Source organism: Triturus cristatus, chromosome 11 (genome assembly GCF_964204655.1).
Source record: "Triturus cristatus chromosome 11, aTriCri1.1, whole genome shotgun sequence".
Classification (NCBI taxonomy): Eukaryota; Metazoa; Chordata; class Amphibia; order Caudata; family Salamandridae; genus Triturus; species Triturus cristatus.
In genome coordinates, this window is record NC_140594.1 from 873,027,450 (window position 1) to 873,099,538 (window position 72,089).

Below are 72,089 nucleotides of genomic sequence, written 5' to 3' on the forward strand. Positions count from 1 at the left end.
AACAAAGGTTAGAGAGACGTTATAGTTATGCACAAGTTTCTCACACCCCCGCAATGCACTGCTCATGACCTCACATAATACATCACTCATGACATAGTCAGTGATATCACTCATGACATCATCTACAAAATAGCTAACACATCCACTCTCATCCCTGTAGAACCTTTCATACACCTACTCCCACACAACCATTCACACACCCATTCACAGACCCATACCAGTACTCATACACCAACTCAATTATTAATAGATCTATTCACACATCCACTCACTCACCCATGCAGCCATTCATACACTCTCTCACTCACTAATAAAACCACTGACATATCTATTCAGAAACCCAGACAGCCACTGACATACCGAGAAAGTCACCCATAGAGCTACTCACATACCTACTCTCTCACTCATGCAGTCAATCACTTAGACAATTACTCACCCATACAGTTACACACACACACACAATTACTTATTCAAACAGATACTAACACATACTCAATTACCTGTACAGTCACTGACACCAGCACACACTCGCTCATATAGTGACTCTTACTTTCACTCACTCACCCATACAGTCAATTATATCCCATCACTCACCTATACTGCCTTGCACATGCCCAGTCACTCACCTATATACCACTGTCACATCCATTCACCCACATAGCTACATAGCCATACTCATTCACCCATACAGTCCCTCACACACACTCTCTAACCCATAGATCCACTGATTCACCCACTCACTCATCCCTACCGGCAGTCACACACACCCGCACTCAACCACATAGATGCTCAGATACCCGTACAGGTACTCTGACAACCAATCAATCACTCATACAGCTACTCACGTTCCCACTCCCTCACCCATACAGCCACATAGACACCAACTGACACACTGATACAAACATTCACATAACCAGTCACTCACCCATACATTCACTAAAACACCTAATCACTCACTTATACAGTCAGTCATGCACCCACTGAATCATCCATACAGGCACTCATACACCCACGGATTCACCAATACACCTTGATATATATATTTAACACTCACAAGCTTTTTAAAAAATTCACAGTCACTGGATGATGTCATCCATAGAACCACTCACACATCTACTCATACCCAGTGCAACCTCTTGTATGCCCACTCAAACACCTGCACAACTACTCACATACCCATTCACAGACCTATACCAGTACTCACACACCCACATACTCCTAAATAGAGCCACTATCACACCCACTCACTGACTCATACAGCCACTCACACAACCATTCACTCATCCATACAGCTACTCATACAACCAGTCACTCACCCATACAGTCAGCCACATAACCACACCCAATCAGCCTCTCATCATAGCCACTCACTCACCCATACAAGCCCTTACACACTCACTTACACACCCGCTGACATACCCATCCATACATCCATACAAGCACTCACACAGCATCTGTTCAGCCATTCACACAGACACTCACTCTCCAATATAACCACTTACATACCAACTCACTTATCCAAACAGAGTCACTCACTCACCCATACAGCCACTTATACACCTATACACCTAGTCACTCAGTCACTCACTCCCTCATACAACCATTGATACACCCACTGACTCACCCATACAGTTACTACACACCCACTTACCCATCCATAGATCCACTCACACTGCCACTAACCCACCCATATAGCCATTGATATACACACTCACTTACCAATACAGTGACTCACACAGCATCTCACTAACCCACACAGCTACTCACACACCCACGTATACACCCATACAGCCACTCACACACCCATATGCACAAGGATACATACAGTCACACAGCCACTCACGTCATATATATTAGAAGCAATATCACTCATTAGTAGTACATCTAATATTCTACTTTAACTTTTTTAGTACCTTACTATATATGTTCAATAATCATAAACTCTTAAAAATACTTACACTGACTGGATAATGTCATCAGTGATGTCATCAGTGATTTCATTTGAGATGTCATCAGTGATGTCCCTTACCATGTCATGAGTGATGTAATATGTGAGGTCATAAGCAGTGCATTGTGTGGGCATGAGTTATAGTTATCTCAGCTAACTATAAGTGCTGAATTTCCAGAGTGAAACTTGATCCTAACTATAACAGCCCTGTAACCGTTGATTTTTTCAGAGAATATATATTATAGTCACTAGGTAGTTATAGTTAGGACCATTGTTTCCATGAGAAAAGTGTTTTTTGCTTTGCCAATAATTTTGGCTCTGCTTGATGAATCTTCACAACATTTTCGAGCAACGTCCCCTACTTGTGCAGCAGCTGTGTTGAAATTTCAGTGGTGCTCTGTCAAGCGGAAGCCGAGGAAAAAAAAGAATCCCAAAATGCGTTTTCCCCATGTTATGTCTATGGGAATTTTTCCTTTTATGAACATGACTACAGTCTGAACAGCTGAACGGAATTACACCAAGTTAGGTAGAAAGCTAGATGTTGGTCCAGAAAGCAAGCTTTTTGTGAAATATGGTGTAAATCCGTTCAGTAGTTTTGGAGATAATTTAAGTTGAAAAAATATAGATATCTGGGGACACGAGTCCTTGCAGTGGACTCAGGGATCATACTGAAGTTTGATTAGCTGCCAACACTCTATCCAGGAAGTGTTGGCAGCAATCTTGGGACTCAGCTTAAAGCAGAGTCCCACAAAAAAAGAAGAAAATAAAGAAAAGAGGACAGAGTTTGAATATTCGGACCCCTCAGATGTTTGAGGGACCCGCCATGCGTTAAAAAAAGATTTTTTAAAGCTTTGCCACAAATTTGCAGGTGGATCCGTGGATTTGTGGCAATATAAAAAAAAAACAGAGCTGACTTTAATGCTTCTTTTAATGGAAGCCTCCAGGAGGGCCAAATCATGGGTGTGCATAGGGCTCCCCTCCCCCCAGGGTTTAATCAAACCCTGGGGAAAACGACCTCCCCAAGGTTTATGATTTAAATTATGTGGGGGCCTGCCTGCATGGAACCCCCGTGTCTGGGGGCCACCACCTCCCCAGGCTTTTTGTTTAAAGAATGTAGGGGGGTGGGCAGACATCTCCACCCCAGCCCGAGGGGGCGACACCTCCTCAGGACTTTCAATTTAATTCATGTGGGGGATAAATGGCCACCCACAGCCTTGGGGCCACCACCTCAATGGGGCAAAAGGAGAGGGCCACATAGCTCCCCTAATAGGCATAGATGGCCCAGGGGACCGCCTTTCCCTAGTGCCGGCTCCTGCTATTTCCCCCGGTGCCCACCTCCTGGACATAGCTGTTTGCTATGGCTTTACTACTCAGGCCAAGCCATAGCAAACACTGCTTCGATTTATTAAAGAGGAGCAGAATTGCTTTTGGACAGCGGGAGCTGCATGTTCAGCAGTTTCCTCTGTCCAAAAGCAATGCCTCTTCCATCAGGACACAGGAAGCTGGCAGGGACCAAGGGGCCCTTGAAGTTCCCAATCCGTAGCCTTCATCAGTGACAAGTGGTTGCCCTGGGTGGGACCAGGGTACCCAAAACAGAGGTTGGGTCCCAGTTAATGTCATCAGTGACATCATTTGAGATGTCACTGACTATGTCATTAGTGATGTAATATGCAAGGTCATAAGCAGAGCATTGCCAGGGTGTAAGTTATAGTTAGCTTAGATAAACATAACTGCTAAATTTCATTGGCTTTGTATGAGGGAAATCTGAGCTTAACTATAACATCCCTGTAACTTTAGTTTTTTTCCTGTGAATTTCTAAGTTTTTTCAAATCTATTTCCTAACTATAACGCCCCTGTAACCTCTGTTTTTTCAATGAATATATATGTGCCATGTGTTTGAACTTATGTGCCATCAGGCCTGAATATTGTCCTTATGTTTCAAATTGTACCATGTTTCCGCCCTAATTTTTCCCACCTTTTCATCTTACTTTTTCCTCAATCTCATCTTTTCTTATCTCCCCTTCTCTGATATTCCCTCCTCGGCCCCCCCTTCTGTACCTACCCTACTTTCACATTTCTCCCCTGCTCAACCTTTACCTCTCTACTTACCTATTTCTCCTAATTCTTCACTATCTGCACTCACTTTACTTATATTAATGTAATTATATTAATTTAATTATATATTGCACTTTGTGGCATGCATTGCATTTCTCGGACATTTGCACTTTATGTACTCAGCCTTGAATAAGCCCTCGGCTGTCTGGCCACTGGGCGAAACACGTTTTGGCTGTTTGTTTTTCTTTTCCTTTTGCACCAGCAACTTCCCTGCACCTGACAATAAAGAGACTATTTATTGTCCAACGAATAAATTGTATGAACTTTATTTCCACATAAATCCTTGCATGATTAAGAAGGGTACAAATCTCCAACAACTACCTATATATATAATATATATATGTACACATACGTAATATGCTGCTGTCGATACTGCTTTCTTTTAAGTTCAGAAAAGTTTTATTGAAATAAGAAGTGCTCAAATATTACATCATAAGATACATGGCACGTAAAGTAATGACAATAACATAGGCTGTAATATGAAACATCAAAGGTTAAGAGTATAATAAAAAAAAAAAAGTAAATAAAAAGCAAAAATTGGCAATTGGTAGGAAATAAAGCATTACAAGGGGATATGTAAAATACAATATAATCGATAAACAGTTGAAAAAGAAAAAAAAAAAAAAGAGAGAAAGAAATACCTTATTTAGAAGGAACAGGAAATCATGGAGGTTTAGAAACTTCTTACTGTTTCGGGGTAAAAGACAGAGAAATACAAGCACTCAAGTCAAAAAATAATGTAATTGGGCTCCACAGTTCTCTCCGTTTAGCAGCTAAGGATAAGGGATATACAAAAGTTGTGTCTAGTCTGTGATTGTAGCAAACAGCGTACCACCAAGCCTTGTAAGATAATTTGGTGAAATCCTTCAAATTTTTGGTGATTTGCTGAAACGCCACAGCTAATAGTAAATTAATTATTCTAACATTACAAGAGTAGTGTTCCCAGATGGGAGAAAGGCTCCCTAAAAAAATATGAGATGGAGAAAAGGGGTGAGTGGAGGAAAAAATCTTATTAACTTGAGACCAAACTTGCTTCCAAAAGTTAAGAACAAAATGACAACCAAAAAGCATGTGAAAAAGATCAGCATCTGATAAAGAGCAGGACCAACACTTGTCAGATGCATCTGTAAAATGAGTACTTAGAGTGAGTGGTGAGAACAATAAACGATTATAAATAAAGAATAGCGTTTGAGTAGTATTGGCTGCCCTGGAGGATCTACGAATTTTTAACCACAGTTTATCCCATAATGGAATAGACCATGAAGCTCCAAAGTCCTTTTCCCAACATTGCTCTGTACTGGTCTTAATGCGGGGATGAGACAGAGTGTGAAGGAAGGCATATATCTTAGAAGCTTTAGAATGTGTAAGGAGTAAAGAATCCAACGAGGACACATCAGAAGATGTGGGAGTCGACGAAGGAGGTGTAGCAAGATGAGCCTCATAAGCATGTTGTAATGCATGCGTTAACAGGGAATACTTGGTTCGAAAAGTGAAAGGAAGACTGAAAGAGATGGCAAGTAAATCAAAAGGGATAATTTGAGTGTGGTGGAACATTTGCCTCACCCAAATAAGACCACGTAGTCTCCAAGATTTCCAGAAGATTGGCTTGTTATTGATTAGAATGGACAAATTATGCCAAATAGGTTGGTCAAAAAAGGTTGAAGTAGGTAAAGGCCAAATTTTTTAGGTATATTTAAGAATGGGAGTTGAGATAGACTGTGGTCTACGAGAAAACATAAGATATTCTTTGAAAGAGAAGGGAAAAATAAAAGACTGTTCTAAGGTCAACCAGAGAGGAGATACTGGAGAAATCTCCGCAGTCCAATGAGAAGCTTGATGCAACAGGAAAGATTTATGATATAAGGAGAAATTCGGAAAATTCACCCCACCCTCCCTCTTAGAGCGCATTAGCTTGGACAAAGACATACGAGATCGTTTATGCCCCCATAAAAAGGAAGAGAGAATAGAATTAATCTTCTTGAAATATTTTGAGGGAAAAGCAAGTGGTATGTTGGATATAGTGAATAAAACAATGGGAGAAAGCATCATTTTGATCGTGTCCAATCGTCCCCACCATGATAAGTAGAGAGGGTGCCATTTATTAGTAAGGGTGGTCAGTTTTTGTATACATTCTTCCATAGATTTAGTGATTGTACCCGAGAGAGATGAGTGAAAATGAAGGCCCAGATATTTAATAAAGTTAGGGCTCCAAGTAAAACCTGAGGCAGAGAAGTCATCCTTGAAGGTTACTTTAGTGAGTGGTAAAATACTGCTTTCTATATTTGGGTAGTGTTCTATATATTTAAAGGAATGACAATATTTTTTATTTCTTTATTTCTGCTGCCAATATTTGGATATTTTTTCTATATTATACAGCAATTGTTTTGTAGTCCATATATGTGTTTTTGCTGTTGAAGTAGAGGGTGACAATATTGTTTGTGTGCAATATTTCTTCTGCCGATATCTGAGTAAGTTGACACTGTTGTGATAGATATTGTGTCATACGACCCCTTCTAAAGCACTTCAAAAGCATTTATGACATTTCACCCCATTAGGAAATTCAGCCTGAACACAGAAAAACAAAGTTTATGATAATGCAGATGTGGCAGGTGAAGGTTAATAGGGGGAACTGATTCATCTCTTTTGTGCCAGCACCTAAGTTGTAGTAAATAATAACATTCTTACTTTCCACAATTAGATGAGGGGGTGGGCTGCTCCTTTGCAATCACACTAGTTGTATATGAACCAATTGGATAGTGAGCAAACCAAGTATGACACCTAAATTTGGGGCAATTAATTAGAAGACTTCACACAGGTATGCCACAATATACTCCAAAAGTAATTGGAGGTGTTACAAATAGCAAACCAAAACTGCACTTTTTCAGTTTAGAGATATCCTTAACACTGCTGGTCCCTATAATGACAGCAACAGCTTCCGCAGTACAGAGCTGAGTTCCTGTTTTTATGCATCTGCAGTGGGTAAATTAAATCCATTTAACCTGATACTTCTACAAGTTAGGGCTTCATTTTCAGGCAGCACAGCTCACAAACCGAAAGAGGCAAAACTTGCTCAATGATCGACAAAATGTGGTATGTTTTTAAAACTAGATGAAAATTCAGTGGATGCAGAACACTGAGCTTTGTCTTTCTCACTATTCTTTTAAAACTTTTATTGCAAAATTTGAATTGCAACAAAACGTTTAACAGTGCCACTTGCTCTTTAGCTCAAACACATAAAAGGTGATGAGAGGAATGCTAGCATTTTGTCTAACCACTGCCAATCACTTGGGGTAGCAATCCAACCCTGCACGCCATGTCATTTCAGTTTGGACCTAGCAATAGTAGTATGACTTTATTTGCATGATTAATTAAAATCTTTGCAATTTCGTTTACATTATAAGTATTGGAAAAGGGAAAAATAAAAAATGCTAAAATTCTATATACAATTTCCCTCTATGCAAATGTTGAAATTGCGACATTCGTTCAATAAAATCAATTATCAAGGAAGCGTCCGAATAGTGTAAAAAAAGGGCATTTCCCTTCACCCTTATGTACCAATATGGAATTTTTAATGACTTCTTGACAGTCTCCATTAATTGGAATGCTGGTAAGACTTTAAAAACAATAAAGCCGTTTAAGAAAAGAGCTGTTCGAAGTTCCTCATGCGTACACTTTCTTTTCCTTTTTTCCCATTTTCTGCTTATTTTTAAATATTGTTTGCTGATTTTCCAGCTTTTCCTTTTCCCAGGATGTTTGAATAGTGGTTCAGAATGCGTTTAGCTAAAAATGATAAAGTGTTCATACACTTAGGGATCCATTAGGCCTGGCGGTGCTGGGACCGGCCACCAGATGAGCGGCGGTCCCTCACCGCTAATTAGGATGCAACTGCCACCCTGGCGGTCGCATTCTGCATATTTGACATTGCAGCGGGGGCTGCTTACAGCAGCACCTGCCGCTATGCCAAATAAACATGTTGTGCATTCCCATGCACAACGTGGCAGGCACCGTGTGGTGCCTGCCACCTTGTGCATGTGAATGGAGGGGGGTACCATGGGTACCCCACACCCCCAAACCCTCCCTGGGGGCCTGCAACTGGCCCCCAAAGCACATCCTTGCCAACCTTTCCATGGCGGCATCGCCACCATGGAACGTCCTTTGAGAACATGAATCCTAATGTGGATGGTGGTGCATTCTAGGCACTGCCACCATATTGTGCCCCAGCTCTTTGCATCCACCGTGATACCTCAGCCATAATATTATGGCAGGGGGTAAATCAGGTTGTGATGGCGGGCAGATCGCCATCATAATCACCCCCTAAGTATTGTTGTAATGCCCTGATTTTCTCCTATTTAGTAATCAGTAACCTCCTGTGCAGATTGTTATTTGCTCTCAGCACCTTCATTGTAAGGCAGTGTTTGAGAGAGTCTCTTTTCCGCTATACCAAAAAACTTTGTGAGGCAGCAGTTTAGTTGGATAACAGTAGAGTTGAAGCAGAGCTTCACTGCCTGCCTACAGGTCCTAATGCCGTTTTGTTTGAAAGTTGGATGAAGTAGAGTGTGCCTAATGTTAGTAGGCTTGGGTGTTGCAGGGATTCTGCACAAACACTGAATTATGCGCAGGATTATGGGACCTTGGTGTATAGGGACTGAGTCTTCCTATCACCTTAGTACCCACGAGCCCAGGGCCGACTAGCTTTAGTGTCTCACTTGCTCTCCTACTCACTCACAGAGAAACAAATGATTAGACACCCCAGAAACCAAAACTCCCAGATCTCTCAGGAATCGTGGTAACAAGACACACCCTTTTGCAAGCACTCTTGTACTTGTCCACAATAAGATCTGACAGAGACAAAAAATAGTTTAAAACAATTATTTCAACTAACGTGCCATAACATGCAGTATAAGTGCCACAACAAGCAGGAAAATGCATAGTACAAATTCAGTCAGCATAGCAGCTAGTCCATACATTATGAAGGGAGATGTCATCATGGAAAGATGATAGAGCCTAACCTCCCTCCCCTTATGAAAGAATACGCACTGCCTAGGAGACCGACTTCGGTAATCCGATCACAGACGAACAGTGGGCTGCCTGCTGTGTAGTTACGAAAAATGTTTCCCTTAATAGCCGACACAAATTAATCCACTTTAAGTTTCTTCGTAGGATATACATTACCCCCTCCAGACTCCACAGGATAGACCCTGCCAGACTGCACCATTATACAAGATGCAACGCTCCAAATGCAGACTTCGCCCACCTTGCCTGGACTTGTCGGCGCATACGCTCATACTGGGTAGGAATACATAAGATAGTGAGTGTCATGGTTAAGGTACCAATGACCCCCTTGCCTGAGATTGCCCTGTTGGGATATGTAAAGCAGTTCCCACTGGCAACTCGCAGGTTTGTTGCCATTAGCTTACTACTGGCCAAAAGAGAGGTATCCATTCATTGAGGTGGCAGAACAGCGCCCTCGGTGAAGGGGTGGCTGAAGAGCATGGCGTCCTGTTCCACAAACAGTGACCTATACGCAGCAACAGTCCCCCCCACCTCCAGGCCCAAAGATATCTGGGGACCTTTCAGAGCATACCTAGAGGCGCAGCGACAAGACCCCCCTACACAGAAAGAACAGGCCATAGTCCCAACCGGGGTGGGTTAGGCTGTCCCGAGATATATGTCAATAATCAACTACATCGGATGCTAAACTCTTTTTTTATGTTAGTGCAGTTGATGTATTCCCATGCCATCATTGTAAACACCGTTTATGTGAATCAGAGTCAAGAACGATTGTAACAGAAACTATGTTGGGAGCCGAGGGACTTGCTTTATGTAACATGTGATCACTCTGCGGCATTGATTGAGCCCTTGACAATGTGTATTTTGTCTACCTGTACTTGCCCAAGGATTGTACTTGTCCTAGTGTACTGCTTTACTTATACCTAAATGCAAAATAAAGTAAAAAAAAAAAAAAACTCCCTCCTCTTACTAAGAAGCAGTATTATTATATAGTAGAATTTCTCTGGGCTTTGTCAGCAGACCCCATACCTTAGCCTATAGATGGTAGATCTACATCATAGGTGCCGTCTCTTCTCCCCTCTCCAAGTGTGTTCTATCTATTCATGTATTCTAATAAAACCAAAGTACGTTTGTCCAAACAACAGCTGCATCGGTATGTTTTGTCTAAGGGCTAAGGCCTGGCCAGAACAAAATAACAAGAGGCATTGTTGTTCGACCTTGCACATAATGTTCAGGCAAAATCCCAGGAACATGCAGAGAGTGAACACAGCGATGAGATCTCATGTGAAAACAGCCATAGAAATTATTGCAAAAAATAAAGACGTGTAGTAACGTGCGCAAAGCAGCAGGCAGGCTGCAGCGTGCTCATGCTAACTTAGTGAAGACGAAAACGTCCCTATGGACCACGTGACACCCTCCCCTTGGATAGGTCGTTAGCACTATGCGAAAACAAAAATCAGAGATAATCAGAGGCAAAGCAACTCAGTGGTAATCCAAATAGGATATTTGTGAACAAAATAGAAAAAAAATGTGTTGGATATTAAAAAAGTAGCCAAATGGGTACCCCAAAAACACATCCAGTCATAGTGAATTTTCAGAGACAGAAATGTTGCGGGTAAAGCGGAATGCCATAAACTCCAGTATGTTGTCTGAACCTTCCATAGTAAAAAGGCATGCCATCCAATTGAGTAAGTCAAACAAGCACATAAGCTTCTCATATCCAGAGGCCGTTAAGAGCATGTTAGGGTAACCTGCGTTAACTTCGATGAAACTCCGATCTATGAGGCGCTGCTCACGAGCATGGGTACTCAAGTCTGCCATTGGTCCAAGTAGAGGATGGCACACCAGGCACTTATCCATGAAACATTCCTGGTCATGTGCCTTCAACAGACCCATTAACAGTTCGTAATCCAGTGCTGCTTGGGTTGTATTGGAGAGGCAGACATCCAGGGCCCATTGAAAAGGGCACCGGAGACAGTGGAACACAGGTTGCACACAGGTGAAGCAGGCATAATGGAAAGTCAGCCAGTAGCCAATGTCGAGAGTTTTCAATGGCATCGCACCAAAAAATTGGTGCATCCGCTCACGATACAGCTGCAACTGGACTGGGTTTGGCAGCTTCACAGATCGAGCAACCATTGCGAAGCAGCAATAGAAGTACAAGTATGCCGCAAATGAGTGAATGATTAAATGCTGGGATGACTCCAAAAATAGTCTGAAAGGAGGTGACAAGGCCGGAACCAATCATTTAAAAAAAGTGGGCTAAGCCCTTAGTATCAGATGCATTAAATATTCAGTGTATTAATTCTACAAAATGGAGTGGGAGATCCGTGTTTAGCAGTTCTTGCCACCTGCAATTCGAAGGTCTCACACGCTGATGTGAGAGCCACTTTGTGTTGAAACAATATTGCTTTGAGTCTGCTTAGCTTACTGAAATCTGCTTTCAAAGTTGGAATGGAAGGCCAAAGCGAACTGTCTACAATCTTATGCGGGGGGTGGAAAGAGGAAATTGCTGCCACATGTAACACGTTATTGTTTGCACACGGTCTTTCCTTCTTACACACAACAGGTAAAGGGAAAGTGGGGGAGGCACTTCATACAGACACGAATAGGTTTTTTAAAGATTTGAGTGATACCGGACTCTATCTATGGACGGCATAAAAGATGGCCGCCTTATTTTTATTTGAAACAAAGGTGTTTTGAATGTGGAAGGGCTACTGATGAAAGTTTCTCACTTGATACATCGATGAGCAGGTCCTCTTTTGTAACTAGTTGATGAGTGGGGGGGCGACCTGCCCATTTACCCCCTAAGCTCCTTATTGTTGATGGCGGTATACAGGATGCCTGCCCATAAGCCGCAGCAGTCATGGTTATTTAGAATAACATAACTTCCATTAGAAACCTTTTTCGTTTGGTGCGGAGGGAGGCCTGGAGACAGGGTTGAGGGCCCCAAAATGGCGGACGGACAAAGCAAAGTCAGCATGGGAATAAAAGCTGGGACAGGGGTACTCTTTAAAAAACAAGCAAGATTAGGTGTCGAAATGTTGCAGGCCCCTCGAAGTTTAACCTGTTTACAGACTTAGGAATGTCCTACTGTAGAATCACAATCCTCCCCTTTAAGGAAAACGTCCTTATCTACTTGTTGACATCTAAAGGTGAAAGGTAACAACAACCATAATTCATTTATTTATTTATAAAGTTTTGTATTGCACGAACAAGACGCAAAAGGGTATCAAAAGGCTTCACAATTTGGAGAGTCATAACTACGAAAGGGATTCAAACCAATGTAATTTTAGAATACATGCAAGTAAACAGTGACAAAGGGGGTATCAAGGACATCACATTTACATAATACAAAGCGTGCTGGGAGGAGAACACACATAACTTATGAGAGTATAACCAATCAACTCTGTACTTCACAAGTGATAGTCTATTATAGTGGTTAGTCCGAGGGCGGTGAGTGAGACAAATAAGCCATGTTCAGTTAAGGCAAGAACTTGTTCATAAGGATAATTTTCACTTTCTGTTTAAAAGAAGCCGTTGACGAGATTCTGCAGGTTTCCAGTGGGAGAGAGTTCCAGATCTTCGGTCCCGCGCCTGAGAAGGCTCTGTGCCTCATTCTCTTTTTGCAGAAGATCTATGGTTTCAAAAGGAGAAAGTTTGCACTTCTTGATGATCTACACCCTCCAGATCGTTCTAGCTTTTGTGCCAAGTAACAGGGGTTATTGAAATGGAGGGCTTTGTGAGTTATGCAGGTGATATTTGGTTGTATTCTTGCTTCAAGTGGAAACCAATTTATGGATTTATGGGATGACGATATGTGAGCATTTCACTTTGTACCCAAAATCAATCTAGCAGCAGCATTCAGGGATGCCCTTAGTGTGGCCAAGGTATATTAGGTGAGGCCACAGAGTATAGCACTACCACAGTCTAACCTCGGCAAAACAAGCGCTTGAACCACCTGCTTGAAGTCATCTTGTGGGAGGAATGGTTTGAGATTCCTAAGAATCTTCATCTGGTGGTTGGCACCCTTGCAAACCTTACTAATATGATTCTTCATGTTCAGGTGCATGTCCAGGGTGATTCCTAGAGATTTGGCTGATTCAATAATATGAGGAAAGCAGTTGAAGGCTGTGAGGAGGTTCATCCAGCAGTCTATCTTGGGGTGTGATTAGGAGGAAATATGAGGAGGAATTGCGTTTTGAAGGTGTTGAACAGGAGGTGATTCTCCGTTAGCCAATTATGAGTATTCATCAGGGTGGAATTGAGTGGAGTGAAATCTTCAGAAGAGGTGATTTTAAAGTAAAGTTGTGTGCCATCCGCATACATGTGAAAAAGAGTGATCGAGGAATTTAGTGCATTTGCTAATGGTTCCATGAATATGGTAAAGAGTATGGGAGATAAGGCAGACCCTTGTGGGACCCCCATGAAAACTGTAGAGGGCTGGGACAAGGAATTATTCACCTTGACTCTTTGGGATCTGTCGTGAGGAAGGGCGCGAACCATTGCAATACCAGACCGGAAAGGCCCATCCTGTGGTCAAGAATGGATAAGAGGATGTTGTGATTAACAGTGTCAAATGCAGAAGAAAGGTCTAGAAGGATTAAGAGGCAGGATTAATTTTGGTCTAGCATTTTTAAATTTAAAATGTCATCTATTATGTGAGTGAGCGACGATTCCATGCTGTGGCCACTCCGAAAACCAGATTGATGTTGATCAGGAGTTGTAAATTCTCTACGTGAGCGCAGAGTTGAGATTGCACGCATTTTTCTAGGAGCTTAGCCAAAGTGGGGATGTTGGAGACAGGGTGGAAATTGTTGAGATCAATTCAATCTGCATTAGGTTTATTTAGAATGGGTGTAACCTGATGTGCTTTTAGGCATTCAGGTATCATGACTAGTGATAAAGAAGCGTTGATAATCCTAGGCCACAGGGGGATGAAGGCATCCTTAATTTCTTTGAATACCTTCGGTGGTAGCGGATCGCTGAAGTGATTAGAAGGGTTGATACTCCAGAGGGTTTTGCAGCTGTCCCTTTCGCTGAGCGAAGTAAAAGTACCCCATGAGGCATTGTTCTTGGTGCTAAGATTGAGTGGTTCGATCCTCTCAGAGAGAGCCCAAGGACACGTAGTCGTGTCGGCTGACATAAGGGCCTTCTTTGTTTCAAGGTCAGAATGATGAGATTTGTTTTTTCCTCAAAGAAAGCAGCCAGTTTGTCGCATGAAGGTGAGGCCTCTCCTGGGTGCAGGTGGTTGGGTGCTTTCACCGATTGTTGTTTAACAATTTCAAAAAGTTTCTTTGGGCAATTTGAAGCTTAGTTAAGTTGGGATCTGAAGTAGCCAGCCTTAGCACTCTTAATTTTTTTATTATAGGAACTCCTTACCGATCTGAGGACTTTTAAACGATCCGAGGAGGGTTTGGATTTCCAGGATCGTTCCGCTGCCCTTAAGTTGCGGCGGTCCGAGTTTAGACTGTTATTGAACCAGGGTTTGGAGATTTTGGAGGAGGCATTTTTTTGTTGTAGTGGAGCTATGGAATCCATGATATTAGAGATAGTAGAATTATAGAATTCAGTGAGTTCAAGAACATCTGTCCTGTCGGTTTGTGAAGACAAGGCGAGTTTACAATGGGTTGATAGATCTTCCGTGTGGATATTCCTGAGGTCCCTTTTCCATTCCTTGATTTTCTTCGGTTGACCTCTCTTCAGTGTCAAATCCCTGTTAATAAGGAAGGAGATTATGTGATGGTCGGACCAATCACATGGTGTAATGTCATTTAGTGTGACGGTGTTTCCTTTTGATAAGATGAGGTCAAGAATTTCTCATTTGTTGGGAGTTGGCCTGTCACAGAATTGGGTATTCTCGTGATCTAATAGGAATGATTTTAGGCAGGTTACTGCATGGTCATTAGGGTTAGACCAGTGATGGTCGAAATCTACAAGGAAGATTTGTGACAATGAGGAGTCGTCATTGCATGAGATGATTTCCATGAGTTGTTCAATGAAGGAGAGATTGTCTCCCAGGGGGTGGTAGAACGTATGAAGTTTGCAAACCGGTAAGTGGTTAATTGAAATGTTGAGGCAGAGGTATTCACTGGAGGGTGGTGTGGTAGTTTCTGTGTGGGAAACCTAGAGTGTGTGCCAGTGTATACAAGCTAGTCCACCGCCCTGCTTCTTAGATCTATCAAGACGGATTATATCATGACTCGGAAGAACTAGGATGTCTAGGATAGGGGTGGAAGTGGGATTTAGCCAGGTTTCCGTGAGGATGATAATATCTAGATCTTTGTTTTGGATGAGGTCAAAGATATCGGAGGCATGTTTACTGGCTGATCTGCAGTTGAGAAGTACACATTTCAACCATAACGGCATATGTGAGGTAAGAGCCTGCGTGATGTTCACTCACTTGAGGTTGTCACTATTTACAATTCTGAGGTTGTATGAGGGTTCCCTGTGCGGGTTGGTGTGAATGGCTTGAATGTGTTTCAGAGGAGTCTTGGCTGTGTCTTGAGTGACACCGTAAGAGAGGATAGATCTTCGATATCACTGGTTGTAAGATCGGCCTTCATTCTTCTAGGGCGGGATGGGTCATTAGGGGGGGGTAAGGTTTTTGAGCTACGATGTGAGGAGTGCTGGACAAGGCAAGGGAGTGCGCTAACAGGTACTATGGACAGCTCTCCTAAGGAAGTAAGAGAGCTGAGCAGTGGTAGGTGCTCAATTGATAGGGCTTTCAGATCACGTAGTTGATCCGAGAGAAGCTGCAGATGGAGAGATAACTCATCCATACGTGCAACCAGGTCTGAGTGTTGGTTAACAGGTGTAGGTTGATTGGTGTAGGCCTGCGGAGGAGGGGGGCCTCGAGGAGTGCCTGAATGGTCAAGGGCGGAGATGCAGTGTTCCTTGGGAGAGAGAGAGTCATTAGTGGCTTGCGGGGTCCCTTTTCGGTAGAATAGGGTGGCTGGTGAAAATGGGCGAGTGGAGGGACAATTGTATTGTGTGTGTGAGGTGATCAAGGGGCGTTTGAGTGAATTAGGATGAATGGAGTCCAAGGAGGGCAGTCGCCTGTGCCCTGATAGAGGGGATGACGAGGACCCTGGGATCGAGGTAGGGGAATAGCCGTGTAGCTGACTTGGTATTGGCGAGGTGGGTGTACCAGTATGCCCATAGTCCCTCTGAGTCGAGGGACGATAGGAGTGAGAGACTGAGACAGGGGACTGGTTGTCTCCGAAAACCGCTATGCAGTGAGAGGAGTTATGAGAATTTTCAATGTTCCTGGAAGTGTTGGGGGGGTAGGCTGGTTAAATCCTGTGAGCTAGGAGGGTGTGGATAGGTAGCAGTGGGTTTATCGGTCATCATTTTCTTGAGTGTAGGGAAAATATAGTCAATCTTAGCTAGATCGACATTAGAGGCTTGGAATAAAATGATACCAGTATTATAAAGGGTGATGGTGGCATTTGCTTTGGGGAAAGGCGAGGGCAAAGCTGTTAATATAAGACCATGTGGGGTTGGGGTTTTCCTTGTGCCCGTTATTCGAAGTATGGAGTAGAAGATATTTTGCCAACATGCCTGTTTTCTGGAATAGAATATGAGGTCATTGGATATAACACACTTGTTTGGACAGAGGCAGACATCTAATATTAATGTTTCAGGTCTGGAGCTTTTTGCTCGCATTTTTGGAGAGGTTAGGAGAGTAATTGATGGTGGAGCATTGGATCCAGTGGGGTTAAGGCTTAACTGCATTCTGGGGGAGGCCAAGGAGGGTGCTAAAGTGGAGGGGGGCCGAAATACAATTTAAGGGAAGGAGTAAGTGACTTTATATCTTGAGATCGGCCATATATAAATATGCAATGAGCCTAATGCCCAAGACATACCAACATGTGACCGGATAGATGTGCTGAGGTCATTTATATTTCTGATAGGAACACATGGCAATGAGCCTGGCCCAGGAGAGACTTCAGGTGGTAGTTAAGGGGTCAGGGACAAGACAGGTAGTCCTTCTGAGGGCGAGGCAAGAGGAACCTTAAATTATGGCCATTCCTTAGGCTGGTCCAACTATTAGAGCCCAGATTTAAGATTAGGAAGGGGTGGTGGGTTATTAAATATTTGACACAAATACAAATTGGCAATAGAACTAGTGATCGAGCAGACCCATTACGAGAAAATTCAGGAGGAAAACACCCATAATTCATGAATATAGCTACTGCAGAGGGGCTCATATCTACCAACCGGATAATGTTTCATGCAGGCTGTAAACTGAAACAGAGAGATAGGAAGTGAAATCATCCCTTGTATTAACCACACAGCCAAATCAGTCTCTGCCACACAAAATGGTAACTTTTTTTTTGTTCAATATGTAACAAGGAGTATGTCGCATCTTTTATGGACAATCATTTCTGGTTATCTGTCAAATTAAATTGCAAAAACAGTGCTGAAGCATTCAGATAATCCCTTGGTACTTTTCCACTTTTGAATGTTTGCAAGGTCCAAGCAAATTTCATTACAGAACATAACTGATTTTGACCATGATATAATACAGACACTTCATTTTGAACAATGTCAATGACAGATGATACAGTATTATCCAAAGTATATATATGGGAAGACAGTGTATTAATGTTGTTATCGACTACTGCAAGAACTTTTTCTAAATTAGCTTCGCCAATTTGGCGCAGGCGCACCTCAGCTTCCATTTGTGATAGCTTTCAAAATTTGTTATATGCATCATAAACAAATAGTTTTGCTCGAGGGGACTTTGGACCTAAAAGAAAATCAGCAAGATCAATGTCACCCCAGAAGAGAGAAAGGTGTTGTTTTCACAGATGACAATGTAGAGTGTTCTAACCTTTGTTGACATAGTTTACCCACAGAATATGTGGTAACAGTATGGAAATGTGGGAAACAAGGATCAGGCCTACTTTGTATAAGCCCTTGTGTGGTATTCAAAAAGCGTAATTGACATGCATTTGAGCTCATTGGCCACAATACCAAATCCAAGGGGTCAATAGTGGAATAATTAAGTGTGCCATTCTGAAACATGACAGCTAAGTCTTCAATTCTTCAATTATACAGTTGGTATGTGTTTGCCATGTTTCATACAGAGCCAACAGTGGAATGGAGGCAATATTCAGATTTTCGGCCGTAGCTAAACCAAAACAAGTAGTCTGTTGTACCGTCTCATTTAAAAATAGGAGCTGAGACAGTATCAGACATGCGTGAATCAGTGACTTTGCACCCTACCAATTTTAGTACCTCGAATGGATTTTAAATCCACTATGTCCTTCCAGTACTCATAACCTTTCATTGACAAATTAGTTATGCAGGACAAGGAGTAGACCAATTTGGTATGGGTGGGTATGTTCAATTTATAAAAATAGGACTGGGGGTCAGAAAGATTGTAACCAGTAAAATACATACATTTTCTACGTTGGGTCTTGGAGCTTCCCTTTAATGGGGTAGGGCAAAGTTCCCACTGGGTAGAATTAAAAAACGGTCTTTGAGTGTTAGTTTTGTGAAAAAAGTGATGGCCATAATTTTGAAAACAGAATAAATCAGCGTAATTTACAGAATTCAAATACAAATCTTCAGTGTCAAATGCAGTATAATATTTCAAATCAGAGAACAATGAATGAATAGCGTGACTATCCCAGTCATCAGAGTGTATATTAGGCAAAACCACATCTCCTAATGAAACGCAAAATACGTATGGAATGTTCAAAGTTTTGGTTGGGCCAAGGATATCAAATGCTACTTTATCTCAAACAATGCCATCAACAACTGGGAATGCTGAAATATTAACTATGGCTTGATCTCGTTTCATTTTATGAGATGATGTGTGAGGGCCCAGAACACCATCAACCAAGTTCACAGCAGAGCATGCAGGTAATTAATGGCCATTAATCAGAAGAAAAAACACAGTCACAAACCCAATCCACATGAATAGGAACACCATCGTCAGCACCATCCAGACAAATGTCCAGGGGGGACTAAGTAAGACCTTTTGAACCAGGAGATGAAAAGACTGGTACGTGTGGGGGGCTCAGCCACAGATGAGGATAACGATGATGAATCAGTCGAAAAGCTATTACGGTCTATGTAGTAATCACTGGACCCCAGCTGAAACAACAGGGGTTGTGCTTCATTTGAAGGGGAATGAATTGTACTTTCAGGAATGTCAAATATAACATCAACTGGAGGAGAAGAATACTCATTATTCACTGTTGTCGATGTAGTAGGTACAACAGGCAACAAATCAATTGAAGACTCCACCCCCACCTCGATTAGTTGGGCACCAGTCAAAGGAACAGAAACAATTGGTTTCAATGAAAGATCTCAGCATGGAATACTTGGAGGCATAGGGGCATATTTACAATAACTGGCGCATCCCTGCATATCAGCAGGGATGCGCCCGTTATTGTGCGCCACAGCTCCGCCACCATGGATGCGCCGCATTTACAATGCGGCGCACCATTGGGCAAAAACGGCACAGATGCGTGATGCATCTGTGCCGTAAAAGTGGCGCATTGCTGAAGTTGCGTCGCAAGAGCGGCGCAGCTCCAGCAATGCTCTGGGGAGCCCTATCTTGCTAATGCTGCGTCAATCCTTACGCCTGCTTCAGGCAGGCGCAGGGTTTTGACGCAGCATGGGCCTAAAAGTGACTGAGTGAAATCTTGTAGATTTCACTCAGCCACTTTTAGGAGGCGTTCCTGCACCGGAACACCCTCCCCTGTGCAGGAACGCCTACATGTGGCGCAGGGCTTTACAACATGACGCATCTCCCAGATGCATCACGTTGTAAGTACCCCGCACCATGGTGCAGGATTTGCGCCACCGCTGCATCACAAAAGTGACGCAACGGTGGCGTAAATGAGCCGCAAGGGGATTGTAAATCTGCCCCATATTATTTAGCATCTGCCATATGGTGTAGCTTGACATGTTCAATGGATATGTAACAATTCTCCTTACGACCAGGTTATGAAGGCAGAATCACAGTACGGGTGCCTTTCAAACCAAGGACTCTATCCGGTGCACAGTATGATGGACCAAATTCTTTTTTGTTCTCCACCTTTTCTCGGACCATATCTCCAAATTTAGGAAGCCAGCCAGAAACCAGAATCAGCCCCGCTGCATCTGTTGAAGAAGGCAACTGGGTTTTTGCTTGTGAATCACAAGCATTTTGTAAATCCTGTAACATAGCAGAATGGTTATCTACGTCAAAGGTTGTGGCAGCCGCCACAACGTCTAGACCATCAAGGTCTGGCACAAACATTTTAATGCCAAAGAGCATTTCGTATGGGGTCTGCCCACCCAGAGATCTTCTTTGGAGATTGTTAAGTGTACGTTGAACTCCACATAGATTAGTCAACCAGCCCGGCAAGTACCTAATACTCTCGCTGTAAAAGATTGCTTTAAGTCACGGTTCATCTGCTCTACAACGGAATAGCCATCAGGCCGATATGGAGACGAGAATTGCAAATGCACCCCCAGAGACTTCATCGCATCCCGGTAAGCCTTAGAGGCAAAAGCAGGACCTTGGTCAGAATGGAAGGTGCCCCAGGTAAATGTCCCTACAAAGACATGTAAATCTTTTATAACATTTCGAGCATCAGCACTACCTTGTGGGCACACCCACATGAATCTACTGCACGAATCCACTGCAACCAAGATATACTTAAAAGCATTATCAGAAGTTCAAGGACCACAGTGATCATGATAAATGCAACCGAATGGTTGATTTGAAATGTACAGTTGAGTGTGGGGTGGACATGAAACAGTTGAAGGCTTAATCTGTTGACAAATGTCACAGGAAAGAACATATTTATGTGCCTGTTGATGTAAACCCTGCCACCAAAAACGTTGCTGTAAAAGGGAAATAGTTGCTGACACTCCGGCATGTGCAGAAGCTACGCCTTCATGTGCAGCCACTATTAAAGAAAGTCTGCGGTCCTTGTTGGAAATCAGCTGATCACCAACGGATGGAATAGTCAAAAATGGAACGTGATCCATAGTTAAATGAAAGGTATAACATGAAGGGAATCCTTGGGGAAACTCCATCCCCTCCTTCGTCGCAGCTATAGCCGCCAAAATAATAACATCAATTTTAGACATGGACCTAGTGACTGCTGCTACTGAACAAGTGGCTACTGCAGATTTGGCTGCCGCATCAGCAAGCAAATTACCAACAGCGTCTGCTCCCACACGTTGATGGCCCAAAGTATGGATAACGTGTGAGTGGCAAACGTTCCTTTAGAGCGGCTACTTGGACCCAAAGCATTTTATGCTCAATTGCGCTACCTTTAGAATCACGAAAATCATTTTGTGCCCAGAACAACAAATTGTCATTAAAGGATTTTACACAGTAAAAATAATTGCACACTACAAGTGTAGGAACATCTGGATCAGCAAATTCATGAGCCAAAACCAAAGCCCGTAGCTCTGCCAATTCAGCCGTGCAATCTCCAAGAGACTGTGTGTGCACCAGGGATGAGTTAAAATCCCTGTCAACGATCGAACCAGCCACAATTGCGCAGGCAGCAGAATAAGCGTGTTTAGAACCAATGGCTTGCTGCGCACATCTATCAGTGTAATCTATCAGTGTAAATAATGCATTCGTACTGATCAAGAGGGAATAATGATAAAGGAGGAGGATGAACATGTTCATATTGTAAAAATTCCTGCGTTTGCAAAGAAGGATCAAACCGACATCAAAGAACTGGCCCATTGTATCCAACGAGGATGCAAGGCTTTGGTATTCAGGACACTAACCTTTATGACAGCTTCTAAAGCAGGGACTGTAAAAACCATGAAAATGTGTTTTCCCTGAGCCAGAGAGAGTTCCTTAAGAATAGCCATCTGCACAGAGGTCAAAATCTTTTCTGTAGAAGAGAAACGCATCTCAGCTGTAGTACACAAATGCAATTTAAAAGCAATGGGGACAGTGTCCCCTTCATTGAACGTCAAGTAAGTTAAGCCTAACGCCCCTGGTACACTCCTTATGACCAAATTTGTACAATTATCTCGAGTTAACAAGAAGTTGGTGGCAAGCAGATCAGAGTGCAGAGACCGAAGAATAGCGGTATGTTCTGGAAGCCACTGGAAGACGAAAAAAAGGGTTGTATCAATGAGTAAAGAGGTACAAACAAACTAATGGGCTATTAGTAATGCGGAATGCGACGGCGCCTCCCAGAATCATGCAAAGTTTACAAATTTCCAATATCAGTGTGGTGCTACAAGCAAAGGGAAAGCCCTCAACCCTTAAAAAGGGCCAAAAAAAAACACAATATGTACTTGATGTGCCTGTGCACACACGTGCTTGAGTAAAGACAAAAAGTACTGTCAATTTTAAATCCACATTAGAATGTTGTAATGTTCATTACAGTCCAACTTCCAACACATAATAATACATGTAGAACACTCCAGAGGATTTGTGTTCATAAGTTTATTGTAGGTCACTATGCCCAGCCGACACGTGTTCCGTCAAGGTCAACATCCAAGACTTCTTCAGGGCTTCGTGGTATGAAAAGCTAATTTCATCAAGGCAAAAGTGCCGATAATCCATCCAAATCGCTTCACTATTACAACTGGTCAATTCCAAATGCATATGTTTGTCTAGGAGTCCAATCAGCTCCAATCAGACAAAAGTTCCAGTAACATCGTGCCCCACGGGAATGCTAAGCCGAATATGGCCCACCAAAACGTACTCTTGAAGAAAATATTGTATATCGTAGCGGTCCCGTGTGCAAATTCATTCCCCGACTCACAGTCAATAAACTGGAAGGTAACCAATAAGTAAAGAGGTTTGATATGCTGGGCATATTAAGGAATGTATGTCCTCCCGAAATTAAAAAAACCCAGCAAAGACTGTAATTTTTTAAGTGTAAATGGAGGTTGCAATTGAGCACATTTCTCCAGAAAGGGGGGGGGGGGGGTCAACAGAAAGTGACGGGCCAACCTCCCTACCTTCATTATTGAGTTCATTACCAAGAAAAAGTACTGACAAGAAGGTAATTTGAGACTTAGCGAAATTGAATTTGGAACCAAAGTTCGCAAAATGTGTGATAATGTGGTCTACATGCAAGAGATGTGGCTGTAATTCATCATCTGTCACATATATGTAATTGACGTACGAGAAGGCATTGGGCTAGTTCTAATGGAAAAGGGATACTATACACGTCACAAGCACACCAGGGCTATTCTTATGTTCCATAGGCAATCTCGTATATCATCTCTGATTGCCTAGGGCACTGAATGAGGTCAAATCGCTGCTCTCAGGAGACAAAGAATGGCTGAAGCAGCTGTTAGAGATATCCAAAGTAGTTTTACACTTTTCTTGAACAATGTTATTCACTAGTGCAGACCTATGGGTGTTCTGAACCGCAAAGGTACGAACATGACTGTTCACCAGTCTGTAATCTAAAAACTATACGATATGAACTGTCCACTTTCACTATTGGAAAAAGGGGATTATTCATCGATGAAACACAGGGTTCAATCACACCCTGGTATTCCATTTGAGTCAAAATGTCACTTACGGATGCCTTTGCGTCACATTTAATTGGATACTGTGGTTGGGGATGAGGTGTGGAACGCAACGAAATCACATGAACTGGAGAATCCTTGACACAACCTGCCTGATTGCGAAACAATGCTGGAGCTAACGAGAATGCCAATTCTGAGGCATAAGCCATTTTATCGTCATCAGGAACATATAGTGAAAAATTGGGTAGAAAAACATCTTCCCCTCTAGAGAAAGCTGGGACAAAAGGGGTAGGTCAATCCACCTCTGCCAATAAAAAAATATCATAAGATGAAGTTAGATTTTCGCAAAAGACTGCTTTAATCGGGCATCTAATATTGCCTTCAATTTGGAAGCTTACTTCATAAATTCTTTCAGGAGGGTCAACTGGAGTATCAGCTGTCTCTACTGTAATAAAAGTGTCAGTAGCTTTCGCCTCCAGAAACTGGTGGAGTGTTTGCTGCACTGTGGTAACCTCTGTTGCGCTGTCGAGGAATTTTATTGCCCAACTCCTGTTGACAAGCAGAGTTCTCACCGTCTGAGGCATACTTTGCAGTTAAAGCAGCAACTTATTTCTTCTGAAATGGGGCACGATATTGAGGTGGTTCCTCCTGCTTGACTTTTACATCAAACTGGCGCTGCGGGTCATGTCTTGCTTGCGCAGACTCTCCTTGTCTGCGATCCTGACGTCCTCCCCAGCCGAACTGTTGATCCGATGATTCCTGAAAGAAACAAGGAGAACAAGGATCAAGAACCTGGAACCTCTCAGGTGTCTTAATTTTAGAGAGGTCACGCAAATCATATCTACGTCCAGAAGCGTCAGGTGGAGGCAAACCTGCATGTGAACCAGGCTTCTTTTGCTGCTGCCACAGATACTTGTTCCAAGCCTTTTTAGGAAAGACTGGGCGACCCTCCTTTTCAGGAGCAGGTTTAGTCTGGGGATGAGCAAAGGGCCGAATACCCAAGCTATTGGGACCCTAAGATGTATACACATCCGCAATGAAAATCGGCAACTGTCGCTGCCGATCCACTCCTGCCACCATTGCTAGGCATTGACATACTTCTAAGCAAACCACTTCACTTTCAATATTGGCCAGAATCGTATCAGAGACAAGAGGGAACATTCCCACGAACTTCATCCCCAAATCCAAGCCTAGGCCTGCCCGTGTTCGTCCTGTATCTTCTTTAGAATGCTCGATAAAACGCTCATGGAGGGGGTGCCAAAACACAGTGTAAATACTGAAGCAAACACCGTCCCCCAGGTGGTGCCGTCAGCTAAAGCGGGAGTCAGACCACTCAGCAAACTCATTGTAAGGATCCTGTGTTTTTCAGCAGGAGTTGTGTGTGGACAAACAGCCAAAATGGCAAGTCATTATGGTTCTGAGGACGTTTGCCCATCGCTGAGTTAATACTTATGACAAGACCACCACCATGACCTAAAGGTAGTGTAGCTGCTCCAGCCGGAGCCACATGCATGGCAAGCGACATGAACTGTATGACACTACTATGTATGTGAATCAATGATGTATGTAGTTGACAGAGCTCTGCGAGAGTAAGATTAAGATAATGTGGATGCGGTGTAAAACTAGCCAACACAGGCCAAGTGCCCCCATCAATAGATAAGGGGCCAATTCGAACAGCAGCAACAGGGTGAGGAAGGATGCCATTAAACCAAATGTTATGCTCCCAGGCTGTCAACTGAACTACAAGTAAAGCATATGGACAGAAGCCGCCGGAACAGCAGCCCTCGTATATTCATGAATCAAATTATCATTCCCATCCACGGCGGGGAATGTAACCCAAGAATAAAAGACCTCGAAGTGAAAAGCAGGGTTCGCTTTGACCACAAAAATAATGTTAGCCCCTGCATTTTGGGACTCTGCGTTGAGTTAAGAAAGCTGTAACCACCGCATGGTTATGTGCCGCAATATCGACCGGGTGTGCCATAGTAAAGATGGAATAAAGAAACAAAGAAAACGGTACTGAAAAACTGGATAAATAAGAACCTTTCAAACATCAAGCTTGAAAACTTATAAATCAGCATATATAGGAAGCTAATCCCCCCCACCACGGACTTCTCCGGGAACCAGTGAGAGGGTATTGTGGACAACTACTAGTGCTACTCAGGGGCCTCGCGAATAAGTACCAGACCAAACGTTGGTGGCACCATGTTGCAGGGATTCTGCACAGACACAGAACTATGTGCAGGATTATTGGTCCTTGGTGTATAGGGACTGAGTCTTCCTACCACCTAAGTACCCACCAGCCCAGGACCGACTAGCCATAGTGTCTCACTTGCTCTCCTACTCACTCACAGAGAAACAAATGATTAGACACTCCAGAACATAACACACCCAGATCTCTCAGGAATCACAGTAACAAGACACACCCTTTCGCTTGCACTCTTATACTTGTCCACAATAAGATCTGACAAAGAAACAAAATAGTCTAACAGGCAGTATGCATGCCACAACAAGCAGGAATTATTATATATTAGAAGATCTCTGGGCTTTATCAGCAGACCCCATATCTCAGCCTATAGATGGTAGATCTACATCATAGGTGCTGTCTCGCTCTTCTCCCCGGAAAGGTCCCTCTCCAAGTGTGTGCTACCTATTCATTTATTCTAATAAAACCAAAGTACATTTGTCCAAACAACAGCTGCATCAGTATGTTTTGTCTAAAGGCTAAGGCCTGGCCAGAACAAAATAACAAGGGACATTGTTGTTCGACCTTGCACATAATGTTCACTCAAAATCTCAGGAACATGCAGAGAGTGAACACAGCAATGAGTTCTCATGTGAAAACAGCCATAGAAATTATTGCAAAAAATAAAGACGTGTAGTAATGTGTGCAAAGCAGCAGACAGGCTGCAGCGTGCTCATGCTAACTTAGTGAAGACAACAATGTCCCTATGGGCCACGTGACATGGGCAAATGCAAATACCGTGCACAAGGTCCTCGCTTCCCATTCCACAGAGGCGGCAGGTATGCTCTCCTGATTTCCTTTTTAGGGGGGTAAGTGCAGGAGGATTGGTAAAATGCCCAGGCATAGCCTTACATTTTTTTCTTTCGTTTTCATTTTAAAACCTGTGTTTAAATATGTTTGTGGTTTGAGAACTTTATAATCATTAAGCACAGACAAGCCATGTGCCCTTTTTACCAGGGTTTCTTTGTATTTGATTATGGATATAGTTGTTGTTGCATTTTTTTCTTCCTTTCTGAAGCTCTGATGAGTTGCAGAGGTGGCCCACAGGCTAGTTAGAACTTGTTTTGATAGAGAGTCAAAGAGGTACTCTCTAGCGGTGAGTTTCCATGGCATGTCAATTCGGTCCAGAGGTGTGAATTTAATGACCCAGGCTCGGCTCCTCTAATCTTATGCCAGCTTTTTTATGTATGCCCCCTTTTAGCCACTGTCTGCTTCTGTAAGCCAAATTCTAAGTGAATATGGTCAGGAGACAAACAGGTCGGGAGATGGAAGATATTTCTGTAAGGGCTGGTGATGATTTTGTCCAAAGTGATCACATGTCTCCCTCGCATTAATTTGCTTCCATATGTTAGCATTGGCTGTAGCTTGGCCCAGATGACCTGTAGTAGTGGATCTAGGTTTAAATCTGGTAGAGCTTTCTTTAGAGGCCTCATTTCTAGTGAAGTTGTAGTATGTTTCTGGTTCAGGGCCTCCATTTGAGGTTTGTACGAGCCTCTGCTGTCCAGTAAAACTCCTAGGTATTTATATTCAGTGGCTGGTTCTCGGCGATGTCTGTCCAGATAAAAATTCAGCTTTCCTGGAATAATTTATTACCATAGTTTTTATTTTGCTTAGGTTAATGCATAATGCGATGACTTGCGAGAAGTTGTTAGTAGTGTCCAGGAGGTGCTGCAGACCAATTGGCGTCCTGTTTATTAAGACCAGGTCATCCGCATATAGTAGGTTGGAAAGGGGAATTTTTCCCATTTTCGGCGCATGTGATATACTTTTTTCAAATTCCCCGTGGAGGTCTGCCATGAAGAGATTAAAGAGCAAGGGTGCTAGGAAATACCATTGCTTTAGCCCTTTGAAGGTGTTAATTCGCCTAAAGAAGTGTGTCCTGGCTCTCAGATTGATTTTAATCGAGATGTCCATGTGTAGTAAAATCAGCTGGTTTAGGAGGGCCATTTAAATCCCCCATTTTTCCAGTTTCTGCCATAATCTAGCACAGTCTACATAATCGAATGCTGCGCTATAATCTATAATACATAGGAATAGCGGTTGCTTTGCCTCTTTGGCTACGTCGATCAGCAGTATCAGAGCCACAATGTTAGTGGTGTTTCCCATTTGTCTGCAGAAACAAGTCTGGTTTACAGGGATGATGGATTTTTATGAGGGACAAGTTGTTAGTTCTTCCAGGATCACTCCCGGATAGTACTTAGCTTCAATGTCAATTAAGGTGCCAAGTTGATAGCTATGTGTTGTGTTTTATCTCCCTGCTTATAGATGAGGCTGATTGTAGATCCCTTTCCTGGGATGATTTGCAGTACCTCATTGAAGACTGGCACCAGGGCTTTACTCCAATATTCTGGATCGTGTTTGTACAGAATTGGTGGTATTCGGTTGGGGCCTGGAACAGCTTTCAGCCTTCCTTTGGATATTTGTGTCTTAATTTGTAACGCTGTTATTCCGTGACATTCCTCTTTGCTGTTTTGTGATGCTTCTAGGTCTACTACTGCTTCACCCTTGAGTTGTCTGAGACTATTCAGAACGGTGCCAAAACTTGTGTCGTTGTTTGGTTGGGTCTGGACTCTTCCCTGGTTGTATAACCTCTGTCCCCTTGTTTAACGTACGATTCTTCCCCAGTATGTGCCACCTCTTGCTTCATATTATTGAAGGGACCTAGCCAAAGGCAAATCAGCCTTGACCCTGCTCCAATAGGAGCAGACCAGCCCAAACTGCCAGGTCAGGTCCTCCCTGACTGAGGATTAATGCGGGAAAAGGCTCGGAAGTTGCAGCTATAATTAACACGCATTAACAGAGCAAATGGGTCTCGCCTATATACGAGCTATAGGCTTTGGCACTGTGTTTTTGCCATGCAATACACCAGTGTGGCTGCTGTTCAGCATGGCTAAAAGTTGGTTGCATGGAATGTCCTAGAGTGGAGTGGGGTTAATAGAGTGACGTACACTGAATTTGTTGGATTAGAGTATCATAGAGTGGAGAAGGGGGAGTAGAGTGTCATAGAGAGGAGTAGAAAGTAGTAGAGTTCAGTGGTTCATTGACAGAGTGTGTCATAGAATAGGGTAGAGTGGATTGAGGTAGTGGGGCGGATTGAATTGGAGGATATTGGGGTGAATTGGATTGTGGTAGGAAGCGTGGGTTAAATTGAGTGGAGTGGGGTGGGTTGGAATGAGTGAACTAGATGGGGTGGATTGTATTGGGTGGATTATAATGAGGTTAGGTGGATTGGAGTGAGGTGGATTGGAGTGGGGTGGATTAGATTGCTTTGGGGTGGGGTGGAGTGGATTGAATTGGTGTGGATTGGATTCGATTAGAGTAGGGTGGTTAGGAGTGGTGTGAATTAGAGAGGAGTGGACGGGTGGATTGGACTAGACTTGGGTGAATTGGATTGGAGTGGGGTGGATTGCACTGGAGTGAGGTGGATTGGATTGGATTGGATTGGCTTGGATTGGATTGGAATGGAGTGGATTGGAGTGGGGTGAATTGAAAAGAAGTGGAGTGGATTAGAGTGGATTGGAGTTGGTTGGGGTGGATTAGATTGGGGTGAGATGGATTGGATTAGGGTGAGGTAGATTTGATTGGAGTGGGGCAGATTGTTTTGAATTGGAGTGGGGCTCATTGGAGTGGTATGGATTTGTTATGATGATTAGGGGTGCACTCCAATGATTGTCCTTTTTCAAAACTTTTTGATATGGGGTGCAGCAGTAAGCAAGAGCTGCCAACTCTTACAAGGTACTAAAGTGGGTTAAGAACAAGTACTGAGACTTGTCTTTGCTGCGCACTTTTCATTTGGTGATAACACCACAGTTTAAACAATTAATATTCAAACTCATTGGAATGTATTCCTCTTTTCAAAATAATACTTTTCAAAATCAAAAGATCATCATCAATGTACATTACATATATTGCAATGTCAATTTGTTGCATAAATACACATTGTATACATTGTAGACAGATGCTTAAGATACAACATCACTTATACAGAATCATGCTACATTCAATGCTTATGCCCAATGCATTTTGGAACATACACTGTTCCTTCCTCAGGGGAAAACCTGAGGATGAAAACATAAAATAACCTCATTTAGTTGATGTCCTAGGAGGGCTCAAAATAACTTTTTTTTATTCAATACAGTAGTTGTAGGTCACATGCTGACCTGTGCTTATAGGTCCTGTTTGTACCCTGTGTGTATTTAACACCCAATGTGTTTTTGAGGTTATATATTATAATGTCATACCTTCCACTAGGATGCATGTGCTTTGTACGTCAAATGGTCTGATATAAACTCTGTAAAACAACCAGTAGTCAATACCACTCTTAGATGAACCAAACTATTCAAAGCCAACACAAGACAAATGCATCACTATAAAACTTCTCACAAGCCTTACCTCTCTGTCTCTAGCTGTTGTGAAATCTACAAAAAGAAACCATCTAGTTTAAACCACTGTCAAAGTCTGCTTGTTTTTTTTAGAAATCCACCTGAGAATCCATACACCAACGGTAAAATAGCTTGAGTTTCTTGCCTTCCTAATCACCATGTATCGCTAGGATCTGTAACTTAAAAATACCAGTTCAAACTAACTCATAATCCTACTGAATTCAATAAAATGTGCGCGTCCTAATCAAAATAATGAGAAAGCGCTCGCTGTTAATTATTCATCCCACTCCGTACCTTACAACACGATTCCGTCTTCCGTGAATAAACTGCCTCAAACAAACGTTACTTCCTGATGTAACTCTCGCATGTTTATGAACCACACGGTGACGCTGAATTAGACATCAATGATGGACTCCCGAGTTTGTATGAGCACTTACTTGGTAGCCATATTATACTGTTGTTATTTTACGTGGATTCCCAATCCAAATAAAGTTACCAGTATTCAATCTTTAGCACGAATATATAGCATAGAAGGGCCTATTTCCAAATTAAAATAATACCTATAAATGCGTGCGTAATTTAATTTCACTTATTTGTAAAACGAAGTATTAATACTGTCATCAACATGAAAACAGACTCCCAGAGTTTCTGTGCGTAATAAACAAAATGCTATGATGCATAATGAATTAACTATATTGTAATGCCTGATCCAGGTCAAATTTGCTAAAAATTCCTTAGTATTCTTCCATTGTCTGTTGAAGACCACTCGTTACTTCTGACACTCATAGGCACGGTGGACAAAATCAAATTCCAGATGTAAAACGCTCTTCCGGTCAAGAACATTATTGGAAGTGTCATGCTAAAACAATATTCTACCCTGACACTAGTAAAATATAACGTGGTATAACCATAGTAGTGTTTAATAAACAATAACCCCGAAATTCTGAACTATATACCTACCAACCCGTATTCCTGCGTGTATGTCATAATCCACACCAGTTTGATATATACGTGTAGTATGATGTATGTATTTCTATGTATTGTGCTGGGTGGAATGTTATTATTAGATTACCGTGTGATGAATCTACAGAAAACAAGACATGTCTAATATATCATTCAACCCCTTGGGGATCATAGTTTCTAAGAATTTTTTCCATTAAACTTCTCGTTGGTGCAATTTCTTTGGAGTGGGGCAGATTTTTTTGATTGGATTGGGTTGGTGCAGATTGTAGTGGGCAGATTGATTAGTATTGGAGTGGGGCTGATTGTAGTGGGGCACATTGTTTTTAATTGGAGTGGAGCTGATTGGAGTGGGGCAGATTGTTCTGGATGAGACTGTGGTGGATTGTTTTGGATTGGAGTGGGACAGATGGTTTTGGGTTGGATTGGAGCAGATTGCATAACATTGAGTGGGGCAGATTACCTTGGATTGGTGTGGGGCAGATTGGTGTGGGGCAGATTGTTTTGGATTCAAGTGGGGTGGATTTTTATGGATTGGAGTGGGGTGGATGGGATTTGGTGAGATGGATTCAAGTGGAGTGAGGTAGATTAGATTGAGCTGGAATTGGGTTGATTAGATTGGTGTGGGGTAGATTAAACTGGATTGGAGTGGAGTGGATTGTGATGGATTGGGTTGGGATGAGTGGGAAGATTGGAGTGAGGTGGATTTGACTGGAGTCGGGCAGATTGTTTTGGATTGGAGTGGGGCAGATTTTTTAGATTGGAGTGGGGCAGAATAGAGTGGGATGGATTGGAGTGGGGCTGGTTGTTTTGGATTGGAGTAGGGCTGATTGGATTGGGGTAGGTAGAGTGGGGTGGGGTGGACTGGGCTGGATTGGAGTGAGTGGACTGGATGGGGTGGATTGGATTGGGTGGATCATAATGGGGTGATGAGGATTGGATTGAGGTGGATTTGAGTAGGGTGGATTACATTTGTTTGGGGTGGGGTGGATTAAATTGGATTGTTGAGGATTGGATTAGATTACAGTAGGGTGGTTAGGAGTGGGGTGGTTAGGAGTGAGGTGAATTGGATTGGATTAGATTGGATTGGAATTAAGTGGATTGGAGTGGGGTGGATTTAATTGGAGTGAGGTGGATTGGATTGGATTTGAGTGGGGTGGATTAGAGTGGGTTGGATTGGACTGGTGTGGGGTGGATTGGATTGAGTGGGGTGGACTGAACTGGGATGGGGAGGATTGGATTGGGGTAGAGTCAATTGGATTAGAGTAGAGTGGAATGGATTGGATTGCAGTGGAGTGAGGTGGATTGAGTGGAGTGGACTGTAGTGTGGTGGAGTGGAGTGGAGGGGAGTGGAGTAGGGTGGAGTGGAGTGGGATGGATTAGAGTTGGGTGGGGCAGCTTGGATTGGAGTGGGGAGGATGGGCGGGGTGGACTGGATTGTGGTAGAACAGAATGAGGTGGTATGGAGTGGGGTGGAATGGAATGGGGTGGAATGGGGTGGGGTGTACTGGAGTGGAGTAGATTGGATTGATGTGGGGTGGGGTGGATTGGATTGGAGTGGAGTAAATTGGATTGTAGTTGGGTGGAGTGGATTGGAGTGAGGTGGATTGTATTGAGTGGGGTAGATTTGATTGTGCTGCATTGGATTGAGGCAGATTGAATTGTGGTGGGGTGAATTGAATTGGGGTGTGGTGGATTGGATTGAGGTGGATTGGGGTGGGGTGGACTGGAGTGGTATGGGCAGTGTGAATTAGAGTGGGGTTGATTGGATTTGGCTGGATTGGGGTGAATTGATGGTGTGGGGTGGATTGGATTGACATGGGGTGTGTTGGAGTGGATTAGATTGGAGTGGGGTGGATTGGATTGCATAGGAATGAGATGGATTGGATTGGGGTGAGGTGGATTGAATTGGAGTGGGGCAGATTGTTTTGGATTGGGTTGAGGCAGATTGTAGTGGGCAGATTGTTTAGTATTGGAGTGGGCCTGATTGGAGAGGGGCATATTGTTTTTAATTGAAGTGGGACTGATTGGAGTGGGGCAGATTGTTTTGGATTGGACTGTGGTGGATTGTTTTGGATTGAAATGGGGCAGATGGTTTTGGATTGGATTGGGGCAGATTGCTTTGGATTGAGCGGGGTAGAATGTCTTGGATTGGTGCGGGGCAGATTTATGTGGGGCAGGTTGCAGAAGGGCAGATTGTTTTGGATTTGAGTGAGGTGGATTGTGATGGATTGGATTGGAATGGGGTGGATTGGATTGGGTTAGGAGGATTGAATTGGAGTGGGGCAGATTAGATTGAGCTGGAATGGGGTTGATGAGATTGGTGTGGGTGCATTGAATTGGATTGGAATGGGGTGGATTGTTGTGGATTGTACTGAGATGAGTAGGAAGATATGGTTGAGGTGGGTTTGATTAGAGTGAGGCAGATTGTTTTGGATTGGAGTGGGGCAGATTATTTTTATATGGAGTGGGAAAGAATAGAGTGGGATGGATTGGAGTAGGGCCGATTGTATTTTATTGGAGTGGGGCTGATTGGAGTGGACAGACTGTTTCGGATTAGAGTGGTACAGATTGGAGTGGAGCAGATTGGAGTAGGCAGATTGTTTTGGATTAAGTGAGGCACATTGGAGTGGGGAAAATTGGAATAGGGCAGATTGTTTTGGATTGAAGTGGGATAGATTGTTTTGGATTGGAGTGCGGCAGCTTGAAGTGGGGCAGACTGTTTTGGATTGAATTGGAACAGATTGTTTTGGGTTGGAGTGGGGCAAATTAGAGTGGGGCAGATTGGAGTAGGGCAGTTTGTTGTGGATTGGAGTGGGGCAGATTGTTTTGGATTGGAGTGGGGCAGATTGTTTTGGATTGAAGTGAGGCAGTTTGTAGAGGGGCAGAACATTTTGTATTTGAGTAGGGCAGATTGTTTTGGATTGGAGTGAGGCAGGTTGTAGAGGGGCAGCATGTTTTGTATTGGAGTAGGGCAGATGGTGGTGGGGCATAATGTTTTGGATAGTAGAGGGACTGATTGTAGCGGGGGGACTGTTTTGGATTTGAGTTGGGCAGATTGGGAGTGGGTAGATTGGAGTGGGGCAGATTGTTTTGGATTTGAGTGGTGCAGATTGGTGTGAGGTAGATTGGAGTGGAGTAGATTGTTTTGTATTGGAGTGGGGCAGATTGTTTTGGATTGGGGGATTGGAGTGTTTCGAATTGGAGTGGAGCAGATTGGAGTGGGGTGAGTTGGGAGGATTGGGGTGTGGTGGATTGGAGTGAATTGTATTGGGATGAGTGCTTTGTATTGAATTGATCTGGAGTGGATTGGATTGAGTTTGGTGGATCGGTGTGGGGTGAGGTACGGTGGATTGGCTTGGAGTGGAGTGAGGTAGATTGGGGTTACTGCACAATTATGTGTTAAAGCATTATTTCAGAAATTACACATAAGAAAGAAAAAATGTTGCTTTGCAATAAAATAATCCTCATCTTTTCAGAAAAGTGCCCAAGAGCAAAAACAAAAGAGTGCAGAGTGCGAAAAGAAGACTTGGTAAAATAAAAGAAAGTTAACTATAGAAAAAAAAACTTTGCAATTTTGTTTGTCCTGATGGGCACGTTTTCGCCAGTCACAATGCCTTTTGTTAGCAGGGCAAGGGAAGATAAAAAGTACCTCAATCTTGTCTGAGCAGCAGACGGGCACTGATTAAATTGAATAAATCAGTGCTTGGTCCCTTCTCCACAGAGAGGAACGGAAATTATGTTAGGCCTGCAGTGATGAATTGCGAGGCTGTAAAGAAGACTGTCATGCAAGCCAACAAATGGGTAACCAATGGGTGGCCTCCGAGCCAATTTTGGATACAAGAGTGTCTCTCAAGTGAGACACATGCACTAGCGCATGCTCTCGCTGGCTGTATCCTAATAAAAGAGTTGTAACTGTTCAAATACACATTTCCCCCCACTAACATTTTTGATCTCCTAGCAAGTCCTCCATTCTTTGTTTACTTACTTCAACTATTGGGTGGACGATTTAAAAACTGGCTCTAATGATAATTTTGTAGAACTCATAAATTCACTATATTTTAAAAAACACATTTCAGTCTTTACGGGAAAGATCCTTCACAATGCAGTCATTACATCGCACTACCTTTACAACGCAGTCATTACAACACAACATCCTTTACGTCACATGCCATCATTACAACGCATAGTTTTTACCCCTACACTATCCAACACTTACCCTACTGTTGCACTCACTGGACTGGGAATATTAACTTTAACCCTTACACTGTCCAACACTTACCCTACTGTTGCACTCACTGGAGTGGGAATAGACATTTTTACCCCTACACTATCCAACACTTACCCTACTGTTGCACTCACTCGAGTGGGAATAGTAATTTTTACCCCTACACTATCCAACACTTACCTTGTATGAAATGTAATGGTATGCGTTGTAATGGTATGCATTGTAATGGTATATACAATGTAATGGTATGCGTTGTAATGGTATAATGTGAAGTAATGGAATGTGTTGTAAAGGTAGTTTCTAAAAATGCGATGTGATGGCATGCGATGTAAAATCATGCGTTGTAATGGATGCTGCGATTTAAAAACTGCATTGTAAAGGCATGTGTTGCAAATGTATGCATTTTAACATCATACATTCAGTTTTTACACTTAAAAAGGACCGTAGTCTAAATTTATTGTGGCCCTATAATTCAGAAATTTCTAATTTGAGTATACACCCTTGAATGTTGTCAGATCCCAATCTGATTATGGTTAATATAATGATGAAGGGGATCAAAAAAAACCATAAGAGAACAGTAATGATTTTTCGAAATTGCCATCAGGTTAATTTGGAGCTAAACAAAACCACCCTTGATGAAAATACAACTGGTATGAGTGAAGCTGTAGAACTTGAGAGCAGGAATATACACTAATGTGGTGGCCGGGAGATCAGGGGGGCTCGAGGTAAGGGGGCACACTAAAGGGTAGGGGGTAATGGTTGGGGGCTTACACATGGGGCAACATTAATAAAGACACAGGCACTCTCCAACTCAAGTCCGTGTCGTCAGCCACGAGCGCTGACTTTACCATTTATTTATACTCCCCGGTCCGCGCCCGGCCCAGGGAGTTGAAGTGCCAACATTGTGTTGAATGAGCCGGGTGGCTAACTACATCCCATCTAACCAACGGGTGGCCAAACAACAAACTAAAATAAAAAAATGAAACATAACAAACGAAAATAATAAACTTAACAATGCTGAATGTCTCGGGTTCACTTTAACACTGAAAGTCCTTCAACCTGATACTGGGCTGTGGATTGTCTCTTAGCCGGTATGGGCGGCCTCTTCTGGGGGTGATGCTCCGTCCATCATCCCCTTTGGTATCGCTTTGTTTGCCCTAAGTTGTCAGGGTATGCCCAGACGTGGGTTCCTTGCTCACTTTGCCACTGGATTCAAGATAGCCTGGCTGATGAGGGTTATGAACCCGAAACCGGTCCCAGGATGCTTGTTTCTGGTCCAGGGAAGGCATGGCTTAGCAGTTCGGGCAGGACTGTTCCCATGAGGCACAGGGTCAGACTGATTTGCATATGGCCATGTCTGAACAGCGGTGGTGGAGTGAGCTAAAGAATGATGATGGATTAAAACCAGATCAGCTGACTGGGGGTGAGTGTTTGATTTGCTCAAACGCTCCGTCCATCATCCCCTTTGGTATCTCTTCGGTACCCAGGCTCGCTTCTGTAGGCAGCCCCGTATCATGGGACTCCTTCTCTCCACGCCGTGGTTTGTCCATCTCCGGCACCCAGGAGTTGATTTCTTCCAGGGACGAGCTCAAGTCACTCAGGGCTCTGTTTCTTCGGTCCGGACTGGCACCGGGCCAGTCACTTTCTTGAACCAAGAAGCATTTCTAGCTATTTGATTTCCTCCTCTCCTGGCAGTAATCATTGACCCTTGCACTCGGACCACCTCCCATGGTTCCTTCTCGAACGGGGTTCGGAACTTAGAGCCTGGGTGTGGTCTTTGACGACCACTTGATCTCCTCTGTGAAGGTTGCAGCTCCTGGCTCACTGTTGCTGACTGGCTTTGCCATTAATTTGCTGTCGTTTGGCTTGTGTTCAGCTTCTGTCAAGAACAGCAGGCACCCATTGCTTGCCTGTGGGCACTACGTCTCTCACTGCTCACTGAATAAGCAGGTCACTAGGAGCACAACCCATTGTGGAGTGAGGGGTCTGACGATAGGCACGTAGAAACCTATGCAGGCATTCTTCGGGATCTTCTTCTTAGTCCACTCCGATCCATAGTGCCTTGTTCACGATTCTCATGAACCTCTCTACATCGCCGTTAGCTTGGGGCCACTGAGGCGTTATCTTGTGATGACGGATGTTATGTAGGCTCATGTATTCTTGGATCTCCTCCCCCTGGAAGGGTGGCCCGTTGTTGGTGCGTACCTTCTCAGGCATTCCCAGCAGCGCAAAGGTTTTCTCCAGGATGGGCTTCAGCCCCTCAAATGCTGTTGAGTGCACCACTTCCACCAATTTGGAATAGCTGTCCATCCTGACAACCGTGTGCCTCCCATCCGGGAAACTCCCAAAATCCATACTGATGTTGGCCAGGGTGTGGTGCTGGGTGCCTCTGTGATTATTGGGAGTATTGGCGGTTTTGTTCTGGGTATCAAATACGCATGGCAACCCCTTACCTTTTCTTCCACCAGCCGATCAATGCCGGGGAACCACACCTTGGGTCTGATGCGAGCCTTGGTCTTCTCGATTCCTTGGTGTCCTTGATGGGCAAGGTCAACCGTCCTCCTCCAGAGCTTGGAGGGCATCACCAGGCACGCCTCCGTAGGATCACCCCTTTGCACCCTTCACTCAGCTTCTCACAACACCTCCACAGTCAGAGCCCCGCTTCCCGCTCCTCGTCTGTCAACCTACGGGCTCCTTGTAGGAAGGTTTTCCATTGGTGGCTGTGCAGTGTTTCCTTGACTGCCTGGAGGCAAGCGTCTTCATTGGTGGCTTGCACAATTTCTTCCACTGACAGCACACGTGGACACGCCGTGTCCACTATCTGCTTAACAAAGGATTCCGAGCCTTCATCCACCTCTGAAGCGGCCCCCGGCCGGCTGGCAATTGGATGCCTGGATAGGTAATCTGCCAGATTATTAACTCCGGGGCGATAGACAACTTCAAATTTATAGTGCTGAATTTGGACTTCCCATCTCTCAATCCTTGGTGGCCCACTCCTGGCTGTGCCACCGAACAGGGGTACGAGTGGTTTGTGATCGGTAACCACGGTGAAGCTGTGGCCACACACCTAATCGCAATGCCTCTCTTTAAATCTGGGCATACCTGGTTTCCACCGCCGTGAGTGCACGGCTGGCATACACGATGGGCAGCCACTCTTCAATTTGGTGTTTTGTAGCAGTACCACTCCCAGCCCCACCGGACTGGCATCTACCACCAACTTCATCAGCTGCCCTGGCTTGAAGTCCGCAACCTTCGCCCCCTTCAGCTGCGCTCCTTTAATGTCTGTGAACACTTTCGCCTCTGCGCTGAACCATCACCATCTTACATCCTTCTTCATGAGAGCTCTGAGCGGCTCTGAGAGCATGGCTAAATGTGGTATAAATCTTCCGCAGTAAATTGCCATTCCTAGAAAGTTTCTCATCTCTGATTGATTTGGGGGTGTCACCGCAGCACAGATAGCCTCCCACCTTGGCAGGGTCCACTTGCAACCCTTGAGCGGAAAATTGGTAGCCGAAGAACTCCACTTCGTTAGTGTAGAATTCACATTTTTCTTTATGTTGAGTCAAACCCTGCTCCACAAGCCTTTGCATTGCCGCTCTTAGTCGCGAGGGATGCTCCTCAAGTGAGTTGGGGAAAATGAGGACATTATCACTGACATTGACAATGCCCACCAGGCCTGATAGCGCTTCCCTGATGGCATCCTGGAAGATGTTGGCGGCCGACGACGCTCTGAAACTGAGGCGCTTGAATCTTCTGAGCCCAACGTGGGTTGAGAAAGTTGTTATGTAGCGGCTTTTCTCCTCCAGAACAAGTTGGTGAATTTAAGTCCACTTTGGAAAACCACTTAGCGCCGTTGATGTCCGCCACTAACCCATCAATGGTGGGCGTGATATGCCGCTCTCTCTTGTTAGCCTTGTTTGGTAATCTCATATCCACACAGAGGCGAATTGCCCCTGGTTGCTTGGGCTTGGGAGCAATCACCAGTTAGGATACCCATGGGGTAGGCCCAGACACTATTTCGATCACTCTGTCCCTCTCCATGCGATCCAACTCTGCCTCCACTAGGGGCCTCAGGTGAAACGTTACCCTACGATGTCTCAGGGCTACCAGCTTTATCGTGTTATTAATGTGGAGTTTGAGTTCTACACCTTTTTGACAACCCAGTCCTCTGAACAGCTCTGGAAACTCGGCCATTACCGACTCCGCATGTGACTGATGAACTTCCCTCATGAACATCGCCAACCCCAGATCTTCAGCGAAGTGGCACCCCAGGAGGGATCCCGCGCTGTCTTGCATTACATGGAAGTGAGTGGTTGCCGATCTGTCTCCATGTGTGACCTCCACCTCGATCACACCCAGTAGGGGAATGGGTATCTCCCCCCCGTAGGAGAAAACTTTGGCTTTCGTCTTGAGGAGCACTGGTTTTGGCATGAGTCGCTCATATTGAGTGGTGTCGAGAATATTGACGGATGACCCCGTGTCGATGAGCGCCTTGATACAGTTATCTCCAATCCACAGCTGACACATTGGTGGTGGTCTTTTCTTGGTGTTGGTACTTCAAGTGTGTGAGATTACGAACACCTCATCTTCCTCATCGTCTTCCGTGACGTTAATTCTTCGGCACATGCTCTCCACTTCATCTGCTTCCTGAGCTATGCGCACCACCTGCTTTGGTTTCCTTTGTTTGCTTCCGCCTGCCGCTGATCTGGTTGCACTCATGCAGACCTTTGCAAAGTGTCCGAATTTGTTGCATCTCAAACATTGTTTGCTTTGTGCCGGGCACCCCCTCTGTGGATGGCTCTGTAGTCTGCAATTTTCACATCCTTTTCTTCCCGGTCATTCATCGCTGCCACTGGCACCATACCTTCCACGGCAGCTGAACCTTCGGATGGCATCCACCCGTTCTTCCTTGATGGGGTTGGGGCAGAGTGGCTGCGGAGCGGCCGATCTTATTGCCAGTGCCAACTCCATCTCCCCTGCTCTAGCGTCTGCCAACTCAAGGGCCCTCGCCAAAACCAGGATGTCCTCCAGCTATATTCCGGGTTGGTGCAATATGATTTGCACAGCTCCGACGATTTGCACCCCATTATCAGCTGCGCCTGGATCTCAAATGGCCGGTTAATTCACATGCAAGAGCTTGCGAGTTTCCGCAGACGGGCATGAAACATGTCGACAGACTCTTCCTCTTTCTGCTTCACCTGGGGCAGTTTGAAATGCTCAAAGTCAGAGTTGACCTGCGGGTCGAAGTGACGGTTTAGTGCCCTGACCGCCTTCTCGTAGTCGTTACTGTCCCCTGTATCCGGGAGGTGTTGAAAAAGTTCATATAATTTGTCCCCTCCCATATGTAGCATGGTTGAGTGTATCACTGCGTTGTCTTTCTCCCGTGTGGCGATAAAGTAATTTTCCAATTGCCCAATCCATTTGCGCCTTAGTGGTGCAGCCGGATCCGCTAGCTGGCTGAATGGAGGCAGAGCTTTCAACGACATTCTGGAGCTGTTATCTGCCGGACCTGGGGCCTCTCCCCCAGCAGGCACTGACATCACCCTTGACACGCTTGACCCCTGCCTTTGCGATTGACCAGGTGCTGTGGTTATGTGGGCTAGTTCTCCCGGTGCCTCCGTAGTGCCTGCCCTGCTCTGTGTCCACAGCTGGGGCTGGACCACCTCAGTGCCTCACAGCCCACTCCCCTGCCTGGCTTGGGGCTGCAATGAGAAACACTGGCCTGCTTTTGCCTTCCTCTGTCCCAGTCACACTCTCACGGTGGGCCTGGCTCCGCCCTCTTGCCACCCCCGCAGCTCTTCACACGCGGGATAACTGCTTCCTCCCGCACTCCTGTACTTGAGCTGACTCCCAGCCCCTGGCGGGGAAATGCAGCGGTGTCTGTGGCACCAGGGTCGCGGAGGCGCCATGCGCACCTGAAGTGAAGGCAGCACTTTTCAGGGAGGCTCGATCCCCCGGCAGTGCGCACCACTCACTCCTGCCGCTGCTCAGGGCCCGCGCCGCTGCCACATCACCTTTGCTCTGCTCCTGCTGCCATCACCCAGCAACACCGCTCACTCGACCGGGCCGCATGCTGCAACAGCGAGGCCCGCAGCTCACCGTCCTCGCGTTGCGGGGCCCAGGGGATGCAGGCACACACCTTCAGTGCCAATATGCATTGCGAGGGCACACAAGGGATGCAACCTGCCTCGTCGCCAATGTGGTGGCTGGGAAATCAGGGGGGCTCGCAGTAAGGGGGCACACTAAAGGGTAGGGGTAATGGTCGGGGGCCTACACATGGGGCAACATTAATAAAGACACGGCCACTCTCCAACTCAAGTCCGTGCCGTCAGCCACGAGCGCTGACATCACCATTAATTGATACTCTCCGGTCCGCGCCCGGCCCAGGGAGTTGAAGTGGCAACATTGTGTTGTATGAGCCGGGTGGCTCACTACAACTATGGAAAACGCATGGCTGCGATTCACGTCTTTCGAATTAACCAGCAGATTACAACATGGCTCAAACTGGTGCCTTGGTTTTCCCAAGGAACAAAAGACACCAAATTATCCTTCAGATGCCCGAAACTGGTCCAGGAATTATGATGGTGACAGTAAAATTACGTTCAAAAAGGGACTTGCAGAATACAAAATCGTATTAAAAAGCGTACAGCTATAAATGGAAAGAAAAATTCAAAATTCTCAAAGACCTTCCATCACCTGAAAGACTTTCTTTACTTCCTATGTTAAACTTTCCCAGTAGTTATGTGACAAGTTCAATACATTTTTGTCGAAAAATACTACTCACACAAAATATCATTAACAGCACCAAGACTGATCTGATTGGATATAAAACCGAACACAATCACAATGTACTCACATCATTTGAAATGATAGATGAGAACTGCCTATCAGATCACATGGTTAAGGTAAAATTAGGTTCTACCTCTGATCCATGCCCTCCTAAAATAGCAAACAGTTTGGCACCGGTCACCAGGAAACCTTTATGCAGCCTATTCAACAAATACCTTGCCCAGGCCACAGTAATTGCACTTCTGAAAAACACAAGGTGATGACCCCAATCGCTCTTCCCTTACCCAACAAAAATTATAGAAGTGCATGTGGTGCTGATCAGCAATTATCTCCAAACTTCTAATTTTTTACACTCTTTACAGGCAGGCTTCCGTCCACTGCACAGTACAGAAGCACTGATCCTACCAGAAGTCAATGATTTAAGATCGGATTATACCCATGGACCAGCTTCTGCCCTGGTTCTGATGAACATATCTGCCGCCTTCAGCATAGTAGACAGTGAGATCCTTGTTGGCCGTGTGGAGGAGGCAGGAGGCCAGAGGACCAGGCTCAGCTGGATGAAGTCCTTTCTATCTGAACGTCCTCCAGCAGTACAGTTAGCCAGCTTTGCTGCAAAACTTGTTAGCATAGGCTCTTCTCCAGGGATATTTGCTATCACTCCACCTGTTCAACATATATGCCAAATCTTTGATGCAGGAATTGGCATTTACGGGGCGCAGGTTATACAACTACGTAGGGAAATTGTTGCTCCTAATTTCCTATTTTAGATCAGGTCATAGAGGCATGATTTAGAGTTTGGTTGCAATAGAAAATTGTCAGATATCTGGAGGAAATGTTGAATTCGAGGAGAGTCCACCAACCAAATTATATGACTAATATGAGCAGTAAATTCAAGCAGTAAATTCACCTCCTCAAGATGTGGCATTTTCCCCACAATTTGGTGGAATTTCCATTGCTAGTAATTCTCTTAATCAGGCCCTTATAAATCTGTAGGTATATTCCTAACACCTATCTTTCAGTCTACCCACTATGGTTAGGATGCTCAAAATATGGAAAACTCAAGGCCGCCTTAGAGATAGGTGGACAAGGTACTCTTCCACAAATGTGAGGGAGTACCCTGCCACCAAACTGTTTGTCTACACACCATCTTTGTGGTAATGCAGACATACTTTCCCTTGGCTGTGCCTCTGCTGGGACTGTGCAGGCATACTTTCCCTTGGCAGTGCCTCTGTTGGGACTGTTTTACCAGCGTGCTGGCCACGGAAGTAAGGGCATCACACCACCCACCCTTTTTAGGGATGACAGTCTGATGTCCTTATTTCTGTCCATCACCACCAGGTAAAACCTGGCAGTGAAAATAGAAACAAATTTCATTAGTTATTTGGGAGTTTGTTTTTGAGAAACAAAAAATTTGGTGAACAGCTGTCAAAATCAACGATGGCTGTCCACCAAATTTTTGGTCACAGTGGTTCCTCTGAAGACACAGAAATCACCCCATAGCCGATTTCTTAGTTTTTACTTTTTTGACCCTTTTGTGTTTGTTTGTTATTTAACATCAAAGCATTTATTAATTTTATTGCACTTATTTTGGGACTCCAGCTAGTATAGCTGGGTTTAGGGTTGGGGTGGGGTGGGCTGAATAAACATGTACACAACCACTAGGGGGAATATTCACAGGGATGGTGGCACAGGGCAGCACAGCAAGTTACCTTGTTGTGCTGTCTTGCTCAACAGGGAAAGGGCAGGAATGCACCACAATTTTCCAATACAGTGCATTCCTGTCCTTTCCCCCTTCGGCAGCCTAGCGCCAACGCCGGAACCCTAGCACCACAATGCAAGGGAGCCTGTATTGTAGGCAGGATTGATTTTTGCTTAGGAAGGTACAGCTACCTGCAAAAAACCAGTCCATAGAATCCAGCACACATAGAAAGAGGAACAAACGAGGAGAAATAAAGATATGTCTCCTTGTTACACTTCCCCAGGGGAGGCATGAGATTTTGATAAATTCCCAGCTTTACGAGTCCTTGTAAATCTGGGATTGCATCAAAAACCATGAGAGTTGCATGGTAACACCCACTGCAACACCCATGGAACACCTACCTTGCACTTTTGGGTGGTGTTGCATTACTGCATATTTGTAAAACCATTCAAAGCCACGCAAAGTGGCTTTGCTTGACTTCATAAATATGACTTGATGCTTTGTATCGTGCATGTACCATGGTGCAAGGTCAAGCATGACGCAAGGGATGTGGGTCTCATTCAGAGTTTGGGGACAGGATATTCTGCCAAAATGGGACAAATATGCTGTCTGTCATGTAACAAGTGCCACTGGCAATAATGCACCTGTAATATGGCGGACAAGACATCTGCCACATTTGTGACCGAGTATCCTGTCCAACAGTCTCTAAATGAAGCTACATATATTTCTGTTATTGTGTGAAAAAATAATTTTCAAACATTAACTTTCTCCAGTTTAATATTTTGTTTGCCTTATTTTAATGTTATATTAGCTGTGCATATGTAGTATCCTGTGTATTCCCATCCCCTACATGTCTGAGCTCATGTCTGGAATACAGTGAATTGAATGCAGGGAGTGAATACTCTAATAGAATGTTGGAGTGTAGTCTGCAGTGGCTGTCAGGACTGAGGGAGTTGGAGGGAGGAAGGAGCCTTGTCAAGAATGTACATCCTATTGTTTTAACCTGAGAGTCTAACATGAAGTAAAGAACTTACCTCCTATGTTATGTTATGTTATGCTATGCTATGACGTGCTATACTATGCTATGCTATGTCATGTTATGTTATGTAATGTTAGGCAGATATGTAGAACCTACTATCAACCTGGAGAATTGCCTGGTGGTGAGCACATGTGAGTCTTGCCAAATGTAGGGCTTAGTGGGATTACTCAAAAGGCCAGGTCTTCAGCTTCTTGCAGTACTCAAGAAGTGAAGAGGAGACTCCTATGTGTATCTGCACGTCATTCCACACTTTAGGAGCATATTAGTAGAGGCTCAAATGTCTGATCTGGTTTTCTGTATGGTTGGGATGTGTGCAAGTAGGAGTCAGGACAAGTGGACCTGTCTGGAAGGTTTGTGGAAGCAGATGCGATTGTTGAGGTATGCTGGACCAGTGTTATGTAGTGCCTTAAAAGTGTGGGTGAGGAGTTTGAATTTTCCTTGTTTGTGTAAGGGGAGCCAGTATTGCTCCTTCAGGTGTGGTGAGAAGTGAGTCCGGCATGGGAGGTTAAGAGTGATTCTGCCCACCGAGTTCTGAATGGTCTGCAGCCCTCTGGTGAGTTTTTTATTGATCCTAGTGTAGAGGTTGTTCCCATAGTCCAGCTTGCATGTGACAGGGGCATGCATGACGGGTTTCCAGGTGCTGATTGTGAGACATTTTAAAATCTTCCTCAGTTTTTCAAGGTATGGAAGCATGAGGCAGTGAAGGCCTTGACTTGGGCGGTCATGTTGAGTTTGCTGTCAATGACGATCCTGAGGTTCATGGGGTGGGTAGTGTGGGTGGATGTCAGTCCAAGCTCTGTTGGCCAGTGGATGGAGTCCCACAGTAAAGTGTTCTTCCCGAAGATCACAATTTTGGTTTTGTCGGTGTTCAGCGTCCGACAGTTGTGCTTTATCCAGTGGCCAGCCATTCATGCATTGAACTTGATCCGGTTTCTGGGCGTCATGTGGTTTTAGGGCGAGAATGAGTTGAGTGTCAATGGCATAGAAAAAACATTGATGTTGTGATAGCGTATAATGTTGGCTAGAGGCATATTGTATGTGTTTGAAGTGGATCTGGCTCAGGGAGGCGCCTTGCGGAACTCCGCATATGAGTTTGCAGGCTTCCAAGGTGCACACTGCCAGTCTGAAGGACCAGATCTTTCTAGTCAGGTAGGAGTAGATCGATTATAGTGAGTGTCATTGGATTCCAATGCCTTGTTGGCATATAATGACGCAGGTAAAAGCTTGAACTTGGAAAAACTGCTTAAGATCATCAAGGCAAAATTCTGGAATCGGCCACTACTGGCAATATGTCTCTGTTAGTGGAACACATGCTCACTGAGATCTTTGGGTCCAATGCTCTGTCACATATCCTACTGGTCAAGAGAAAGGCATAGATCCTTTGTTCCATGTCCTCCTCCAGGAGCCTTGCCACGGCCAATCATTGCCAGGTTACGGAATTACAGGGACTGTGATACGGTCTTGAGGCTTGCGCGGGAAAAAGGAGAAATACATTTTCAAGGGAACTCAGTGTTATTTTTTCCAGACTTCAGCGTGACTGTGTTGGCAGCGTGGTAAATATCTACCAGTCAAAAAAAAGCTGCCAAATGCTAAGATACCTTACATCATGTTATATCCTGTAAGTCGCCAAATAGAACACCAAGTGAAAAACGAAGGTTTTCCAGACCCCTCAAACTGCAATGAACCATGTCAACAAACTGCCCCCGCCAAAATGGCCACCATGGAACAGTTGCTGCAAATTCAGGGGATTAAAAGGATCTCTTGTGGCAGTTGTTCCTTTTCCTCCATGCCTGTGGAATGCTGTAGCATGGGGCAGAGGAGTGTAGGACTTGAGCTGCTCAACAGAGATGGTGGATAATGGTGAGAAGCTGTGTAGGCCAATAATGTTATTGGTAACACACGAGACTGTGAACACTTGAGTGTCATATCACGTAGTTCTCTGTAAACCAGCAATGAGATGTGATATGGGCCTTCTCTGGGGATACCTCTTGCCCAAAGGGACTGGATACTATATGGCCAGTCAGACGAAACAGATTCTCTCGGCCACTCCTGTTAATCAGGGAGCAACTGGGTACCTGACAGCATTCATGGGTGCGCCCCATAAGTCTTTTCAAAACATGTAAGTTGCTGTTGTTTACGCGCCACTTATTAGTTATACAGCAGTTTGCCGTTGTCATGTTTCACCGGGAGGTGTTTAGCATGGTTGGGATGCTGAAATGGGCGGGGATGGGAAGTTGATCTTGGTAAATATTTTTTCCAGCTCTATACAATGCAACATAATATACAGTTTCAGGAGCATGTCATCTACTTTATTAATGCACCTAAATACATACAGAGGGAATGGATTGGCTCAGACCAGTCGGCACTATAACCAAGCTAACTTGGAATGTGCGGGGCTAAAATACCCCCCACAAGACACGTCAGGTGCCAGCTTTTTTGGATAGGCACAATGTGCAAATAGCGCTCCTTCAGGAGACACACTTAACAAAGAAGCCAGAAAGCTTAGTCGGTGCAAAATGGGCAATGGTCAGACTGGCCTCGTCCTACTCTTCATATTATAGAGGGGGATGATATTTGTCAAGGGAGGAGTTCAATTCACAGTTACTCATGAACATGCAGAAAATCAGGGTAGATTTGTAATCCTGCAGGGCTCATTGAGGCGGTTTTTTCGTCACCTTGGTTAACGTCTATGGCCCAACACTGACGATCCGTCCTTTAATACTAACATCTGGAACACCCTTTGTGATCCCCCCGGTAAGAAACACTATGGGGAGGAGACCTAAATATTATGCTTAAAATGTCATGCGACAAATCGACACAATCCTCTGAGACGGACAGAATGTTGTCTAGAGTGCTAAGAGAGGGGATGGAGGATTTCAACATGGTAGATGCATGGAGAGTGCGCAACCCTGAAGGTAGAGAGGGCACGTTCACCTCGAATGTACACGCCATGTGGTCCCGACTTGATTACTGGCTGATAACTAGGGTGATCAGCACCTGAGTGATGAACATTCAACATCTCTTGAAGACATTGTTGGATCACAAGCCAGTCACACTAGTGATTGAGGTTCCTACATATATGCCCCTCCATTCAAGTGGAGGTTTAAGGCCACTGCTCTGCTCGATCTGGTATATAAGGAGGCAATTCGACAAGCCATCCTCAAATACTTTACTATAAACCAGATTTCGGTATCAGGGGTGGACATTCTATGTGAGGCCTTCAAGACTATGATAAGGGGAGTCTCTATAGGTACTAATGCCGGGATACTTAAAGATATTCAAACACAGATTAAAATATTAGAAAATAATATTTAGCAATTGGAGAGGGAGTATGAACCCTGCCCAGACACCTTACCTACCATCAGAGAACACATCACCAGCTATCATGACTTGGCTGAGAGGTAACTGAAATATCTTTCGACTAGACATGTGGCGCGGACCTAAGGTGAAGGGCGAGACTTGGATGTGCGTTGGCAGCCAAATTGCTACTGTAAAAAGGCCTGACACAGGTAAAAAAGATTACGGACGATAATGGATTGGATCACTATGAGATATTGGGAATATTTAGGGAATTTACTGACTTTTATGACAATCTATATACCTCGCACACAACATCTATATCTGACTAAATCAATAAATATTTAGAGGATATAGCCCTTGCATTCCTTTCAGCAGGGTAACAAGAATACTTATCACAGCTTATAGAGTTGGAGAATGTGCGTGAAGCTATACGGACATTATCCAATGGGAAAGCCCCATGGGGCCGGACTGGCTTACTTGCAAATTGTATAAAGGATATGTAGATGTGACTGCTCCTCATCTCCATGCAATGTATGAAGAAGCCTACAACATGCAAACTCTACCCAACATTGCGTGAGGCCCTGGTCACCCCTCTCCTCAAGCCAGATAAAAAGCTGGAGTGATGCCAATCGTACAGATCCCTCTCACTAATTAATGTAGATGCAAAAATCCTAGCGAAGATCCTTGTAAACAGGCTCCAACCTCTGTTGCCAAACGTGGTACTGCTGTACCAATCTGGATGTGTCCCAATGCGATCAACTGCTCACAACCTGCGTACTGTATTTGCAATTCAATATCAGCTGAGCCCAGGACTGGAGGCCGCGGCAATATAACTTGATGCTGCCAAAGCCTTTGACTCGAGAGAGGGAATACACATTCACAATTCTTGGGTGCATGAATATACCTGATGCATTGGTGAGGTGGGTTAAACTGTAATACACATGTCCTGTAGCGAAGGTTTGCGTTAATGGGCACTCAGCTTCAGTACGGCGCATACATCGAGGCACAAGGTAAGATTTTCCCCTCTCACCACTCAGCATGCAGAGGCAGAGCTCAAATTCCGGCAGCGTCCAATAGGTGTGTCATAATATGCGGATGACATGGTCATCTATATAAGACATCCATCTGTGCATCTGCCACCGCTGCTGCTTGGTTCGAAAGACATTCTACCCATAGTATAAACTGGGATAAATTGTTCATCATTGTACTAACACCATGCACAAAACCCTACCATTTGGACTATCCACTAAGGTGGTGCACTTATTTGGTGAAGTACCTGGGAGTGTGGCTACACGATAGGGTGATCAGGGAGAACTTCAGTCCAGCCATAGATAACTGGAGGAACAGGTAGATAGGTGGATCAGGATACCACTGTCAGATAGAGTGGCTATAATGAAAATTGTAATACTGCCACGGTTCCTCTATCTATTCAGTAACATCCCTATAAAGGTACCACAGTACCTCTTTAAAATGTCATGGACACATTTAATATGGTTTGCGTGGGTAGGAAAGCAGCCCCACATTGCATGGCATGTAATGACTTGGCGTTTGAGTGCAGCGGCTTCGGTGCACCAGATCTATATCTGTATTACCTCTGTGCGCAGGCACAATATGCACATTACTGGTATCAACCCCTTGGTTTCATGCCTCATCTGACAGTTGAGGCAGAGGATGCACACACCCCATCTCGCTCCGGAATGTCCTACCCCACATTTGCAGGGAGGCCTAATGCACTGCAATAATCACAATTAGCTGCACTACAGTGGCACGGCACACTTTAGGCTCGAAAACGCACAAGTTCCCTTTATATGTACCTGCACTTTCCTTAGGCCACCTTCAGGCTTTCTCTGTGACACAAGAAGAGGGGACCTCTCCTCTCCTCAAACAAGTAGGTGTTGTGACAATGGGAGACATGTACCTCTAAGGGAAATTCCTAGAACCTGAAAATTTGGCCTTTGTCAGTAATAAGTCATCCCTATTTCTTTTTAAATACCACCACCTCCGCTCGGCAGTAAGAGCTGTCTACCCTTCGTTCCCTTATGGACCCTCTGCACTAAATCACTGCAGATATTAATTACTAGCCCAGCACTCAAAAATTTGGTGACTAAATTGTACAATGCCGTACAAGCAGATAGTTCACTATGCTCAGATACAGCACTGGCGCCATGGAATATTGCACTAGATACACCTCTGACACAGGAGGGCTGGACATTTTGTTGCACACTCACCAGGATGCTCACCCTAACTGCAATCTACATCTTACACATTTTAAATACCTGCAGCAAATATACTATACACCTGCTAGATTATGTAGATATGGGTTGCATGAATGCGCGCAGTGTCAAACGTGGGGAACAAGATGCAGATTTCATACATCTGGCGTGGAGTTGTGCAGAAGTTCAGGAGTTTTGCCGAAAGGTGGTGCAGGACCTGTGCTTGATGATGACAGACTCAGTGGATAACACTATCCAGGTAGGTTTGTTGTGTTTAGTCAAGAAGCTAAAACTTTAGGGGTGCCGATTTGTGGAAATTGCGCTCCTATTGGCAAAACATACAGGTGACTATACACTGTGTTCAACGTAATGCACCAAAAACATGAGCGATGGTTGAAAGATATGGTGTATTGCAGGGACACCTTAGCAATATATTTAGAGGAACTGTCTATGTCGTCATGACAGAGGGACATGTGGACTCCCCTCACGACATACTTATTGGGGCACCCAGAGACTCTTCCTGGTACCCAGTAAACTGATATTTGTCCAGAAATATGTATAGCAACTAGATCTGCTGCCTGAAACTACAACAGGAAGAAAGACTGCCCTGATGGAACTCTGGTATGCATCCCAAAGGATTGCACTATGAAGGACTACTCCTGCTGCACACTTGGATCTATAGCCCTGAGGACTTTGCCTTGCTTCAAAAAGGATTAAGGAGTTTGCTTCAAAAAGGATTAAGGAGCTGGCTCCCTTAAAGCAACTGGTTGACCAAGCTTTCCTGCACCATCTCCCCCAAGAAGTCACCAGCCTGGATTGCGTCCAGGAAACTTCTTAGGATTTGGCCAGATGCATTGTGGGAATTGTAGTCTCAAACTGCCAAGGACCATCTCAGAGTTTTTGGACCTTCGGATTTGTGTTTTGGACACTTTTAACCCTCAAGACGAAATTCAGGAAGAGGTTCTAGAAATTTAGAGAAGTTTGGAGCACCTTTTGAAAAAAGCTCCATAAGGTAACTGACCCGTTGACGAGAGTCAGGTCGCCGATATCAAACCGTGACCCAGCCTGGATTTCAGGTTTGTCCCGCTAAAAATTGCGGAGATCAAGACTTCTGGGATTTCAGTGAGACTTAGCGCTGAGCCAAGCACCATTGTCATCGATTCGAATCCCTGCCAGAAGAGAAACCTCACTCAACGACAAGAGAACATTCTCCAGAAACGTTTCTTAGTGCGAAGGCAAAATTTTGACCAGGGCCTCCCACTTACCAGGGCTTCATCGCGGTCAGCCTCAAACTTTGACTTTGTCCAGGTTGCGCGCGACCAGATGTCCCAAGTTGACACATTATGTTTTTAAGCACTATAAAGTTTTTATTCTTTAAAAATTCAGATATCTGGTTATCCGCATTGATTTTTTGTCATTTTGGTGTCTTTTACTCATAAAAATATTTCCTATTTTATAAATTGGTTGTTGATTTTTATTATGTGTTGTGTCTTACTTATTTAACATATCGGTGTTTTTAAATGTTTTACACACCTGTCTCCTAAGTAGAACCTGCCTGCTCGCAGCCAGCTACCAAGGGTTGAGCCAGGCGCTAATGTATTGGGTCCTTGAAAGGACCTTATATTGCATTGGTGGCCTTATTGCTAGTGGTAAGTGCATATTTCCCACTACTAATAATCCACCTGGCAGTTTCTGTGCTGTGGTTGGAAAACAACCTTTACAACGCAGTGATTACAACGCACTACATTTACAATGCAGTCATTACATCGCAACATCCTTTACAACGCATGTCACTACAACGCAGCCATTACATCGCATGTTATTACAACGCATACCATTACAACGCATAGTACCCCTACACTATCCAACACTTACCCTACTGTTGCACCCCCTGGAGTTAGAATAGTATTTTTTACCCCTACACTATCCAATACTTACCCTACTGTTGCACCCCCTGGAGTTAGAATAGTAATTTTTACCCCTACACTATCCAACACTTACCCTACTGTTGCACCCCCTGGAGTTAGAATAGTAATTTTTACCCCTACACTATCCAACACTTACCCTACTGTTGCACCCCTGGAGTTAGAATAGTAATTTTTACCCCTACACTATCTAACACTTACCTTAAATGCAATGTAATGGTGTGCGTTGTAATGGTATGCGTTGTAAATGTATAATGCGATGTAATGGAATGCGTTGTAAATGTCGTTTTGACAAAATGTGTTTCAGTGGCATGCGATGTAAATGTATGCGTTGTAAAGGATGTTGCGATGTAAAAACTGTGTTGTAAAGGCATGCGCTGTAAATATATGTGTTGAAACACCATACATTCGTGGTTGTGTCAGAGCTCAGATGAGTGGTGTGGAGGAGTTGGTGGTCATTGCAGTACTTGGTGAGGTGTCAATTGATGGTTTTTTCTAAGACCCTGTCTGAGAATGTTAGTAGGGGCATTGGTCTGTAGTTGGCATGCGTTGAAAGTTTCCACAGAGGGTTTCTTCAGCAAGTGAAGTACAGTTGCATGTTTCCAACAATTTGGGAATGTTGTGGAAGAGGTGGAGGCATTTCAAATGGGTGTGAGCATAGATCTAATGGGGTGCAGTCTTCTGGAATAGGTGTGGTTGGGTAGGGTTCTGATGAGGCCCCTGAGTAATGGACTTCATGGTGGCAGAAGTTTCTTCTGGGGTGGTGACAGGTCATGTGAATAGCATTGGTTCTTTGGATAATATTGAGAGGCCTTTGGTAATGTGTGTTGGGTGTGGTTCCTGGTTGAAGTTGCTGTAAATGATGGTGATTTTGGTGGTGAAGAATTGAGGAGGTCTTGCGAGTGTGTATATGAGTTGGAGGTGGCTGCTGCTGCGGTGAAATCCTTTCCAATGGCAAAGGTTTCTTTACTTCTGTTGATGCTGGCATTGATGCTGTGCACCAGGTGGTACAAAAAGGGGGTGGTGATGGACCCTTAAGTTGGCAGGGTATGCTCAGACGTGAGTCCCTTGCTCACTTTGCCACTGGATTCAAGCAAGCCTGGCTGAAGACGGCTGAAATGCCAGAAACTGGTCCTAGGAAGCTTGTTTCCGGTCCAGGGAAGGCATGGCTTGGCAGTTCGGGCTGGACTGTTCCCATGAGGCACAGGGTCAGACTGATTTGCATATGGCCATGTCTGAACTGGGGTGGCAGAGTGGGCTAAGGAACGGTGATGGATCAAACCCAGATCTGTTGACTGGGTGTGAGTGTTTGATAGGTTCTGATGCTCCGTCCGTCACCAACCCTTTTTGTACCGCTTTGTTCACCTTAAGTTGGCAGGGTATGCTCAGACGTGAGTTCCTTGCTCACTTTGCTACTGGATTCAAGCAAGCCTGGCTGAAGACGGCTGAAATGCCAGAAACTGGTCCTAGGAAGCTTGTTTCCGGTCCAGGGAAGGCATGGCTTGGCAGTTCGGGCTGGACTGTTCCCATGAGGCACAGGGTCAGACTGATTTGCATATGGCCATGTCTGAACTGGGGTGGCAGAGTGGGCTAAAGAACGGTGATGGATCAAACCCAGATCTGTTGACTGGGTGTGAGTGTTTGATAGGTTCTGATGCTCCGTCCGTCACCAACCCTTTGTGTACCGCTTTGTGCACCAGGTGGGACCGTTTGGTGCTCTGGATTATTTGGTGGCAGCAGCTCAGGGCAAATGTGAACTCTTCCTGGTTGCATTCTTCTGGCTCATTCTCCATTTGAGCTCAAACCAACGTGTGTCTGGCTACTGTACGAAGGCCTGAGTCTCCAACTGCAACAGCTCACTTAAAAAAAAAGATTTTGGTTGAATGCAGGCTTGCTTTGTTTAACATTTTTGTTTTAAGGTATTTTAATGTAACTACTCTCTGTACTTTTGGGGTAAATAAATTATTTTATTTTGTGTTCAATAATTGTTACAACTATGTTGAATTTCTAACTGAAAAACCTTCAAAAAGAAAACACTGAATTACCATACATGAACTTTTTCCCTGGTGCACTGGGAACAACTCGTTTTTCATGCTAACTGATAATATTTCAGAATATTTCACTCAGTGCAATTTTTCAGAAACGATCATTCTCAACTGCAATATATAACTGGCAGAAATTCTAATTGTGTACAACTACAGATAGGATAATACTTGGTTCATTGAATAATACATGATTTGATTATTAATGAAGCTCACAATATTTTATGAAGCAAAACCAATTACTTCCTTGGTTTTAATATTAATAATATTATTGTAATGTCCTTGTAGATTAGCTAGTGCCAGAAGCGGTAAACGCCTGTCAGTGGTGAAAGCCAGTACATTTCCAGGACTCTGAATTGTTTTAAAATTGAAAAGTATTATGTTATTTGAACTGCCTATATAAAATGTCATAGATCAGATGCTACTCTAAATTTCAATCACAGTTCATGGAATTTAGAGGCATATAGTTTCACAGATGATCTACCACTTTGCCATAAATCATCACCAATAGATTATTAATGACTATCGTTTGTGAGTGAGCTTCCCTTATCTTTTATATGTATTATTTAGTAAATATACATTTGATTGATTTCTTCTGTGATGCATTTATCACTTTCTGTATAACAGCTAGCACTGAAAAATACATACAATTATAAAACACAATTTAACACTCCCACTAGTGAATTGAGACTCATGCATCTATTAAACCCATGATTATGGCTTCTCCCCCTTGCTTTAGTTTACCCACATGATTGCAGAATGCTCTAAAGGCTCTTCAGGTTTGTCATGCTTGTTTGGATTTTAGAAAGGTACGTGTGTTGTCCAGGCCCAAAGTTCCACTTTGGCTTACCACATTTACTTTCAAATTTGAACTTAAATGGGCTCTCAAGAGGGGACATAGAGCCTTATGTAAAAGAGGGCAGCAATGGTGGGGAATCCTCAGTAAATCAGTGGATATGTAAATTCCTCCACAAGTGTTATTGCCACTAAAGGATTCCCCAATGGAGGAGTATCATAGCCATGCAAGGTGTAACAGAACACATACGTGGGTGTCCATTACCCTTCAGGGACCACCTACACCCCACAAAGGAGACTCACTCTGCTATAGAGACACATGCATATGCACATCCCCAATACAGAACCACGCCAAGGAGCACACACATATCAGTCACACACCCATATTGGCTCTGCGTACGATGGCACAGTCCACTCCCCTTACGAATTGAGTGGATGATGACAAAGCTACATGTCCAAGCTCTAGCCCGCTGCCTGCAGTGACATGTCTGCGTCCGCTGTACACAGCACAATGTAATGTCGTAGGGCCCAGGGCCCTCATGCATACAACAAGACCACAGGGACACATGCAGATATTATGTCGAACTGGCTAAGGGGACGTGCGCCCAGCCCCTTTATTGGCAGGGCCACATGTACAGTGACGCCTGTGCTGGATGTGTGTGTGTGGTGGGTGCAAGCCAGCCCTCAGGGAGTTGTTGGTGCTAGCAACAAATACAACAGTTAACACAATGAATACGGAAACAGACAACGCCAGCATTACAGGGACAACTGTGGAGCATCATGAAGGTAGCCTGAGCAAGTCCAGAGGGCACACAATGAGCAAACAGAAGTGTCCGTGAGTTGCAGTGCGCTGAGTCTGGGGCACCAGTGCTGAGCGTGCTCATGTGAAGAGAATGTCTAGGATTCTGTCCCTTCAGGACCTACATGACACAGCTGCAGTGGGTGGGTGTTGCACCTGCATCATCTTCCTCATCATCGTCCCAGGTCTCGCAGACTGCCTGATGTTCATTGCTGCGTGAACCCACCCCAGTACATAACCAAGACAGTAATGGACGATGATTCGTGGTGCACTGAGTCAGTGGCACCTGGAGTGCTAAGCAGGGGATCAGGCAGAAGATGTGGAGGCAACTCCGTCAGTCTGCCAGTACGACCATTTCGACACAGGTATTTTGTGGTTGGAGTCGGAACTGGCAGAGGTGGCGTGTGCCTCCTGTGATGATGTGACGTCCAGGCCGGTCATGACTCAATTTGATGTGTGAGCCCTGGTGGGCCGCATTTGAATCCGGAGGCTGCGGACAGTGCACATGGCGTTGATGACCCCAAGGCCATCACTTCAGAGGCCATCCAATATCTCAGAAGAAGGGGTCCTGGACATGACCTGCACAGAGTTAGTGGCCCCAGATGCACTGCGGCCGGCACAGGCACCCAGCCACGGGACGGTGACTTGCGGTGCAGTCAGATGGGCCATGCGCCTGGAGCAGGTCCTCACAATGTCCGAGGTGTATGTTGCGGAGGGTTGTGGGGGACAGTGGAAGGTGTCCTCCAGGGCATGATGCAGAGGGTGGGAGCTGTCCGGAAGCAGCAAATGAAGGGGTGGAATGCCACAGCCTTGTTTTTGCCTCAAAGTCAGTATCACCTCCATGATGGTGACGACAACCCCAAGTCCATGGACTCAGTCGCCACCAAAGTCCAACCAGAAAGTGTCCATGTGTGTCAGGGAATAGAGATAGTGGCACCGGGGTTGAAAGGGGATGCAGTCTGCGTTGAAGCCTGTACAATGACATCAAGTCAACCATAAATAAATCAAGGCCGAATTCAAAATTGTGTATGACCTATTCTACCGCAGAGTAGGCCGGGGGGAGTGATCAGCAAGGGAGTACAGTGAAGTAGAATCTTCATTATTGTGCGTACACGGTCAATGTATGATCAAGACATAGTTCCAAATGTGTGACCTACTTGACCATGGTGTAGGCCGGAGGCGGGCATAGAGTACGTCAACATGAAAGGACTAAAGCAGGCCTGTGTTGTGGAGGCCGTGATGGTCTGAGGAGGCTGCCAAGATCATGGGCCTCAGGCTTGGAGCTTGCATAGGCACATGGTGGGCCCTCCTTGACACACGCCAGTGTCGTAAGGTGATCAGTGTGGTCTGGCTGCACAGGGGCAGGCCTGATGGGTTCGGGGTCCAGCGGGCCGGGGTACGGCAGGTGCACAGGATTGCATGCAACTTCGCTCACGGGGACGGCGTCGGCCTCGTGGCATGGTGAGAGGAGCCGCCCTGGCAGTGACGCTGGGCTTTCCGGAAGAGGACCACGCCCAGGGCTACGTGCTTTTTATTCACACCCCTACGCTGGCCTGGCGTATGCTGGCCATCCCACTCCACTCACACTTACGGGGGGGACGTAACAGGCAACATTCCCGCAAACTCCCCCACTGGCTGGGGTGACATGGTTGCATCCACTGTCCACTTCACTCCATACACCAGAGGTGTGTGTCGCCGTGGATATGGGTGTGTTCTGCATACTGTGGTCTGTCCAGCACATCTCCGCCACTCTTGGCATTGTGCACTTTCCCAATCATGGTTCTCCTGCATCCTTCACACATGCCTGGTTGGCACCTCTCCCCACATTCAGCTCGTGTGTGGCTGAGGTGCCATGCCATTGATGGCTTATGTCCACGGCTTGCCTAGGTTACCATTTTGAGTTGTTCTGTCGTGTCTGGTGGGTGGGCATGTTGTTTTGCATGTTGGTTGTGATTTTGTGACGTGTGCATTGCCAGAGTTGGGAGTTGCATGGTTCTGGAGTTGAGGTGAGTGGGGTGTTCATTTGGAACTTGGGGCTGTGCATTTCCCTTGGTGCCATCCTGGGAACGCTGGTTGCTGATGGACTGTTGGAGGATGAAGGAATCATGCACACTGGCTGGGTATTTGGTGGCGACATTGGTGGAGGTTCCACAGTGTTCGGATGTTGCCTGCACATTGATGTGAGACGTGTGCCTTATGGTGCGGTGATTGTGCGCTGTGTCACCAAGGGGCACAGGTAGAACATGTGTGCTGCATGGATTGCCCCCAACACTTGCATGCATCGAGCTATGGCGTATGGTGCTTGCTTGTTCTCCAGCGGATCCTGCGCATTGTGTTGGACGTATAGGGACTTGGGTACCAGGCTGATGGTGATATCCAGGACAGGTGTGAGGGACTTGGATGTGGCTGGCTGTGAGACTCCTCCGACTCTGGCGGGTGTTGGTTGGGGGTACCAGGGGCCAACAGGTGCAGCACAGCCAGCAGCTTTGTGTGGTGAGAGATGTTGGTTGTCTGCTGTGTTGGTGCCGTCGGCCTGTTGGGTGATGTTGGTCAGGATGCGTACGATGGTTGTTCTTTTGAGCTTGTAGTGGGCAATGACATTGTCAGGTGTTGGGTCTGTGAGGCTGGTGCGTTTCCTGGGGGTCCACTGTCGTTGTCTGCGCTGCCTCTGTGGTGGTCCAGGGAGGGGGTTCCGGGTGGGAGTTGGGGTCTTGGGGTGGTGGCGGTGGGTGTTGTGGCCCTCTTGGGTGTCCGGACCGCATAACCAGTGGCTCCATGGCATCTGTTGCCCTTCCGATGTGGCTGTGGCTGGGCTCCCTTTTTTGGTGCAGGCTGTCGTCCGACTTTGCACCAGGTCTGAGCAGGTGTTAGTTTCCGGGTGCTAACGCGCCTTATCGCCTGTTTTGTGTTCTTATCGCCGATCTGGCTGGTCGTTGAGAATGCTGAGGTGTTGTGTTGTCGTGGTTTTTCGCACGGGAACGCCTACACTGCATTTCATTAGCCATATTTGCGGGGGTCATCTGTGGTGATGTTTTTTGCGGCTGCTATCGCGGTTATACTGGTGCTGTGGGCTGTTAACACCAGCTTGTGATTGGGGCGATAAGTTTATCGCAACTTTGACTGTGATAAAGTACCGTTAACTCAGCGATAGATCCTTGTGAATATGCCCTTAAATTGAGCCCTTAGTTCTTTTTTCATTTTCATCAGTACTTTTCATTTTTCAATTTTTGTAAAATCAGGTTAATGTATTTGTATTGTTTTATAAAACGTGTGTTTCAACGCAAGACACCTGGGACTGGCTGGAGGCAGCAGGGAAATTTTCAGGCCCCCGGCCGACTGGCAGAGAACACATGCACGGAGACTAGACTATACCACCGACACGGCGCAGTCAATGGAAAAAAACACACACACCAAAGCTGACTACAGCACCTAACTTAGCACAGATCATCAAGGAGCGCCGACCAGTTGTGCGGGAAGCAGAACGAATATTGGATTTGACTAAAGACTCGGACAGGGAAGGGATGTCTGTGCGGTCCTCCGATGATGAAGGCTCCTCAATTGCCTGCCCTTCTGACACTAACTCAACAACCCTAACAGGTGTCACCCCGCAAACGGCGGAAGGACTCATGTTAAGGGAATTGTACCCTTTGCATAGTAATATGTTATTTGATGCTTTGTTTTGTGTCTGCCCGTGCAGTATATAAAAGGTTTGGGCTGGTCTGTGGGCATTGTGTGAGGGAGGGGTGTGGGCAGGGAGGAACCAGAACAAACTGCCTCCTTAGAAGGTGACACCCTTGGCGGGTTACACTTGATCGTAGATAGATGAGGCATCACGTTGGGTATGGATAACTCTAAGCACATGGTGATATTGTTGCATATGAATGCTCTGTAAATCTAGCACTCCCGTTCCCACACACTTTAGAGGGAGTTTTTCTTTCACTTGAGTTTCACTCTGAGTTTGGGCAGCCCTGCCCGGTTGTGAGGCCAGCTCTTTTGGTGTTACAATACTGCCATTTTGGAGCTGAGTTCTGTATTTGGCCCTACCTGGCCCTAACACATTCAACATATACTCTCTGACAGGCTTACTGGTATTCACCCCACCACTCTGGACTTAAGAGTCGGATTAAACTGACTACATGGCAGCACAACGTATAATGACCTGGAATGTTTGGGGCTTGTGCACTCCATCCAGCAGAAACGCAGTATACACATACCTCAAAAGACACATCTTGCGGATAGCCCTCCTCCAAGAATCCCACTTAATACACACAGAGACAAGTAATCTACAGAGTAGATGGCGGGGCAAGTCTTATACACAAACTACTCAGCGTTTGCTCCCAGTCTCTTGATTTGGTTCCCGACTGAGTGCCTCCCTCCTTGTAGATGAAGTAGTCATGGGTCCCGAGGGTAGATACATATTTCTTAGAGGCATACATGCATGTAACACAGAACAAGGACCTTTCTGGACCTCACTTTCAGCAGTGCTCCCCAGATGGTGCAATCTGCCCTGGGTAATAGGGGGCAACTTTAATAGCGTGCTGGACACAGCCCTGGATCGCTCATTCCCACCACTACGCAGCACAGCAGCATCCACAGGGGCCCAGATACTAGAGGTTTGGGCGAATGGCTGGGGATTGACGGACATATGGAGACACTGTAACCCTGACATCAGGGTATACTCCAATTACTCGGTTCCACATACTTTACATGTATGGCTGGATAGGGTCCTAAGCACAGACAACCTGCTACCATACGTAACATAAGCAGAATACCTAGGATGCATGCATTCTGACCACAACCCACACTTCATGATACTGGAGTGGTATGAACTGCGACCTATGAAACCAACATGTGCCTTCAACCTGCTTTGCTTGAACGCCCGCCATTCCATGAATCTATCTGCATGGCGATGGAGGATTATTTCGCCCATAACACTGGCACAGCGTCATCAATGCAGGAAGAATGGGAAGCTTGTAAAGTAATTATGCAAGGGTGCTGTCTGGGACTGGGTTGCGGTATGCAGAGGCAGGTGGAGGTAGAGCTTTAAGAGGTGGAATGTGAGCTGCCATCATTGGAGATGCAAGAATCCACTGCTTCAGCACGGTCCTCAGGGTTAACAAAGACAAGGACGAGGCGCACAGATTTGCTCAAAAGACTGAGGTGCCTGAACTGTGCAGCACACTCAATCAAGACAGATGCGAAAGCAGATCGCTCAGGCACCCTACTAGTGTGGATGATTTGGCAGGATCATTCCTGCATGCCCTTAATGGCATTACGATCATTGGATGGGATAATGAGATATACTCAACATGAAATACACAAAGAATTGGTAATTCATTTCACCTCTCTGTGCCAAACAACTATGGAAGCCTCTGACTTGAAGCAGATTAGCTTTCTAGATGGCCTTCTATTTAGGACACTAACCCCAGAGCAGCACCTGGAACTAGGAGCACCAATTGCACCCAGCGAGCTACAAGGAGTGATTAGATCTTTGGCCTCAAGAAAGGTGCCAAGCCCAGATGGGTTCCCACCTGAGTTCTACAAGGCCCATCAGGACATCTTAGCTTCGACATTGCAGAAGGTATTTGAAGAGACAGTGCAGCTATCACATCTGCCAAACTCCACAAACAAAGCCACTCGGGTCACTTTACCAAAGCTGGACAGAGACCCAACTTAGCTTAGAGCCTACAGTCTATTGGCACTGCTGAATGTGGATTGCAAAATACTAGCTAGCATAATCGCTGGGTACCTGACCTCATACATGCTGGTCAGAACGGTTTTGTCCCAAACCGTTCAATCTCTTTCAATCTACGCAGGTTATTCCGGGTCATGCGATACACACCCCAGATCTGGCCCAATTCCAGCTGCATGGTGCTTGATCTTGAGAATGCATTTGACATGATAGAGTGTTCCTTTCTTGTTAATGTTCTTCCCCGATACAACTTAGGCCCTAGCTTCATTTCGCTGATCAAACTATTATACAATAGCCCAACTGTGAGAGTCAGATCTGGACAACTAATCTCACAGCCAGTGGCGATAGGAAGAGGCACCAGACAGGGATGCCCCCTCTCCCCCTCCTTTTCTCGTTAGTAATCGAGACACTAGCTAACCATGAGATCCTCTGCCATGATATGGGGCATCCCAATGGGAGGGGATATGCACGCTATCTCCTTGTATGCGGATGAGTTGCTCCTCTATATACCAAATGTTACGCGCATACAGAAAACCATATCCAGGATACTCACTCAATTAGCTCGCCTGTCAGGGCTGCGGGTTAACTGAGGGAAATCATGCCTCTTCCCATTTACCTCTCCCCCCCCGAGCTAGGGGCTCAGAGTCAATGTTATCCAAGTCAAATAGCAGCCACCATGTTTAGATAACTAGGCATTAGGATATATCATACAGACAAGGACCTATCGGATGGCAACCTCACTAGGGCTATCACCTTATTATCTGCACAAATAACTTTTCGGAAGATACCAGCCCTTTCTGTAGCAGGAAGGGTGTCACTCATCAAGATGATGGTCCTCCCGAGACTCCTTTATTATTTTAACAATCTACCATTATATCTACCGCCATCCTACTTTCGACCACCTGAACGCATGCTCCCCGAATTAATTTGGTGTAAGTCAAGGCTCAGAGTGGCGATCATGAAATTATATTTGCCCAATGGTCTGGGTGGCCTGGCAGTACTCAATTTAGAACACTACTATTTAGCAGCGCAACTACAATGTGTGGCCTGATGGATGGTGGGCTTAAACCTGTCAGATACAGCTGGGGCGGGCACTCGATACACATTGCAAGCTTTACACTCAATGTTCCACCCTTGCAGTAGCTGACTTGCCAACCTTCCACTACTACTACATGTGGCCATTTGCTGCTTTTTCAGATCTTTATCTCTCACTAAAACCATTCACCACATGCGTCAGAACTCCAGCTTATGGGAATGCCCAGAGGAAAAGGGACAATATCCATGGCAAACTTAAATACCTGCAAAAAGAACAATTGATGGACGGAATGCTAAAACAATACCAAACATTCACCCCCGGTACAGAGATCTGGGCCTCAATCCATTGTTTTGTTGCACACCATCCCATTCCAGTTTAGACCCAGCCATATGCAAATCAGTCTTGATCCTGCTCCCCATGGGTACAGTCCAGCAGGAACTGCCAGGCCAGGTTCCCCCTGGAAGAGAAACAAGCATCCTGTGACCAGTTTCAGGGTATAACCCCTCATCAGCCAGGCTACCTTGACTCCAGTGGCATGGTGAGGAAGGGACACACGTCTGGCATACCCTTCCTACTTAGTGCGACAAATGAAAAAAGAACAACTGATGGAGGGAATATTGAAACAATATCAAACATCACCCCCAGTACAGAGCTCTGGACCTAAATACTTTGTTTTTATGCACACCATGCCATTCCAGTTAGGACCGAGTATGCAAACCAGACTTGAACCTGTTCCCCATGGGAACAGTCCGGCCCAAACTTGCAAGCCAAGTCCTCCCTGTGCCAGAAACAAGCATCCTGGGACCGATTTCAGGGTATCACCCTCATCAGCCAGGCTAGCTTGACTCCAGTGACATGGTGAGCACGGAACACATGTCTGGGCATACCCTTTCCACTTAGGGCGACAAATGCAACTGGGGTGGCGTAGTGAGCAAAATAACAATGGCTTTAACCCAGATCTCTGGACTGGGGTGAATGTTTGATTCATTCAGCCTTTGGTCCAGCACTTTTAGTCCTAAGTGGGTTGGGTATGTCCAGACGTGGGTCACTTGCACGCTGTTCCACTCATTTTAAGCTAGGCTGCATGATGAGTGGTAAAGCATAATGTGTTAAAGGGCAGTGGGAAAATGAAATCAGTTGTGTAGGTCGAAACCTAACGCCTACCTACCTACTTCATTCTCTAATGCAAATACACTGGTGAAAAGAGCTGTGTTTTCAGTGCTCTACAAAATTGCAGGTGATTGTCTAACATTCTTCTTGCAACAATCAAGTACCAGTGTTTTGCTTGTTGAGTAGGAAAGAAGGTTCCAACAGCTGGTAATCTTTAATAGGGGTTTTGTTTTTCAAATATATGCAAATCCAGAATATAGATGTTTGAACATTAATGGTGCCAGATGATATATTCATCAATGACCTCTGAAAGTATGTGTGCCAATGAGTAGTATATTGATTGAAATGCAGGCAGTATGTGCATTAATTTTGCCAGACATGACATTGACCAATTCTCTAAAGCAATATGTGCCTCAATTGTCCCAATCAGTATGTACAACAATTGTCATATTCGGCATTTGCCCTAGGAAGTTTATGTACCCCAGGCAGTATGTGCATCAGAGGAACTGACTGTATATTCAGCAATAGGCTTAGGTGCCATATGCATCAGAGCTCATAAGCAACATATGCTATGGTTTCACATTTTCACTTAATTAAATGTCAACCTATTGGCTTTGTCAATGCTTGTTCACCGTGCCTGTACATCACTTTTGTCACCATTCAGGATTATAGCTCTTTGCTCTTCAGAAGCTTTGCAAATGAAAAACAAACACCCATCCACAAACTGGGCTACAGAACAATTTGGATATTTCTTAATCTTCAGAAGTGTTTTTGGTCAAGTACTTATATATGTGTATTGCTTTGTATAAACATGTATCATAATTAGGTACAACACTTGAAAACCAGAGTTTATCGAATGCATCTTTAATCTACTTATACCTACTTCCTTTATGCATCTATATACCTTCCATGTAATTGGATCTATATATTTATTACTCCCCCCAAAAAAGCAAATTCAATGCACTACCCTATTTCTCACCCTATACCTCCACCAATATATTTAATCTACATATACTTATTTCCTTTATGCATCTATAAACTTTTTATGTACTTATGGATCTATATATTTATTACTTTCTTCTAAATCAGCATATCCAATTCACTACCCTATTACTCACCCTATACCTCTCTCAATATATCTTCTACCTCAACTCTCTGACTCATCTCAAACCTCTTTCTACTACTCTTTCCAATGCACTGCTCTATTTGTCACCCTATACCGCTATCAATATATCTTCTACATCCAGTCTCTCATTCATCTCAAACCCCATACCACTACTATGATCCCCGAAATAGCCCTTTCTAGACTCTCCCCTACTCTACCCCTCCTTGCACCATCTGACACCTCTTTTACTATACTGATCCCCCAAAACAAGCCTTTCTAAACTCTTCCCTCTGACTCATCCCCTCGACATCCCTTTTTACTCATCCCAAGCCTCCCACTACTGCTATACCCTCCAAAAAAAAGTCTAAATCCTTCACTCTTCTATCCCTCCACTATCCTTTTCAATCAAAATAACAGACTACCATTTCCTCTTCTCAAATTTCATATTTCGCTATTCTAATTCACCAGTAATTCTTTATGGGTTCCAGAGTAGCGTGCTACTCGCTGAAAAAAAGTGCTTCAACACCCAATTAGGGGTAGAAAGCACTATATAAATGCAAACCTTTTTTCCCTCTTCTATCACTCCGCTATCCTTCTCAATCCAAATAATGAATAATATCCACTACTCAAATTACTTTCATATTTCACCATACTAATTCACCACTAATCCTTTATGGGTTCGGGAGTAGCGTGCTATTCACCGAAAAAGCACTTCAATGCCCCATCAGGGGTAACAAGAGCTATATATATATGCAAACCTCTGTCCCTCTTCTATCCCTCTGCTACCCTTCTCAATCCAAATAACTGACTAGCATATCCACCACTTAATCCCCCTTTAGGGGTAACAAGCTTTATATAAAGGCAAACCTTTTCACCTCTTCTATCCCCCGCTATCCATCTCAATCCAAATAACTGATTAATATCCACCACTCAAATTACTTTCATATTTCACTTTACTAATTCACCACTAATCCTAATGGGTTCCGGAGTAGCATGCTACTCATCAAGAGGAGTTCTTCAGCACCCCATTAGGGGTAACAAGCGCTTTATAAAAGCAAACATCTTTTCCCTCTTCTATCTCTCCACTATCCTTCTGAATCTAAAAAACTGACAAATATCAAGCACTCAAATTACTTTCATATTTCACTATACTAATTCACCACTATTCCTTTAAGGGTTCCTGAGTAGCGTAGTACTCGCCCAAAAAAGCGCTTCAACACCTCATCAGGGGTAGCAAGCGCTATATAAATGCAAACCTTTTTCCCTCTTCTATCCCTCCACTATCCTTCTAAATCCAAATAACTGACTAACCTATCCACCACTCAAATTACTTTCATATTTCACTTTACTAATTCAACACTAATACTTTATGGGTTTCCGGAGTAGCATGCTACTCGCCGAAAAAGCACTCCGACGCTCGTCAGGGGTAGTAAGCGCTATATAAATGCAATTACAATACAATACAAGTCCAGTCTTGCAGTCTTTTTAAAAGAGTAACCTGAAGGCAGGCTCCTAGTTTCCTCACAGGACAGTCCTCCCCTGATGCAGTCACATCAGTGTCTTGGGAACGAACATAGGAGCAGGAAGCATTTTCATATTCTTGAGTTCATGTTAGATGCTATTAATCTGTGTAAACCTGATCAGAGACACCCCAGGCATCCAGTTCTCCACTGGTGTTTAATCTCACACCTCTCACAGCATCTCTGAAAACACACACTGCGCATGGAGGTTCTGAAATTCATGCACAACAAACAAGGATTTCAGATACATCCTCAGGCCTTTTCTTTCATTGTTTGAAGAAATGCGGATTAGAATGCACTGCACATGATAAATCGGCGCACAGCACTTTACCTATTTGCTGACCGAGTATTTATTTAAATTTAGCAAGCTTAATTGTTCCCACGAAACCCTGCTATTTCATCTTGCTTTACTGTTGTTTTCTTTCTTTAGCACTTTGCTGCAGCTCATTTAGCAAAATTGCATTTTAATGAGTCCCTGATGAGAGACCCTGGAGTTCGCATTCTGTCTTTAATGGACATGTTAGTCTTACCCCATGCTACAGACCCTATAAGTGTCTCTTTAGTCTTCCTGAGTGAGACAGCTCTTATATATCAGATGGTGTCTTAAATTGTCGGTTTTACCCAGGGAATTGTTGCAGTAATCTGTCCATCGGTTTCAAATGAATAAAAGAATCCCTAAATTAGATCTGTTCTTTTGGTCTAATAATTCTATGCATACACTGTCAAACAAAATATATTAGGTCTGTTTAAGAAAAAAAAACATAATTAACAAGTATACAGTGGCAAAGATTCAATCCTCTGACTATCCCCATACCACTCAGGATTTCATCCAGTGTTTCCTTCTATGTTCACAGCAAAACACCGGATGCTGTAATAACACCATTACAGTCGAGAAGTGTGCTACTTTTGATTTATATTAAATAAACAGCATCTGATGATTGTGAAGTTGTGCGATTATGACACAATTAAAGCATGTTTCCTTATTTCGCCAGCCAAATCATTGTAGTTAATTTGTGTGAGTTTACCCACACATATGAACTGTACTCTGTGCTCTCCTATAAATTCCACGTTCTGAAGTTAAATTGTAGAAGTTCAAACAATAAAACATAAAGACTTGCAAATGTGGAATTCTTAGTTCAGGTATGCGCTTGAGGCTGATTACAAATATACCCAAGACCACAAAATCCCTTTCCTTTTTGTAATGAACAAAACTCATATTACAAGATGGAAACCATTTTTCCGACTCATAAAGAAGATTTCTGGCCTATACCAAAATGCTACTTGGAAAGGACGAGAAAGTGGAGTTTCTTCCAAATTTCGATTTGAAATGGTATCTGTTAGAAATTGAGGGGCATATTATCAAGCACTGCGTTAAAATTATCGCCGCTTTAGCGGCAGAGAACTGCCGCTAAAGCGGTGATAATGGGCTTGAGAATATGCCGCAGAGAATTCCAATAGAAGCCCATGTTGACACCAGAACATGGGCTTCTATGGGAATTCTCAACGGCATATTATCAAGCCCACTATCGCCGCTTTAGCTGCAGTTTTCTGCCGCTAAAGCACCGATAATTTTAACGCCGTTTCTTGATAATATGCCCCTGAGTCTCTAGTTGGCAGAGATATGGTCCCTATCCAAGTAGGGACCACGATCCTATTTAGGGTAAGTCTGATACACACCCTAAATTAACCTGTGCTCACCCTCTGGTAGCTTGACACAAAGCAGTAAGGCTTAAGTTAAGAGGCAATGTGTAAAGTATTTTAGCAACACATAATAGAGTAAAACAGTAAATATACCAAACAAAAATAACCTACACCAGGATAGAAACATGGTGCTCAATCTAATGAACAAAACAAGATCAGAACGATAAAAATCCAATAAGTAGAACCGGAGTTATGAATTTTGAAAGAATATCTTGAAATATAGAGCTTAGAAGCATAAAGCACCAACTGGGAAATCTGGTCATGCTTGACCGGGGTAAATCTAAAAGTTCAGACCGACCGCAATGGAAAGCAGGTCGGTTACAGGGACAAGCCTTGGGCCGCTGCAAACAGTATCTTGAAATAAAGGATGCATCCACGTCGAAGACCGATGCGAGGAGCAGAGGAGGCCATACATCGGCATTGATACCTTCAGATGCAGGCTATGTGTCGGTTCAGAGCTGCGCAGTCAGAGATACGTCGTCTTCGAACACCTTTCCATGAAGGTGATGCTTCGTTGTCGAGCCTTGCAGCCAGCGGTGCGATGTCCTCGTCTTTAGATGTGATATGTCGGCACAAGGTGAAATGCATCTGTTCCAACCAGCGAAACGACGATGTGTGAATTTTGACATAAGACATCCAGAAAACCCACTTCCAAGGACCCAGGACTGGATTGTCACCGCTTGGCAGGGCAGGACGCAGGACTCACAGTTTGCAGAGTGCAGAGGCTGTAGCAGGGTTGTTGGAAGTCCTTGATGTCCCTGAGACTTCAAAGCAGGGGGTAAGCCAGACCACCCTTGGAGTCAATTTCATTCTGAGGATGTAGACATGCAGGTCTAGGCCTTCTCACTCCCAGGCAAGCAGGGCAGGAGGGCAGACACAGCAAAGCAGAAGTCTAGCAAAGTCCAGCAGACTCCAGTAGAGTGACAGTCCTTTTGCAGCACATCTGTCCTTCTTCCTGGTAGAATGTCCTCAGGTCCAGAAGTGTACTTAAGTGGTGGTGTCTGAGGTCCAGTACGTAAACCAAGTTATACCTTTGAAGTGGGGGAAACTTCAAAGAGAGGCCTTTGAAGTGCACAAAGTCCCTGCCCTTCCTGCTTGGCTCCAGACCCACTACAAGGGGGGTATGCAGCTCTTTGTATGGGGACAGGCACAGTCCATTCAGGTGCAAGTGTCAGAGGTAAACATCCTTTTGTACACGGTCATTACATCGCGTACCATTACTACGCATGCGTTACAATGCATGCGATGTAATAACGGGTAGCCTTTACAAAGCATGTTATTACTTCGCATACGCTGTTACAACGCATGCGTAGTAATGTGTGTATGTATGACAGGAGTCGAGGAGGCAGCAATGACAAATTGCAGTGAGGAGGAGGCCAGAAAGACGGCGTGGTGGAAGGAGAACAGGTGACAACAGCATCGAAGGAGGGGCTCCATACACCCAGGAAAGAGAGGTAAGAGGGACTGTTTAATTTTGTAGGGTTTGTGCTTGAGGAGTAGTGTTTTTAGTTTAAGGGTAGTGTTGTGGGTCGTGTACGGTAGTGTTTGTATGTAGGTACAGGAGTGGGGGATGGGGAGGGTTCTGCAGGGGTTAGTATTTTAGGGATTAGTGTAGTGTTGTGGTGTTTGTGTGGTGTAGGGTAGTGTCGGGGGTCATGCAGTGTAGTGTTTAAGTGTAGTTAGCGGATTGGGGGTAGGGGCAGGTTCATGCTTGGGGTGTTGTTTTAGGGTTTAGGGTAGTGTAGTAGTGTTTGTGTAGTGTAGGGTAGTGTTTTAGGGTAGTGTCAGGGGGTCGTGTAGGGAAGTGTTTGCATGTAGGGGCAGGACTGGAAGTAGGGGCAGGGTCGTGCTTAGGGTAGTGTTTTAGGGTTTAGAGCAGTGTTGTAGTGTTTGTGTAGTGAAGGGTAGTGTTTTAGGGTTTAGGGTAGTGTCGGGGGTTGTGCAGGGTAGTGTTTCAGTGTAGGGGATGGACTGGGGGTAGGGGCATGGTCGTGCTGGGGGTAGTGTTTTAGGATTAAGGGTAGTTTAGTAGTATTTGTGTAGTGTAGGGTAGTGTTTTAGGGTTTAGGTTAGTGTCAGGGGGTCATGCAGGGTAGTGTTTAAGTGAAGGGGATGACTGGGACTAGGTGTAGGGTCATGCTGGGGGTAGTGTTTTAGGGTTTAGGGTAGTGTTTTAGTGTTTGTGTAGTGTAGGGTACTGTTGTAGGGTTTAGGGTAGTGTTGGGGGTCCTGCAGGGTAGTGTTTGGGAGTAGGGACAGGACTGGGGCACAGGGCAGGGTCGTGCTGGGCGTAGTGTTTTAGGGTTGTGTTTTGATGTTAGTGTAGTGTAGGTTACTGTTTTAGTAGTTAGTGTAGTGTCGGGGGGTTGTGAGGGGTAGTGAATGAGTGTAGGGACAAGAGTGGGAGAATGCGTATGTTCGTGCAGGGGGTAGTGATTTAGGGTTTAGGGTAGTGTAGTGGTGTTTCAGTAGTGTAGGGTAGTGTAGTGTAAAAAAGGTGTTAAATGTCTTTTTTTAATATGACACATTATTCCGCATACCATTTTTATTACTAGGCAAGTTTGTACTTCGTATACAATGTAATGGTATGCGAACTAAAATCTTGCGTAGTAACGGTTATTGCTAAGTAATAACCGCGTAGTAATGGCATGCGAAATAACGTGTCATATTCGTGTCAAATACTCCTTTCCATACTGCCCAGGATGACCCATCATGATGTTAAAGGCCCATCAGGATGTGGATGGCTTAACAGGCACACATAATCTCCCTTTGTTTGTGGCTGTCTAGAGTGAATGCACAAAGCCCAGCTGTCACCCACCCCAGATGTGTATTCAGAAACAGGCAGAAGGCAGAGAATGATTAAAGTAAGAAAATGCCAACTTTCCAAAAGTGCAATTTTCAGACTTGCAATTTAAAATCCACCTTTACCTTAAGTTGTCATTTTAAATTGTTAGTCCAGAAACACCGAAATCCAAAAGTCTAGCTTTTCCCATTTGGAAATGACATTTATAAAATGTAATAAGCTAATCCCAATGTTAAGCTATGGGAGAGAGAGGCCTTGCAGTAGTGAAAAACGAATTCAGGTGTTTTTCACTACCTGAACATGTCAAACTAAAAGGTACATGTCCAACGTTTTAAATACACTGAAGCCTGCCCTTGGGGCTGTCTGGACCTACCTTAGGGGTGCCTCATATGTATTAAAAAGGAAGCCTTGGGCCTGGCAAGAGGGTTAACTTGGCAAGTCGACATGGCAGTTTAACACTGCACCCACAGGCACAGAGGTGGCAGGCCTGAGCTGTGTAAAGGGCTACTTAATTGGGTGGAAAAATCAGTGCTACTGTCCCCCTACTAGCATTTAATTTACAAGCCCTGGGCACATGTAGTGCTCTTTACTAGGGACTTATATGTAAATTACATATCGCAATTGGGGATAAGCCAATGTTTCCATGTTCCAAGTAGAGAGCACATGCACATTAGCACTGGTTAGCCATGGATAAGTGCCGAGAGCCCTAAAGCCAAGAAAAACAAATTCAGGAAAAAGGGGAGGAGGAGAGCAAAATGTTTGGGGTTGACCTTGCAGATAGGGCCAGGTCCAACTGTATGCTTCAATCATTTGCGACCACAATTCAAGCCATAAACAATTAAAAACTTACCAACACCTCTAACGAGCTGGTAACTAGTTTGCAAAGGGAAAGAAGTATTCATGGATCCTGTTCCCTTCTGAGAATTACGGTGGCAGCATTGGAGGGAGTAGGCAATGGTCCAGGGCACCACTGCTGGTTCTGTCGAAAGTTTTCTAAGCTGAAACCATTTTTTTAAATACAGCACCTGTTTCTTCATGGAACATAGACTACTTAAAAAAATAATAAAAAAATTGGATTACAATCACTGGAATAGTGGTTAGTTGTCACTTGCAGGACACGAGCTCTGTGCTTGCGGCCTACTCAGTGGGGGTCACCAATCT